This window comes from Telmatherina bonti (assembly GCF_933228915.1).
Source record: "Telmatherina bonti genome assembly, chromosome: 18".
Taxonomy (NCBI): Eukaryota; Metazoa; Chordata; class Actinopteri; order Atheriniformes; family Telmatherinidae; genus Telmatherina; species Telmatherina bonti.
The window spans coordinates 9,844,051-9,907,636 of NC_136616.1; the positions used below are offsets into that span (position 1 = coordinate 9,844,051).

General features: G+C 41.2%; 2 protein-coding genes across 2 annotated transcripts; one reads left to right on the top strand and one right to left on the bottom strand.

Annotated features, from left to right (window-relative positions):
- Window positions 1-2,605: 2,605 nt before the first annotated feature.
- nat16 (N-acetyltransferase 16) lies at window positions 2,606-9,779 on the top strand (the record flags this gene model as incomplete). Its single annotated transcript, XM_079257970.1, has 4 exons — window positions 2,606-2,821; window positions 4,765-4,989; window positions 5,106-5,440; window positions 9,551-9,779. 4 exons carry the CDS (start codon window positions 2,606-2,608, stop codon window positions 9,777-9,779), a joined length of 1,005 nt encoding a protein of 334 aa, XP_079114096.1.
- A 6,747-nt stretch (window positions 9,780-16,526) lies between these two features.
- On the bottom strand, window positions 16,527-43,210 carry LOC306769562 (peroxisomal acyl-coenzyme A oxidase 3-like; the record flags this gene model as incomplete). The annotated part of the gene is made up of 18 exons (XM_079258227.1): window positions 16,527-16,744; window positions 17,680-17,766; window positions 19,299-19,366; window positions 19,437-19,611; window positions 20,603-20,718; window positions 21,724-21,837; window positions 23,660-23,782; window positions 23,859-23,979; window positions 24,048-24,170; window positions 25,609-25,791; window positions 29,796-29,892; window positions 37,150-37,238; window positions 38,012-38,155; window positions 38,351-38,440; window positions 38,573-38,647; window positions 39,855-39,990; window positions 40,095-40,192; window positions 43,091-43,210. 18 exons carry the CDS (start codon window positions 43,208-43,210, stop codon window positions 16,625-16,627), a joined length of 2,079 nt encoding a protein of 692 aa, XP_079114353.1. The 3' UTR covers window positions 16,527-16,624.
- Window positions 43,211-63,586: the final 20,376 nt, after the last annotated feature.

A 63,586-nucleotide genomic window follows, 5' to 3' on the forward strand; every position in this document is an offset into this window, starting at 1 on the left:
TCCAACCTTTGTTGCTGCTATGTTGCTGCTTTCCATGCCCATCATGCTTTTTTGCTCATTGTTTTCAGAGGAATGCATGATGGTGGGATTATCAGGGAAGGTCTCAACCACAATGGCTCCACAGGGCAGAGATGTTTTGGTGCTTGAGAGATTAAAAAGTCTCACTGGCACCCAGTAAGTGTTGCCATGAAGATGACAACTTCCTGATGAGACTGTTTCAGTTATGTTTAATGGTTCCTAGGACAGCTGGAAGACCAGGTTTTGGTTTATCAACCTTGCCCCTAAAGGCACTTTCAGAAGGCAAGATAAGGTGCCTCCTAGAGTACATGTACCACAGAGTTATCTCCACCAGCTTCTTCAACGACACAGGCATGCACTGGCTCTCTCCCCACAAACACCTGGTGACCAGCTAAGACTGTCATCTTAGCTGCTTGCATTGCATCAAGGTCGAGGAGGAGAGAGTCATGTATGGTGTTCAGGTAGTTAGAAATTGATTCAGGTGGAAGCAAACAGAGGCAGATAGATTCAAGTAGATATAAACAGATTTAGATGAAAGTAAATAGATGCAGATAGAAACAAGTTGAAACCTGTTGAGATAGACACAGGTAGAAACAGTTCTCAATTATGATTCCAGAAACTATGATATCTGTTACTCTACTTGTTTTTCTTTTTACATAGCCTCTTCATCAACTTATTCTGTTCATCAGTCTTCGTCACTCTGATTAGACTGACTCTGTTTCCTCCAAACCTGGAAGATGTGACTAAGCTTTAAGTCTACATTGTTCATCTTTATCGTAAAGGCCACATCTGCGCTTACTTAGTACTTCAAGCAGGACACCCACTATTCTGTCAAACCTTTGTCTAAACACTCTGAACATTTTGAGTCTTTGAAAATGTGTGTAGTTTCTGCTCCAGCTTTCAAACCTCACTGTGATGTAAAAAATGTTTAAAAGATGGATATCAATGTATGTTTTCGTGACCTTATGGTGTTCTGTTGTAGAATGTTTCTTTAAAATCTCCTTTTGTTAAGATTTTGTGATGTATCTTATGTTCTCTTTTTCACAAATGTTTTATTTGCTTTGTACTTCATTGTGAACATTGATTTACGTCATAATTAAATAAGAAAATGAAATGAATAAATTGAAAAATACTTTACCACAGGGGCAATTTTCAATGTTCATTAGTTTTTTTTTTCTTTTTTTTTTGTTTGCTTGTTTGTTTTTAAATTAAACAAGAACAATTAATAATAATAAGAAAATCATATGTTGTTCTGGAGAGCAATGACTAGTGGCATTTTTGTGTCTTACACTGATGTTGAAGAAGTATTTCTGAACACACTACTGTTTTTTTCAGTGTGTTGTGTGGACAACTTCAGGAATCTTCCACCATTTTCAGCAGCTTGTGTAACATTTTTTCCTGTACAGTCAGCTCCAGCAGCTCCAGAGCATGGAACCAGCTTTTTTGAGCTGCCATTTCTTTTTGATGGCCTCTGTGTTGCATTTCCAGTCCAGTCTGTTGTCTAATTGAACTTTGAGGTATTTGTATTTCTTCACCACATGCACCTGTCTTGTCAGGATGTAGACAGTGTTTTAGTTACTTTTGTTCTTCCCAAAGTCAACATTGATCAGTTTTGTTTTGTGGGTATTCAAGATAGGGTAATTATTTCCACACCAGCTCACAAGCTGACGGACCAGTTCTCTGTTATCAGCTTCTTGTCTATCACTGATGCGCCACACAACTCAGCAAATCATCGCTCGGGTGAATTGGCCAGATTTCAATTATGCCAGATGCTTGGGACTGGCCCTCAAAGAACAATCCTTGGGGCTGCAGTAGTGTAGGGGAGCAGGGTTCAAACCACTGACCATCAGGTTAAAAGACGAGCAGCTCTATCACCTGAGCCACATAAATGCAGAGTAATCAGAGTACTTCTGCAGATGACACAACTCAGACTTGGATTGGAAGTCTGAGGTGTACAGTGAGAACAGAAATGGTGAAAGTACAGTTCCTTGTGGTGCTCCAGTGCAAGGTGTTCACTTGCTTATTGCTTATTAACAGTCTCTCAGGGACTCTCATGACGCGTAGTCTTGTGGTTCAGATTGTTGGGATTTTTTAGGCACTGGAACAAGGCAGGATGTTTTCCAGAATATAGAAACTATTTTCTGAAATAGCCTGTTGTTGAAAAGATGCTGAAGAATCTGACATAGTTGTTCTGAGCAAGTTTAAGAACCCTGGGACTGGAACCATCTGGATCTTCAGACTTGTTCAGTTTCTCCAATTGTTTCTTCAGACAGACCTTTAGCCAGACAGCATCAGTCCTCATATTAACTTAGATCTTGAGGGGCAGTCATGTGTTGGTTTAGCAATGGTTACCCTTTTAACTTGTCTTCCTTTTTACTATGAACATTATTCTCTTGATCTACTGGTCCTAATAATTCCAGAGTTCAATATCATGCTCTGGAGGTTGACAATTTTCATTACTTTGCTTTACATTGGAACCAGTCTTTTTTCTTGACATGTTTGACCAGGTTGGGAACGTAATCCTAATCTGTTTTCAAAAACATTTCTTAACAATCTGTTAACTTTTTATCTCTTCAGTTATTTCAAGATGAAGATTGATACCAGCCAGGCAATGCCCCAGCTCCCAGAGGCTCTAGCCCAAGCTGGCCTCCAATTTGCTGTGGCCACTGAGGAGGACTTTGATGAAATCATGTCTATGAGCCAGGACATCTATGGAGGCCTGGACTACCTTCCAACCAGATACACCAGCTGGCTGCAGGACACCAATCGTATAGTTATATTGGCCCGCAAACAAGGAAAAGTGGTAAGTTGAACCAACAACATGGAACTATGAAAAAGCATTTGTCTGAAGATGGCAGAAACATTTCCTAAAATTATCTACAGACATAAAAACATCTAGAGTGACTTTATCAACAAGTCCTGAAGTTGTTACAACTCATTTACCTTCAATCAATGTAGTTTATTTATCAATAGTATCTGGACCTGCAAACTCCCTGACCAATATAGGTAAATATTTTTTTTACCAATATAGGTAAATAAATAATTTATCAATAAAATAAAGTGTCCAACGTAAACCAGAATGGGAGAGAAAATGGAAGAAAAGGGGAGCACAAGGCTGCATCAGCTGGAATATGAGGAGGAGTGGCAAGGAGCCCCGAATTTTACGAACCTTTCTCCTCCTGCAAATCTGAGTGGAAAATACCACTTTAGAAAAATTATGGTAAAAAAACTCCTTTACTATTTAACCAAACCCAGGACCCCCTTTTTGGTTGTGGGATGGGGATTGTCCACCACTGCACTGGTGAATGACAGCGTGACCATCCACATAGCCCAAATAGGTCCCGATTGCTCACACAGACTTGCACTTGGCAAGTTTAACAATGAGTTTGGCCTCAGCCAAGCAGTGAAAGAGAGCATGAATACGCCCCAAGTGCATAATCCAGGTGTCTGAATAAGCATCATCTAAGTAAACTGCATACCCTTCCAGGTCACCCAACATCTACTGATCAGTCTCTGGAACATTGCTGGAACATTAAGCAACCCAAAAGACATGACACTGAAAGATAACAATCCACTTGTAGTTATAAACGCAGAAATTTGAGCTGTCTGAACAAAGGGAGATGCCAATAGCCCTCCAGTACGTCTGACATTATTCACGTTCTTTTATACATGAACGCTGAAAACCATCTGGCTTGGTCACCACATTCACCTTACCGTGGTGTATCTGACTTAGGCACACTCAAACAAGGGGATCAAATGTGTTTTTTCCATTAGTTTTGGACAAAAATAAACAGAATACATGTTTTTTAGAAAATGGTTGCAGTGTTAAAATGAATAAGTTATTAATATTGACAACAATGAAATGGTTTAAATTTGAGACAGTAGTGTAGTGTTATAGCAAACACTTAGTTTGGGTTTTACATACCCAAACCAATTAGTGAAGATGGCTCTGGCAGGTATATTTTAAAGAAAGTCACTCAAAATGACCTCTACCAAATGTTAGACCAGGAGTTTAAAGGGTTAATTACATACACTTCTCTATATTCACAGTAAAAGGTGTGCAAAGACTGCAAAAGGTCACAGGAAAGCCAAATTATATCCATATGTTTATTACCCTAGTTTTGCACTTTGCTGAATGTGTCATGTTTATGTTTGTGTATTGTAATATTCTGGTTGTTTGAGTGTAAAAAGTTAGCATAGTGTGTGCAGTGGACTGTACAGGAAGTAACATCCACCAACACCACTACCTCCAATCTGTGTTTCATTGGGAATAGAAATAAGGGTGAATAAGAACTTAACAATTTAGATATAAACTGAATTCAGTCATCTGTTACTGACATGCAAGAGTTTGTGGTTTTCACGGTAGCGGCCTCTCTTTTCCCTGAAGACCTGAAGAGCGAAACACAACTTCTTGAGGGTTCAGTGTGATGGCTTGAATGTGTTGTTTCACGAGTTGATTCTCATGATGACTCCTACATGTGTCTACTCCATCATGAGACAGAGTAAAGTTGCTGTGTCCTCATCCGACGCCATCTTGTATTTGCCACCAGTGATTAACAGTAGTGGTTATTCAACTCTGTGTTTTCCATTTACAGTAAGGTTAATAATGTACTGACAGGAATACAGACAGTGAAATCATTCTTTGTTTAAAGTTATTTTGATTATTTCATTGGTTTTATTCCATGTTCAGGTTTCTGGTCCTATCCTGTTTGAATCATAATGATTGAACTCCATAATATTTGACAGATTGCTCTCGAGTCAGTATGTGTGATCGATGATGGGGAGACCATGCTAGTGGAGGGGCTTCGTGTGGCCCCCCAAGAAAGGGGAAAGGGTGTGGCCGGAGTTCTGCTGCGCTTCTGCTCTGAGCTGGTCAAATCCAAGTACCCTGAGGTGAAGGTGAGCCGGCTGACTCGTGATGACCAGATGGGACCCAAGGACTTCCAGAAGTATCGCATCATAACCAAGCAGGTAGAAACTCCAAGACATGCTCTCCAAACTTAGACTCTGTGTCTGCTTTGCTGTTTTTAGTTTGTATTTCAGTAAATCTTCTTTAACAGTGTTCATCGTGAATTTTTGTCCCTTAGGGTATCCTGCTGGTTCGCTTTAGAGCAGAGGACCTGAAATTACGACTGAATGAGTTCAGTTTGGGTGGAGACATCCATTCCTCTCTGTCCTCCAATACCTCACCAGTGCGTCTTGATGATTCAGCCATTACCCAGCTGTATCTGACCACTGATCTAATGCAGGGGGTCCTTCCTAATGCCACCGTCATACAAGACTGGCAGCCATTCAAGCTATTGGCCAGTAACTTTGCCATTCTGCTAAAGAAAGACATCGACTGGATGGTGGATGATGTGTCCAGTCCCTCGGTGGCCAGTCTCTGTACCTTCCCCTTCAGGGTGCCCATCGGTGAAGACTGGTACTGATTTTTGTTTTCATTATGAAGCCAAGCAAAAGACAAATGGTTGTTTTAAAACAGTGGTTCTTAAACGGTGAGGGCGCGGGCGGGGGGGCAGAGTTGTCTCATTTAAAACTCGGCTAATCTGATGTAGTTTACAGAGAGATTTAAAATCTTTCACACTACAGCAGTCGAAAAAGAATAAGGGTAATATTTCTGACACTGATACAATTTTATCTAGTGAAATAAACTGCTTGACTTTATTGTCGTCGATAAAAAGGGGCCCTACAGACAAAGTTTGAGAACCACTGTTTTAAATGGCTTTATACAGAAAATAAAGTTGAGTTAATTGATTTAATCAATAGGAGGTGAACTGGTCTATTATAGAAATAATCCTTCATCTTCATCTTCATGCCGCTTATCCGGGGTCGGGTCGCGGGGGCAGCAGCCTAAGCAGGGAAGCCCAGACTTCCCTCTCCCCAGCCACATTTGCCAACTCTGCGGGGGGGATCCCGAGGCGTTCCCAGGCCAGCCGAGAGATATAATCCCTCCAGCGTGTCCTGGATCTTCCCCGGGGTCTCCTCCCAGAGGAACGTGCCTGGAACACCTCACCAGGGAGGTCCAGGAGGCATCCTGACCAGATGCCCGAGCCACCTCAACTGGTTCCTCTCAATGCGCAGGAGCAGCGGCTCTACTCTGAGCCCCTCCCGGATGACCGAGCTCCTCATCCTATCTCTAAGGGAGAGCCCAGCCACCCTGCGGAGGAAACTCATTTCAGCCGCCTGTATACAAGCTCTCCTTCTTTCGGTCAGGACCCACAGCTCATGACCATAGGTGAGGGTAGGAATGTAGATCGACTGGTAAATCGAGAGCTTCGCCTTCTGGCTCAGCTCTTTCTTCACCACGACAGACTGGCACAGAGTCCGCATTACTGCAGACGCCGCACCGCTCCGTCTGTCGATCTCACGCTCCATCCTTCCCTCACTCGTGAACAAAACCCCAAGATATTTAAACTCCTCCACTTGAGGCAGGACCTCACTCCCGACCCGGAGAGGGCAAACCACCCTATTCCGGCTGAGAACAATGGTCTCAGATTTGGAGGTGCTGATTCTCATCCCAGTCGCTCAAGCAAGAGCTGGAGATCACAACCAGATGAAGCCAACAGGACCACGTCATCTGCAAAAAGCAGGGACCCAATCCTGAGGCCACCAAGTCGGATCCCCTTAACACCTCGGCTTCGCCTAGAAATTCTGTCCATATAAGTTATGAACAGAATTGGTAATAAAGGGCAGCCTTGGTGGAGTCCAACCCTCACCGGAAACGAATCCGACTTACTACCGGCAATGCGGACCAAGCTCTGACACCTGTCGTACAGGGACCGGACAGCTCGCACAAAGGGGTCCGGTACCCCATACTCCCGGAGTATCCCCCACAGGAGCCCCCAGGGGACACGGTTGAATGCCTTCTCCAGGTCCACAAAGCACATGTAGACTGGTTGGGCAAACTCCCATTCCCCCTCCAGGACCCCAAAGAGGGTATAGAGTTGGTCCACTGTTCTGCGACCAGGACGAAAACCACACTGCTCCTCCTCAATCCGGGATTCGGCTATCCGGCAGACCCTCCTCTCCAGGACCCCTGAATAGACCTTCCCAGGGAGGCTGAGGAGTGTGATTCCACTGTAACTGGAACACACCCTTCTTAAAAAGTGGGACCACCACCCCAGTCTGCCAATCCAGCGGTACTGCCCCCGATGTCCACACGATGCTGGAGAGGTGTGTCAGCCAGGACAGCCCCACAGCATCCAGAGCCTTAAGGAACTCCGGGCAGATCTCATCCACCCCCGGGGCCTTGCCGCCAAGGAGCTTTTTGACCACCTTAGCGACATCAGCCCCAGAGATAGGAGAGTCCACCCCTGAGTCCACCAGCTCTGCTTCCTCATCGGAAGACGTGTTGGGAGGATTGAAGAGGTCTTTGAAGTATTCCTTCCACCGACCCACAATGTCCCGAGTTGAGGTCAGTAGCTCCCCACCTCCACTGTACACAGTGTTGATGAAGCACTGCTTCCCCCTCCTGAGCCGCTGGATGGTGGACCAGAATCGTCTCGAAGCCATCCGGAAGTCTTTCTTCGCCGAACTCCTCCCATGCCCGAGTTTATGCCTCCCAATCACTCCCCTCCAGGTCTCACTCTCATTGCCCACGTGAGCATTGAAGTCCCCCAGCAGAACAATGGAGTCCCCAGAAGGAGCACCCTCCAGCACTCCCTCCAAGGACTCCAGAAAGGGTGGGTACTCTGAACTGCTGTTCGGTGCATAAGCACAGACAACAGTCAGGACCCGTCCCCCCACCCGGAAGCGGAGGGAAACTACCCTTTCATCCACCAGGGTAAACCAAGCTGGGGGCTGATGAGAATGCCCACACCTGCTTGACGCCTCTCACCATGAGCAACTCCAGAGTTGAAGAAAGTCCAGCCCCTCTCGAGGGCGACTGGTTCCAGAGCCCAAGCCATGCGTCGAGGTGAGTCCAACCATATCTAGTCGGAACCGCTCAACCTCGCGCACAAGCTCAGGCTCCTTCCCCACCAGAGAGGTGACGTTCCACATCCCTAGAGCCAGCTTCTGCAGCCGGGGATCGGACCGCCAGGGTCCCTGCCTCTTGCTGCCGCCCAGCTCACATTGCACCCGACCCCTACGGCTCCTCCCGCAGATGGTGAGCCCACGGGAGGTAATCCTTCCCATTTAAATTAATACCGAAATGACACAGCTTTCCACCACTGTTAACCTACAATGGTCAACATGAGGTACAGAACATCTTTGTACACACTAGAAGCAGATATTCTAACATATAACTTATCAAAATTAAGCAAAAAAGCATTCTACCAAGCACTGGCATCCAAACCAAGCACAATTCAAACCCCAAGCAGTTATGGGACTGTAGCAAAAACATAAAAACTGCACTGTCAACTTTAGAAATTCTGCTAATTTCTCAACTTCAAGCAAATGGCACAAACGAGGCCCCAAATGAAAGGAGAGATTCTTCTCATTAAAAGATGCCTTATTCATCACTGTGGGACAAACTATCTTGGAGCTAACTCTCAAAATGATAAATCATGGTTTACTATTACCATTTTAGGCTCATCTACTGTGTTCTCCTATGACTTTGTTTTAAATTAATTATGAAGGTTCTTTAATGAAGATTTAGTTAAGTTATATAGTAACATTTTACTACTTAACTGCATTCCTAGGATACATTTAAATAGCTGGGATAGGCTCCAGCTTCCCTGTGATCCTGAATTGTATGCTACCAATTCCTAGGACTTCTTTTCAAATTTCTGAGATATGTTTAATAGTTCCTGAGAGGATTGTTTTAGGACTACTTGACTAATTACTGGGATAATATTTCTAATTGCCAGGATATACACACCAATTCCTTGGACTTTGTGACTGTTTCCCAGTGTTACTTTTGTAATTCCTCTGACTACTTTACTCCCTCCTAGGACATCTTTGCTAATTCCTACTGGCTTTTTTTTTTGTAGACCAATAAGCCTGGACTAGACAACACGACTATATACGTGAGACGATGACACTTTATTTAGCTCAGTTATTAAAGACAGCCAGTTGTCCACAGTACTAGAGACAGGAGAAGTGCTACTTCAGAATAAACACCTAGTGGGGTTAGGTAATCTTGTTCAGAGACCCCCCCTTGCAGTGCATACCTTGCATATAAATAGCATGTTAGGATCAAAACACAAATTAGTGAAGAAGTAACTCGGAAGGCAAACATGGCTGAGAAAATGCATCCATCTATCCATGCACAAATGCAATCTGATCAGTGAACATCAGGTAAACGGATGTTTGATATGATATATGGAAAGGAATCTGTTGATCTTTTCCCTGTGGTAACAACAGAGGAAAGAAACTCTGCTTTCCCTCTCAGTATAAAGTTTAAAATGGGAAAGGCAGAAATCCAGAAAATATTAAACACAGAACAATAGATGAAAAAAATCCCCCTGTGTGAAACAGACTTTCTACAACCTTTCCAACCATTAATAATTCCCTCCTCAGCTTTAAACAGACATTCATTATGTTTGCAGGCTCTTTGCTTCTCAGCTAACTGGTGTAATTTTCCATCCAGGTATTACCTGAACATCGATATCTTCGGTAAAGACCTGATTTTGGCTCAACATCAATTCGTCTGCCACCTGCAGCGCCACACTGCCACCCTGAAGGGTCACGTGATGTGCCAGATATTCCTGGACCCCCCCCTATGGACACCCATGGCTGAATTCTGCCAAAACATCCTGAAAGTTGAGCTGGTGAAGGAGTACACTGAGCAATGTGTGGTGGAGTCGGATGTGGTGTAGTTGCAGAGAATGGTGTTAATGATGAAGACTAAGAAAAACACAACCCTCTTTTCTGAGGAGATAGAAACCAAGCAAACAAAACTTCAGAGAATGCAGTAGATTTTATTAACGCACAAACCCATAAATGTTAGGAAGGTTAAAGGTCATCGACACATCCTGTAATCCCCTAATTCTTTTATCTGCTGAATGATGAGGTCTGCTCTGTCCAGCAGATCAGCAGCTGGTCAGTCGTTAGGTGAGGCGAAAGTTGCATGATGGTTCCTGCATGTGAATCCTGTGGTCCAGAGACAGAATCGATTCATCACTGCTTAGTTTCTGTGATTAAATGATTACAGGGGTGTCTTTCCTGTTTACCAGAATTCTTTCATTAGAATTATGAGCTTAGAAAAAACTCTTATATTGGTAGGATTGATGTAACCTAAAATAGTTCAAACATGCAAACACTCTTCTTTTGCTAAACCCTTTTTGTACCTTGACAGAATTTCAGACGTTTTAGTTTTTTTCTGTAAATACTGAACATCTTAATATTAGTCTGAGTTGGGTTTCTAAATCTGCACAACTCTAAAGGCACTTTATCAGAGCTACAGTCAGTCTACATTCAGAGGAAAAGTTTCGGACATGCTCAGATACCTGATCACACCTGACTGTTTTCATTTCAAATCTTTGTAAAAAATTATTGTATATATGTTACTAATTTAATAATTTCATTTTAATGCTGCAAAAAAATTGACTTTTTAGGCTGTAAGTAAAAGGCTCAGTTAGTCTGAGAGAGAATGCTAACACTTCAAACTGTAACAGATACTAGCTAAATAAACATAAACAACAAAGGAAAAGTCACCATTTTATTCAGTTTTATTCAGCTTCACACATCCGGCCGTCTCAGGGCTCTTTGTTTGATATGCAGTTAAACTTGGACACTCATGCAGTTTTTCTTATTTTACTGTTTTTTCTGAACTAAGTTAAATTTTTAAGTTCAATTTATAAGTTGTTTTTTTTAATGCATTCAGATCCAGATGGTTGAGTTTCAGTTGTATGACCAGTGCAAGTAAACAAGAGGTCTGGTGGTCAACCAAACCAAAATATCTGATGATGTTCTTGAAGATGTGAGTATTTCCTCAGTTTAGTTTTGAGTTCAGCTCTAGAAACCTTACAAAGTTGATCTATGTGGCATCATAGATCCCACAACGTTCTCTGCTGTTTCAGACCAGCTTCTAAATGATCACAAAGATGACATGATGGAAAGTCTTGTAAGTCCACATCCCGGAAGGTGGACAGTGGAAGCAGTTGGCAATCAGGACTTCCATGACTTTCTCTGCTTCGGGAAGTTTTGGTGTTTTCGTTGTGTTGTGTATTGTAACGAAGGTGACCAGTTGTTTCTCTCTTTCATGGTCTAGTTTTTTTAAGGAAATCCAGTGTATGTCTTCTACATCAGAAAGATTGCTTGGACGTCTTAGTGGATGAAGTTAACATATTATCTTAGGTTAAAATGAGCTGACAGAGAAGCATCCTAACCCACTGAAGGAAAGTGATTTCCAAACCTTTAACTATTTAATCATTATAATTCTGACATGATCTGACTCAGCTCCATCTGATCCTAATAAAATGTTCACAAGACATTTTCTCTACATCTTTCGCTTAGATTGATCTCATTTCTACGATCCCTTTAGGACCCCTAAAACATCTCTCAGTTTTAGGATCTGATTTTGTAGAACAACCAGAAACCCAAACTTTTACCAGATTTTCTGGTCCATCAGAAAGATGGTTGACCACCACTGCTTGTTGGCATGAAGTGAAACCCAACTTTTAAAGGCTCAGTTTAGAAAATACAACTATTTAAAATGTATAACCCTCTATTTCTGACTGATTTGTGTCATTTAACTTTAGATTTAACAAAGTTTTATTCCGTACTTCGTATATTGGTTTGTCTACAACTACTGATCCTATTTCAGGTGATTATGTATCTGTCTTGTGATTGGACATCTGAGACTGAACAGATGTTTGAACTTAGTTCATCCATCTGGTTCTGTCTGCTTCAATTATCAATGAACTTGTTTCCCTGAACACTAGTCATGTAGACAGAATAATCAATTTGTGAGGAATCAGATTAAAACAGATTTTGCTTCAATAGACAGACGTCTTCCTGCATTTAGACCCACATAAATAAAGTGTTTATTTTTTTATACATCTATGCAGATACAAAAACATCTGTTTTTTCTAGGTATAAAAAAAGATAGAACCAGCACTGTCACAAAATCAGCTGCATACAAGAGAAACATGATGCTTTACAACAGCAGAAGTCAGAGTGTAATTAAAGTAAAGCATTCAAGTAAAGTCTTTTTAGCTGCTTATTAGCGCCCACATCCGTCTGCGGGAGCTAACATGAGGTAACACTTATACTGCAGGCTTCGACTTTGAGGTGGTCGCAAACCGCACTAGGTCTCACGACACTGTTGTGATCTTCACAAAACAACCCTCTATTTTTAAAGAAAATTAACTTAATTTTTCAAGGAGATTTTTCCCACTAGTTGTGTGCTGCTTAAAAAATCTCTGTGAATTACACGTTTTCAGACTTGTTACGATGAGTTTCCACAGCAACAGAAGAATTGTTTGTTTGTGGGATAAACTGATGAAGCTTCTGAAATCAAGATAACTAGTTACAAAACACACTAAGGTTGTGTGTCTACGATGGTGGCTAGCTACATAGAGGTACCACGAAGGACTGTACTCACCATTTCTCCTCTCACTGTACACCTAATACTCCCAAACTCTGAGCCCGGTCATCTGCAGACATGCAGATGACCCTGCAGGTGTGGGAGGGTCAGTGATGGACAAGAGTTTAGAGAACCAGTTAGTCAAATTATGAGAACACCTCATCCTTAACATAAACAATGTCTGCATCAAGATGTTGGATATCTTCCATACGTCTGTAGAGCAATCAGCTTTGCAGCATTTGCTGGGCCAGCATCATTAGAGTCAGAGACGTAAAGGTACTGAACAAACTGATTAGGAAGCCTGCTGTTGATTTAGAAATAACTGGAGCTGACTGAAAAGAAAATGCTGCACAAGCTGCTGAAGTTAACGGACAATTGATCACATCCTCTACACCAAACAGTGAAGAAACAACAGTGTTTTCAGGGTGAGGCACAAGTCCAGTGCAAGACAGAGATCGTTCCTGTTAGCAGCCGTTGGCCACCAGAACAAAGCACTATTTTTTTCTAATTAATTATTATCACGTTTAAAACACTACAACATTATGATTTATCTCTAGAATAAATATTTTTTATTTAGTTTTTCTTTCAATTTAATTGTCAGCTAACACCAAGATTGATGCTGCCATGTTCAACAAAGAAATGAACAGGAAGCTCTGTCACTACGTACTCTAGAGGAAATGGACTGGAAAATGCAGGTCAGGGTTTTTAGAATATTACATTCCTGACATCAAATCTGACTATTACAGGAATCAGATTACTTCCAGTTATCAGATTTTAATGGTGATGTAAACAAACTCACTTTAAACAGTATTCTTCAGGCTATCACCACATTTGTCCCTCATGTTAGTCTGGTCATAACAATAGCCCACGCTTTTAACCAATGACATTATTACATGTCAGATCCTGAAAAAGAGGGTTCTACATAGAAAAAGTTGTAATCCCTCATCCATCATATAGATGTGAACATTCAAATATTTGTTGTATTCGAGGTTCTAGTTTGTTGTGTGGAAAGAGTATTTTAACAATCATAATTTGGGATTAACCCTAAAACAGCTTCAATACTTTCATCTCAGTGACCGGCCGAAGCTCTACAGAGGGATTCCAATTAGAAAAGAAAACTCAGTCATCCTCCATCCCTGTCCAAGTCTGCAACACATATGCATAGCTCCGTTCAGCTTCACTGGATGGATTGAATTATTATCTATTTTGGGGTGTTTTGATGAAAGATGAAAGTTTTTGAAAAAAAAGTTGGAATTACCTTTATAATCCTCTTAACTTACTGTACATTTAGGACAAATATTTTCCAACAAATAGGACCATACAGTGCTTTACAAAGTGTTCTTTCACTCTGGCATTTTTCCTATTATGTTTCATTAAAACCTGGAACTAAACTGGATTATGTGTGACTTGTATTATTTGGTCTGAAACTAGTCCAACACCTGCCATAGGTTCTTGTCTCCACATGCTTATAAGATCTGAACAAAAATACAGGAACTATTGGTTAAGCTTTGTGTATGTGTTCACACTTTCCAGAGAAGACTGATGCATTCTGAAATATTCTCTCTCCAGAAGAACAGCCAGAAGCTTATAGAGGAAACTAAACCAGGTCTTTGAGCAAAATCCTGATTAGGATTTACAACCACAAGCATGTGGTGGTTGTAAAGACATATTGTATAAGGCTTTTATTATTGTTTTCCCCCTTTATTCTTCTTCTGCTAAATGATTAGCTTTTTGGGAGGCTTGAATAGGCCTGAAAAATATACATTTTCTGTCATGACAGGACATTCATTTTGTACTCTCAGCCTTACTACTTCTCTATAATTAAGCAAATTCAGTGAAATTGTGTGAGCTCATTCATCCATCTTTCCCCAATCAACCAAAATAAGTTGATTTTATTTATTCATTTATCTTTCAGCAGTTTCAGCGACGTGCCCTGTGATGGACTGGCAACCTGTCCAGGCTGTTCCCTGCCGCTTGTCCAATGACTGCTGGGATAAGCTCCTGTTTTCACTGACCCTTAATTGGACTAAGCTCTTCGGAAAATGAATGAAAGAACAAACGAACGAACGAACAAACAAACGAATGAATGACTGAATGAATGAACGAATGAATGAATGAACGAATGAATGAACGACACATCAGAAAAGGAAGAATGAGCCTTTGGGATCATAATCCATCCAAATTTTTTCTATAGATTTAGGAGGGATTATTTTCCCTGTGATTATGACCTTGGCAAACTGCCTGTCTAACTTTCAACTTTTCATCAAGTCTGACTCTACTGGAAAATGATATTTAAGCACAACTACAGTCCCAAAAAAACTCAGTCTGGAACTTCCAACACGGTATATGGTCAGTGATACCCTTGATGTCACTGGAAACATTTTGACTTAAGATTCTTTTCATGCTGAGGTTAAATGAAAGAAAATGCTGCAGTTAAAGCACTTCCTCAGCCTTTGATTCTATTATTATATGATTTACACATAAACAAAGTTACTGTACAGCTTCCGTTTCTACTTATCGATGGACAATTTATCACTAAACCAACATCTGCCCAACATTTTAATACGTCATCTTTCACCCTATTGATCCATTGAAGAAACGTAATTTCTACATTTTTTCCAAAGAACTGCAAACTAAGGTATGAATATATCAAATTTCCTGTTTCTCCAAAGTAAATGAACTTAACTTCAGAATTAATATTGACATGTTCGCTTCCAAGGGATCTTGGTTGTGAAGAGAAGTGCTGTACTTTCTGTGAGAATGAGATGGTTGATCACTCATTTATTGATTGTTTTTAAATATTTTCTCAGCAGACTTTGTTTCTGGTGCTCATCTAAATTTACATCTCTGCCTAGTTTGGATAAAAAAGATTTGGCACAGAATACACACACAATAAAAAGAAACAGGAAAATGTCTTGCTGAGCAAACCTGCAGGAGAACAAAGTGACTGTGTCAGCATGCAGAATAGATGGAGTGAAAAGTGTTTGGAGAAGAGTGATGGTGCCATTGGGACCCCGCCTACACCACGGCAGTCTCCCCGGCACAGACCCCGGCCACCCCACCATGAAGATGGCCCTGCGTCCACAGAGTGGACACAAGTGAGTAGAAAATCTATAGTAAGCTTTAAATTTTTATTAATTGGTATTAGTGCATCAAAACATTAATTCAAATAGTTACATACAGTTTTATGTACATGAAGTAAAAAATACTTTATTACAAAGGGAAATTACATTAATTACATGTGTACAAGACACATCTCAGACTGAAAAAACATTCCCAAACATTCCGTTTCGCTCATTAGCATGTCCAATCAAACATTTGGCATCACTTCAGTAAAAACTGCACAAAATCCAGTTCAGCAGAATCTGATTCTCATCTTCTGCCCCGTAATGCACACCAGAGAGCAGATAATTTCATTATGTTGTAATCTTGATTTTGCCAAATCAAACATGTATAGAGATTAAAATCTCTAAACTTGTTGGTTTAAACATAAACCAGACTTTCTTTTCACCAAATGGACGCTCCAGCAGCGGCTTGTTCTGAAATCTGCTCGTCATGAATCTCACTGAGATGCTTCTCCAATAAAAGGACTGGTCAGAATCTGAAAATTTCACTGATCAAAACAACAAAACAACTAATGGTTAAACAGATGTAGGTTATGACGTCTTTTCCAGAGGATTTTATACTTGTTTCAAATGAATATTTTCCTGTTATGGCTAAAAAATTACATTAAAGATTAAACTTGATCTAGAAGTCAGTTTTTTACTTAGAAATCTGATAATTTAAGAGCTTTTTAGCCCCACAAAACAAAGTTAAGGCTTATGGGTATTTCTGACTTCATTTATAACGTGATAAAAATGAAGCCTGACATTTCTCACACCGGTGAAGACATGCAGCTTGAGTTGATGAACAGCTGTCAAAGTGACAGTAAGGTGGGATTGATGATCTCTTAATTCATCTAATTCAAAGCAGTTATTGGTCGAGTTTAGAATCTAATAAAGCAGGAGGAACTGCTGCAATCAACCTAATTAGATGCCTTGATTTCACACAGATTTCTTGTGTGATGATATTTTAGGTCAAGACTGAAAGCCAGACACTGGATCCACAAACGTATCTCTGAAGGGTGTCTGGTCTCTAGAGTTTTGCTCGCAGGGATCCGACTGCAGGTTTGTCTGAGCAGAACTCTTTCCACCAGGAGGGACGCTCCAGAACCTGACTGCCCTGCATCACCGTGGACCACATGTTCTTGTAAAGCTGGAGAGGAAAAAAGAAAACCCAGTGAAACAGCTTTAAGACCAAACACCACCTCCAATATGGGGGGTTGTTAAACAGTTAAGACATGGAAACATCCAGATTTCCCAACACAGCACTTGTGGTTCCGAGAAGCTCTAAAAGAAGGAGTCAGATCTTTCCGTTATCAAATGGCAGGTTTCCTTCGCTGGACTATTTCCTCGATGAATTGGCTTGTATATTTGTACAGGACTGGGTCAAAATGAATGGGATTGAATGGATCATGACTGCAAAGTGCATTTAGATGGAGAGGTTGTGAATTGTCTCTAGACAGATGAAATTTAAATAAAATAAAAATTGTTATTTTGAAAGAAGAGTTTCTCTTGCGACCCTTCCAAACAAGTCATTCTGGTTCAGTCTTTTTCTAACTGGACTAGATTAAACCTGTTAGCTGATGCCAGGAGTGACTCAGATGAAGCCAAAAGGTTTTATTAGTGGGACCTCTACTCCTTGAAAGATTGGCAGCTGTCTGAAATGTTTTTATGTGGAAATAAACTTTCACTCTGTGGAAAAATGGACATCAAACAGTAAATGAAGTTATAAAACTTCCCAGATTAATGATTCCTTTCATTCTCGACATTATGTTAAGACACAGCTACAGAGAAAATGTCTTCTGACACCTCGACACAAACTAATACATAAAACAGGACATGCTGCCAAGCTGAAGCTTGTAAAACCACACACTAAAATAAAATATATATATTTTTTATTATTCTTTAACATTTAATATTATTTATTTACATATTTTTTATAAGCGCAGACAGAGAAGTATACGGGGCACTCAGCACATCTCCAATAATCTCTCAATAATCATTAGTTGTTTTTAAAAAAATCATTTAAATTTAAATGATTTAAAAACAGTTTTTATTTTCATTTTGTTCTCATAAAGTGTGCCTTACCTGTCCATCAGCATAAGCAAGTGGTGAGTTGAGGATAAAATCAGTGGGTGCCAAAACATCCACCAAAGCTACAGCATCATCCTTGAGCTGGAGGTAACACAAAGGGTTAAATGTTAAATAGCAGCAGAGGCATAATCAGAAACATCATTTCATCAGTCAGTTATTGTCCACCTGGACTGTCAACATTTGTCAATATTAACGTCAACATACTGTAACTGAGGCCTGTAGAGTCTGAGATGTAATACGTTTTACATCATCAAATACACCAAAGACCATATTTTTCGGGCCACAAGGCGCTCTACATTATAAGGCACATGCCTCAGTTACGGAGTCTATTTATGTCTTCAGGTCAAACATAAGGCGCACCGCATTATAGCAAAACATCAAGTTTGGTTGAACTTTAATCAGAGCAGTACTGGTACTTATTTTAAAACACACACATAATTCTTTTTATCAGTCTGTTGTAACAAATCCGTCAAAGTCGAACAGCTGGGCAATTTCGCCATCAAGCATACCAGGTTCTCTCTCAGGGTGTGTTCAGACCAAACACGTTTTGAGTGTCGAAAACGCTCAAAACACTGAACTCTCGATGCTGATGCAACAAGAGCCGCACTCAGCAGACTAGAGACTGTTTACACCAATGTCCAGCGGTTGTAGTTCTTTCGTTAGACCTCCCGTGATGCCGGGAAGCTCAGAATTAATTTTCTTTACCTGTTATTTCACCGTAGCGGTGGTATGGGCGTGCCTGGAGTCGTGGATCTTCAGAGACGGGGGTGGGTGAAGAAAACCATCTGGTCTCTTTACATACACCTCTCTCAGCCACTATTTCATGTTCTCCTCGTATTACGCCCCCATGACGGTGGTAAAAAGTCCAACAGTCAATCAAGCAGAGTGCTTACTAAAATCGCAACAGATTTTTACTGATTTTGGGATTCAGTACACACATAATGTGCACCAAATTAAAAGGCGAACTGCCAAATTTTGTGAAAAGGAGCAGCTTTTAAGTGCGCCTCATGGCCCCAAAAATATGGTACATTATATCAATTACGGACCATCATCATTTCACTAAAGGATGTGATGGCATATGTCAATAAAAGTCATGCTGAACTGTCTAAAATGAGAAATCAATCGTTTAGGCGGAGTGGGGCCTCAAGGTTTCATGTCTTGCCATGAAAAATTAAATTGATATGACTCATATAAAACAAGATACCTGCACATAGTTTGATAAATACAATGGCAGTCCCATCCCGAACACACATGCATGTATTTGGATTACATATAAGCCACGCCCAATGGTCACAGGAAGAGACTCGTTTTAAAGCCTAAACGACCTGATGTGCAGTCTGTCTACCTGTGAGGGGAAGATGGGCGGGATGTCGGAGAAGGCAGTGGTGACAGGCCAAGCGGCGCTTTGGCTTCCAACGCTGCTTGCAGCTTTAACTTCTGATTGAAGTTTGTTTTGTTTTTGAACCAGTAAACACTGAAAAAGCTTACTGATCTGGAATTGTTTTCTGGGTCAAATGTGCGAAGATAAATGAATGTTTACAACAACTCGGTTTATTTACAACAAATCCCTGGCTGAGAGACCTGACAAAGACAGAGAGAGGACTTTTCTTTACCTGCGAGCAGAGAGTGAGGATGGACATCTGGACCAACTCTGCAGGCCTTCTTCCACTAAAGTAGTTACCTGTACAGAAATTAATCTGTCTTATTAGGCAAATATGATCAAAATATACTGTAAAGATTTCAGTACCTACCCTGGTACAGTGTGGCCATGTGGCTGCTTAGGCTCCATAGCCCATACAGGGCACACAGCTTTCTCAGGACTGGCTTAAGACCAGGTGGTGTGTCCTTATCAGAAGTCAGCTCATGAAATCTCTGGAGGCAGTTCAGTTCAATGAAGGTGATTGCCAAGGACCTGCAGTAGTAAACCTGGATCAATAAACATAAACATTAGAACCTGAAGGCTCCACTTCAATCATTAATTGCAGTTCTCTATTCAGCTACTTCACCTTCAACAGTGATCTTCAATATTTAATATTTACTCAAAATAAGGCTGAGGGAGTCTGTTTAACTCAATGGTCCATATTACACATTTTTTTCAATCATTCCGGATGGGTGAAAGTTTGTATAGTTTACTCTTTTCATTGAGGAGCGGGTGCTGCCAAACAGCGAACAGACCTGTGCAGAGTGACCAGACTGAAAATGAAACGTGCAAAGTTGCCGCCGGCCGATTACTCCCTACACCTAAATGTCTATTATAGAAGACAGTGGATTAAAACATTTCAGGTTAAAAGTAGTATATGATCATTTTTTGGCTGCACGGTGGCACAGTGGTTAGCACTGTGGCCTAACAGCAAGAAGCTCACTGGTTCAATCCTTGGCTGGGGAGGGGTTCGGTCAGTCAAAGACATTCATGTTAGGTTAATTGGTTACTCTAAATTGCCCGTGAGCGTGAGTGGTTGTTTGTCTCTGTGTGGCCCTGCGATGGACCGGCAAGCTGTCCAGGGTGTACCTGCCTTTCGCCCTAAGACAGCTGGGATAGGCTCCAGCTTGCCCACGATCCTTAACCAGACTAAGAGGTTAGGATAATGAAGCTCGAGTTTACAATATTATAATAATACACCTTTATTAATCTTAAATTAGATTGGTGTCACTTCAGCAACATGTTAAAAACCAAACAAGCGCTACATGATGTGGTCCTGTCTGCCACGCAGCATACACATTGTTCAAAAATCTATCTAAATAAAAAAAATGTTGTCAGTTGGGACAAATAATATTATTGATATTGAACAAGAGCCTCTACCATGTAATAACCAAAGTAAATATGGTAATAATCAGTTGGTTTTTGATGGACAGTCATCTTTTTTGGGGGGGGTTTTAGCCTCAGCAGCAAGCATATTTTTGTACGAGTTTGTTCTACCTGGCTATTGTTACGAGCCTCAAAGTCATTGTTGACCAAGGCCCTTTCTTGTTCCAGTCTCTTTTGACTTTCCTCCAGCAGAAAGCAGACCAGCCATCTGTAGGCTGCCAGAGGCACTGAAATCATACAAAAAAATATGGAAAAGCAGCCAACAATGCATTAGAATGTTAATAATGATTTATAAAAAAAAAAAAATTTGCCAGCACAATTTGTGTTTCAGTAGTGTAGGATCACAAAATTACGCCTGTAGTTCGAATAGAACATCTGGAAAGAAGTCAGCATTACAGAAACAGGTCATATCAGGCTACATTCACATTGCAGCTCAAGATTCTTTTCCCTTGTGACTAATAGATTTTTTTAATGATAGTCTGAAATCATACATTCAACTTCTTCAAATCCAGTCCTCTCACATGTGGTTCTATATCGATATATATCCAATCTGTGTCAACGCGAGCAGAGGTTCTGTCGTGTTTCGTCCGACTTTTGTGTCATCGAAATGAGAAAGACAAAAATCTGCACCAAAGAAGGCAGGACATGGCAAGATCCACAATAACACGCCACAATAACACCGGTAGATCATAACTGCACCACAACTGTTGAATGGATACACACATATTACAGAGTGTATCATCTATATTTACCTCTGTAAAAACAGCTTTCTGCACTTCAGGATCACATATCGTTCACACTGAAGTACAATAAAAGCTGCATTGAAATGATGAGAAACCATGCAAACATATCAGATTTTGGTGCAAAAAAGGATTTGAGCATTAAGACTGAAGTGTGAACGTGGCCTGAATAATGATGATTGTCACTGATTAACTGATTTTGTTCAGCACACACTGACGTGTTACTGAGCCACTTAACGTGGTACAAGAAAAACAAGAGAATGTAATGGTTAATGAGGCTGTCAGTTTTTCCTGCCAATAAAGTTTAACTGCAATCTTACATGCATTTGATTTTCTCCTGAGGTTCACATTTCATTATGAAAATATTCAGCTGTTGATATGATGATGCGGAATAAAACTAACCTGAAACTAACCTTACTCATTTAACCTGACAGCTTAAATATTGAAAGCATAAAAATTATTAAGCTTAAGTTTCTTGAAACGCTAAAATACCTTCTGGGTCGACGCATTCATTTTGTGTTGTTGCCGTAAAACGGCTTTTCAGGATTTGCTGGAAATCATCCAAGAAATCAACAGTATGCAGAGGAGATTCAATCCGAACACCATCTGAAAAAAGACAACATCCAATGACTGTTCATGTTCTTCTACAATCATTTCAGAGACGCTTTTATCCAAAGCGACAATTAGTCTAACACATGTCTTGTGGGTGGGAGAAGGCCGCAGTACCCGGAGAACTCACACACACACACACACACACACACACACACACACACACACACACACACACACACACACACACACACACACACACACACACTGGAGAACATGCAAACTCCACAAAGACGTGCCATTGATCAAACCTCCCCTCCTTAAGCCAACGCTCAAACCAGCATGATCTGTTGGTTGTGTTAACTGCAGTCGTCCTCAAATTTATTCAAAGTCTTTCATTAAAGAAAAGACAAAAGATGGAACAATAACTGAAAATAAAAATTTGCTTAATTATAATTAAGTTATATAAGACACTGTTTATTTTCACTTAATTGCATTGAAGAAAAAAATAAACAAATCAGTCCTGGACAAATTAAAGCACTTTTCTGATGAAGAGTGGGACAAAATACTTGTGAAGAGAAAACACCTGAATACAGTGGAAACATCAAAGGATTGTATAACAAAATATTTAAAAAAAATATTCCTATTGAGCTAGAATTAGAAAATAATGTAATGATTTTCATAAAAATCTTATTTACTTTTGTCAATTTCAGTTTATTTCACAGGCAGCTTTTTGTTTCCTTCTTTAATTGGAGGGTATGTACAAATTCAAGGACGACTGTATATTGCTTAAAATCCCCCATCACACCCTGACTGCAGCCAATTATTTCAATGCTCTAACACAGAAAACAAAACATTTAGACACCTAAAATGGGGTTTGGACTTTTGAATGTATATTTTCACAGTTTGCTTGAACTGTTTTTTTTCCCTGATCTCCTACCCTACCTTTTACCTAGCAAAGTTTTATCTGTTAAAGTCGATAACCATCAAGAGGGGTCTGTCAATGTCGATCTGCCAGCAAATGGGTCCATTAGTATCATTATCACAGGAGATGTCAAAGTTGATTATACAGGAGATGGATCTATTGTACGATGGATCCATTGATATGGTTAACCAGACGATGGATCCATTGATATGGTTAACCAGACGATGGATCCATTGATATGGTTAACCAGACGATGGATCCATTGATATGGTTAACCAGACGATGGACCGTTATTACGTAATCTTAAACAATCTACTTGTACATACAACATGTTAGATGATGCTGGTTACAGTTTAAAGTCATTTTACAATCATCTTAACTCCAGGACTTTGTGACTTGGGCACAGTACCACTTAATCCTAAGAGCTTGAACAAAATGAACTTTCTTAGTTTTTGAAGATGTTTCATTAGAGAAGATTTTTCAGTTCTGAATCTAAATGAACAAGTATTAATTCCTAAACACAGGCTCCACTGTGTCTCCAACCCAGATTGAAGAAGCAATGGCTCCACATAAACTTCTACTTCCACAGTGATTTAATACGGTTCCATGCTAGCAGGTCCTGATCCACAAACAGACCCTAATTTTCCTAAAATCCCAAGTCTAAAAGTTTTATACTGTTAGTGTAATTCTGCCAATTATTTTGGTGAAGGGCATGATCAGATGACTTTTATGAAGAGCAAAAGTGAAAAAAAATCCTATCAAAACAATTCAAAATCTGTCACATGCAGTAAAAACAGATCAATCTGAGCCAAGTTGTCGGTCTTTGGTACATCTTTTCTCTGTCCTTGCTCTTCCAAGGACATCCTGATGATGTCCTCATGATCTCTCTTTACACAACAGAGTAAAGACCAACCTCTGTAAACCTGTAAACATAACTAAAAAGGGCGAACTGACCATGTAGTTTGCTGCGAAACCAGCCAAGCAGATAGTTACTGGTCTGTTGTAGCAACACATTGTTGTCTCCTTCAAATGTGCAGTTTGGGTCATTGTCATCTCGTAGATCACCAAACCGGCTCACTGAAACAGACATATTTACATCAATCTGGTCTTTAATTGAAAGGGACATGTTTTACTGAATATTTTAGACACTGACTGGCCAGGTATCCATGTCCTCCACAGGCCTCCCTACACTCCTGGATCCCTCTCTGAGCGGTCCAGGAGCCCAGGGGTTTGCTGGAGCAGCCAATGGCATGAATCTCTCTGCCAATCTCTGCCTGTAGAAGATATAAGGAAAACCACGAGAACACGTTTGGCTTTCCAGGTGTGCGTCATGTTGACTTACCTGTCTGTCACTGTTGTCCTTCATCATCTGTCCGATCTGGAACTCAACAAAGTTCATGAAGGTGGATTTGGTGAAGTTTTCCAGAGCATAAGCCGCTGCCAGGTATGGTATCAAACGCCATTGCTGGAAGAACAACCATCGGAATATTAGCACAGCAGTCACCCCATTCCCAGAATTCTCTCCTAATGTTTTTTATCTTTTATTTTAAAACAAATCTACTTTTTTCAAATAAACAAAAATAATCCATTATAAACATTTTTATTGTTTTTATTGATGTTTTTACTTGTCTTCTTGGGCATTATAGCAGCAGAATGATGGTCATTGAACTGTTTTATTCTGTTTTTATTTTGGCTGATTGTGTACAGCACTTTGTTTCAACTCTGGTTGCTTTAAAGGGCTTTATAAATAAAGTTGAGTTGAGTTGAGTCTGGCTACTGTGCTGTTTTTTCCTAATTCAAATCAAGAAAAATGATGAGCAAAAAAAGTTTTGTACATTTTATTTGTTTTTAGTCAACAAAAATCAGTAATATCAAAGAATTGTGAGAATATCAATTTAAATTGAATCGGCACCCAAAAAAATCAGATTTGAATTGAATCGAGACAAAAGCATATCGTCACAGCCCTATTGTCGAGCATCTCATGTTTTTGGGTACAGAGATTTTTCCATCAATTTTGGGGTTTTCGACTTGATGCAGCAAATTTCCTACGGCTTGCAACATGGAAACAAGTCATGCTTTACTTTACAGTCCTGATTCCTGGTTATTACGTAGAAACTGCTGATGTTGTTTCCTGGTTATTGTTTTTAAATGAGGATGTCTGCTGTAATGTTATATTACCATGTAATAACACGAAAACAAGTCATGCTTTACTTTACAGCCCTGATTCCTGGTTATTATGTAGAAATTACTGATATAGTTTCCAGGTTTTTGTCGCTGCTGTAATGTAATGTTAGTATGAAATAAAATTGAAAAATTAAGTGAATATTTTTACAGCCTTGGTTTGTGGTTATTACCCAGAAACCAATCTTCTATAATTAGGTAATAATGAAATTATCTCAACATAATTATTCCCTTCTTTAAGCATATATAGATATTTCATGACATTTCCAGGCAGCTACGAAGTAATTACCACTACTAGGATATTACCTGGCTATTTCCAATAGTAATTATGGTGTTTTACTTGTAATCACTGAGTAATTTCTTCTTTGATTCCATGAAATACATGTACATGTAGTCTATCCTGTCTTGTTAGTGGGATATTACTTGGTTATTTCTACCAGTAATTACTCTGTATTATCTGTAATTACTGAGTAATTTCTTCTTTGCTTCTATGAAATTACCCCACTACCATTTAATTACTGATCTGTAATGTAAAGTGCGACCAAAAATCTTTGCAGTATTTAATCCACGCTGTGCCATGTTGGCTTATACCTTTGTTTTCAATTCATTTAAATTTAGCTTTATTTTTATAATGCCAATTACTCTCCCTGAATTTAAGGGGGGGCTATTGGGATTCTGTTTGGAAATTCATCATTTTTATTTTCATTTCCCTTTGTTCCTACCTGCAATTGGTACTCCAGAACAGGAACCTCCTCTGTATCTTTGGGTCCAAACTGTCGTCTGGTGGCTGAGTAGCGTATGGCCACAATTAGAGCCAGTTTCAAGTTGATGAGAGCCATCCTGCTGATGTACACCCTGCCGCCTGAAAGGGCACCCAGAGTTGCCCCAAAACGCTTGTTTGGATCCTGATGAAAAAAAAGCAAAAATCACTACTGGGGTAAAAAAACCCACCTCTTTAACCTCTTCTCAACAAGGTCGACTTTTTCTTCTCCTGCCTGAAATGACATACCCAAAATAAATTAAGGTAATATTCACATCTAAAAAGGGATATAAGTATAGAGTCTATACATGCTGACAAAAACCAGCAGGATACCGGCCCTCAAGGACTGGAGTTTGACATCTGTGGTATAGACTAATCTCACTGTGGTTTTGTGTTGCGCCATTTTGAAGTGGAGCCATTTTGTGATAGCAACTTGGTATCTGTTGGAGTCTGCAGACATTGACAGCAAGATGGACACATATTTTTTGGGCCATAAGGCGCACTTAAAAGCCGCTCGTATTCGCAAAAATCGGCAGTGCGCCTTTTAACGTGGTGTGCCTTATGCGTGTGCTAAATCTCAAAATCAGTAAAAATGCGTTGCAATTTTCGTAAGTGGTCCGCTTTATTGACTGTTGGACCATTTACCACAGTCATAGGAGCGTAATACGAGGAGAACATAAAAGAGACTGGATGGTTTTTTTCACGCATCATTGTCTCTGTTGATCCGCGACTCCATGTGTGCCTATATCACCACTGCTGTGAAAAATCAAGTAAAGCACAAGAATTCTGAGCTTGCCATCATCCTGGGAGGACTAACAAAAGAACTACAACTGCTCGACATTTGTGTAAACAGTGAGTTTAAAGTGAAGTCATGGGAGTGGTGGATGAGAGACAACGTACACACCAAGACTGGGTAGCGGCATCGGGCGTGTCACGCCACCATGAGCGAGTGAATTGTGGATGCCTGGAGTAACGTGTCTCTTTCGACTGTTGTTACACAATACATCTCGGAGCCCCACAAGAAAAAAGTTCTGCCACCCCGATGTGTCAAGAACTGTCATCAACCATGTCCGCAAGAACAAAATGAAGTCACTTCCTTCTTTAGGCTTTGAAAACAAGAAAAATGTTCTTGTTTCTCATGGAGTAAGCAACAGGCTTAAAAAAGACCCCATGTATTATTCCTTCCAGAATATTAAGGACATTAACATGGCTACTCTGTCTTTTAGTATGTTACAATCTCTGCAACGCCAGCTGAAATACATTTGGGTAAAGGGATCTGTGTGACATCAAGTAACCCAATGGGTCGTGTGATTTTTCCAGAGGAGGAGCAGACAGATACTCTTGAACCTCAATGATAGCATCTGCAGTAGTATTTGTGTAATGAAATTAGCATAATGAAACTCTAACGTTGCTTTCCACAGAAATGTATGCTGACAGGGAAAAGATAAGTTACAAGTATAAGCTCTTATAAAATTGTATGAGAGCACGGCTCTGTTCAGTGTGCACAAGTGCAGGCACGGAATAAGCAATAAGCATACTCCCAAAGTCCCAAACTCATTCACTGTATTATGCATCCAAATTTGTTGTTTGCTTCATCCAAATGCACTTTAACTTTCACTCGTTTCTAAACACTAGCAGTACCGAGAAAAAAGATGCACACTTATTTACTATAGTGGGTCCGCTCCTTTACCATCAGCCAGGTGAGGAGAAGAGACGCCAAACGGCAGAGGAGGAGTTTGCTGGTGTAGACGGCTTTGTCTAAAAACAGACGGATGGCTCTTTCAGGACAAAATTAGTTTTCAGCATGAAAAGTTAAAAATAAGTCCATAATTTGCGACACAATTCAATTCGGCTTTATTGGTATTGCACCACTTCAATCCAATATAATCTCAAAAACAAACCTGGTTTAGATTGTGCTAACTACAACAACCTTCATCTCATTTCTAACCTTCCCTTCATTTTTAAAATTCTTGAAAAAACAGTTGATATTAAATTCCACACTGACTTGACCCAAAACTCCCTCTATGAATAGTTCTAACCCGGTTTTCGTCTCCACCACAGTACTGAAACTGCTCTCATTAAAATCACGATCATGTCCTCATGGCTGCTCAGTATTCTCATTCTTCTTTGATACAATTTCTCACAAAATTATATTTAAGGTCTTCTTTCGGCATCTCCCACACCTCACTTGACTGGTTTAATTGCTGTCTCTTGGGCCACATGCAGTTCATCCAACTCCAGTCACTCAGATCCCACCCTCCCCGTTAGCCCCAGGTTTGAAGACAAAACCTCACAAAGTGATTGTCTGCTACAAACGGATTAAAAGACCACAGGAGCGCGCGCAGTCATCAAAGCTGTGTTGATCAAATTCTCTCGTGTCTCCAATCTGCTGCTGTTCCTCTCACCACAAAATTTATGTGACGGGTGACATCAAGCCCATTTTAACAGAGAAAGTACGTTTTTGCTACACGTCAGTGCTTTAAGTGATTGACAACAAGTGAAATGAAGAGATGGGCTCAACAGAAACAATGTTCACCCACGTTGCTGCTTCACTCTTCTGGTTATGTTTGCCTTATGCTTATATGGATGTAACAAGCATAAAGAAGTAGGTCTGGGCTATTAGATTTTAATCTCAACTACGATCTGGGTTTTCAACGATCATGAAAATAAAAGAGTGTGATTATTTTTCTCTCTGCAGTTTCCTCTCCTGCTGTCTTCAGCTGCTAATCGAGCGTCTCTGGCATTGCAGCGCTGTGCTGTAAACTCCTTCCACAGCCGCTTTGGTTTCATTCAGACACTGTTGCCAACTTGGCGACTTTCCAAACCCCCTAGGTGACTTTTTTTTTGTTAAAAGCAACTAGCGACAAATCTAGCAACTTTTACTGGAGTTATAAGAGACTTTTCTGGTGTTTTGGCGACTGACTTGAAGGCACATATTGTTCTGCAGTTACTGTAAGGAAGGAGCAGCGGGAGCCTCTCCCGTCCTAAAGCACTCCCAGGCGGCCAGTCTCAGTCGGCTCCGGCTGCAGGTCAATGTAGAATAACTGCAGTAGGTTGTGGAAGTTCACCTAAACATAGTTTATACCATTGTCAGCGACAACTGGCTGCATTATTTTCGTGTAAACGTACACGTGGTTCGGCAAGTTAAATCACTGTAATATCCCTCCTTTACGGGGCGTTACCGTAGCAACATGTTAGCAACATGCTTTTAACAGGTGAATGAGAGAAACGCGCTGTAGCCTGTATGCAGTTGTTTGGCATAAAAACTACATCCAGGCCAACATGAAATAGTTTGTATAAATTTAGTACATTTAGCAAATGTTCTGAAAAAGAAGTACACATTTTTTTTATAAAATGTTTACTGGGTGGGACCTTGGTATAAGCGGATTAAACATCTCGAAACTGACATTAGACGGTTATAATGTCCGACGTGGAATTGAGAACACCATGACACGCAGCGTTGTTTAATCCTTACCTATATCTCTCTATTCAGTTTAAATCAGTATTTGCACTTTGTCAAGATAAAGCTTCAACTTTATTTGTTTGTTTTCTCAAATTTGTGGAATCTTAAAGACATTGTTTAAAAGCCACAGTTTAATGTTAACAATTTTCATGTTGTTAAAGATAATGGATAATTGTGTTAAATTATCAATATCTCAATTTCAGTCAAAATAATCGTGCTTATAATTTTTGCCATAATGGAGCAGCCCTAATGTAAAGCCCAACTAATGTGACTTATTCATTCATTTATTACAGAGAGATTTGTGTGGAGACTGCTACAGTATCATTTCCAGTGATGTTAACGAATTATTATTACTTAATGAAAGTTTTTAGCCGGTCAACAACGTGACTTAGCTCTTAGCTACAGGCAGCTTGGAGTAAGTTCGATGTCAATCATCCACCATGACGCTCACAGCCCCCCTCTCAGCTCAACCTCTTTGCCAATATTTGTATTTTCCGGAAGAGACGACACACATGACCCTGCCAAGATGGCGATGATAGGAACTGCCCACTGAGCTTCAATTCAGCTCTTCAGAAACCTATGGGTGACGTCACGGAGGCTCCATCCATCTTTTCCTATACAGTCTATGATTCAGACACAGAACTGGGGCTTCAGATGCTCTATTTACCTGTTCTATCCATACTTACCTTAAATGGTGTCACATAGCGGCCATCGGGAGAAACATCTCCTGTCCGATTCAGTAGGTTGTCCCGTGGGATTCTCACATTGTGGAACATTGCAAAGCTTTTTTTTTTTACATAAAAAAAGAAAAATTAAGAAAGAAATTACGATACTGTAATTAACAAAAGCACAGTAATCCTTGTATAAATAAAGTTATAGTTTTTCTATGGCAGTATTGAGTTATATCCTGAATTCAATGAGACCAAAACTAATTCTTAAACTAAAACTGACTTTCATAAGGAAAGCATCAAAGACAGCTGACAGTTTCATTCTCATTTTCTCAACTTGGTTTGATTATATCTAGGGCTTTGCCTTAAAATAGCTTAGGACTTTAACTCCCAAATTTAAGATGAATTGCACAAATTATTATACAAATTATTAAGCTCTTGTTGGGTCTGTTGATCAAACTTGTCCGATTGGAATTTTGACAATTCAAGATGGCTACTAAATCGACTAAAATTTCTTTTTGCCTTTTTATATTAGCTATAGTTTTGCTAGTTTGGTTATTCCTGTTTTCAATTCCTCTGTTTTCACTAAGCCACCGTTGTATGGAATTCCAAAATTTCTTAGGTGACCCGTTTCACATTATGTACATTTCCTGTATATAATGTTTCTGATCATCTTTTCTTGTGCATAAATGATTCAACATTTGAGTTTCTTTTTTGTTATGTGTTCAATAAAGTTGCATTTAATTACTGCTTGTTTATCCCTTGCTTCTTTATGTGGAATAAACAATTAGCCTGTTTTAACTATACCAATGGAGATGCAATAAGACTGTTGTAAACAATCAAAGAGGCTAGTAAGCACCTTCCCTATGTTACGGCCCAAGCCTGCTGGAATGTGGAGGAAGATGTCCCAACACCCGCACAAGACTAGGATTGGCCAGCCTTCCGCATCTCAGCCTCTACCCATGGTGCTTTAGGATTGGTGGAGAACTTTTCAGGACCAAGGCTCATTGGCTACCTCCTCCGCCACTCTCCTATTTAAGGGACGTCATCAGCCTCGTTCAGGGCAGCTGTGTTTGAGTGTGACACAGTTTGCCACTGTTGTACTGTTTGTGGGTTTTGCTGAGGTTTTGCCTTCTGGGACTTTTTGACTTGCTGTAGAGTTACAGAACTTTTAGTATTTTTGTCTGTGATTACAGAGCTGTTTGGGTTTTGGGTTATTGTATCAAGAAAGTTATCTCTTCCGTATTGGGAAGTTTTGAGTTATCCCTTATTGTTTTGGTAAATTCACCTATTTGTAAACAAATTTATTGGTGAACTTTTACTTACTTGTTCTGTTTTATGTTACCATCCCTTTTTTAAACCCCTAGACTCCACAGGGGTCGTAACATAGTGGGGGCTCGTCCGGGATAACTTACTTTTCCCAGTGACGTTGTTGTTAATTGGTTTAATTTTTCCCTGGTGTGTCTACTTGCATTGTAAGAGAGAACGAGGCATGGTTCAGTTTGATTTGGAGCATTTCCTTCGGGATCCCTCTGTGGATCAGTTGGACTCGTGTCGCAAGGATGATTTGTTCCTTATAGCAAGTCACTTTGATATTCCGTGTTCTAAGCAACTAGTTAAGAAGGATCTTAAGGCTTTGGTGGTGAAATGCTTGGTGGAGTTGCAGTTTCTGGTGGTGACTGATGTTGGAGCTCCTGAAACAAAGGCTGTGTCGCCTGTGAGGGTGGTTCCCTCCATTGAGGTGGTGTGTGATCAAGCCGAGCTTGCTGCTCAACTGGGTTCTGAGGAACCGGAGGTGTATAAGGGGGAGATGGCCAGCCGGTGACTCCTGCCACTCTTCCCCGCTTTGATCCCCTCTCTGGCAGCAGCTCTGACGGCTCACGGGTTGAGGCACGTCTAAGAGTTCAGCTAGCCCGTTTGCAGCTGGAAGCCCAGGAGAAAGCTCAGCAGAGAAACATGCAGCTTGAGATTAAAAAGCTGGAAATTAAAGCTGAGAAAGCTGTGAGACTACGCCAGATAGAGCTGGACTCCCAAGCAAGGTTTGGCTTGGGAGTCCAAGTGTTTAGGCTCTCACCACCCTCTGCCAGACCTACTGGGTCTGCAGCCTCAGTACAGCCTACCAGTCCTTTGGACATAACCAGGTTTATTGTTTTGGTTCCAGAATTCCGAGAATCTGAAGTGGACTGTTATTTTGCGGCCTTTGAACGCATTGCACATGCACTGCAGTGGCCTCAGGATGTTTGGTCTCTTCTCATCCAATGTAAATTGCACGTAAAAGCTCAAGAGGTTGTAGCAGCACTTCCTCTTACAGACAGTTTAAAGTATGACATTGTGAAAGCTTCGGAAAGCTTATGAGCTTGTACCGGAAGCCTATCGGCAAAGGTTTAGAACATTTAAGAAAATCCCCGCTCAGACCTATGTGGAGTTTGCCAGGGAAAAAGGCAATCTGTTTGACAGATGGTGTTCTTCATGTGGCATCACAAACTTTGAAACTCTAAGAGAGTTAATATTGTTAGAAGAGTTCAAAAATTAGAAGAGCTGCTGAATGTCTTGTGGTTCACCTAAATGAACAGAAAGTGCATGCGTTGTCTTCTGCTGCGGTGTTGGCAGATGAGTATACGTTGACACATAAAACAGTTTTTCATTCAACTGTACCAAAAGATGAATCTGTACATACAACGGTTCCTGTTGCACTGAAAAGACAGAGGAAAGAGGTGAGGGAATGTTTTTATTGCCACAAAGCTGGACACCTCATCTCCAACTGTCTGGCTTTGAAGCATAAAACTCACAACTCTCCATCAAAACCTAAAAGTGTGGGTTTGTTAAAATCAGAGTCAGGTATGATGAGTTCAGTTGACTGCACCCTTGACCCATGTTTTCAGCCCTTTGTAATTACCGGAGCAGTTTCGCTGGCTAATAATCCATCTGAGGACAAACAGGTACGTGTTCTGCGTGATACTGGTGCATCCCAGACTATTACATTGGCTAACACATTACCCTTTTCTGATGCATCTTATGCTGGGTACAGTATCATTCTCCGAGGTGTGGAAATGGGATATGCACCCAGACCAGCACATTTAGTGCATCTGAAAACTGATTTGGTGACTGGAAGTTTTCCAATGGCTGTATGTTCAGCTTTGCCCATTGACAGTGTTTCTCTCCTTCTAGGCAATGACATTGCAGGTGGCAGAGTAGTTCCTGCCCTTGAGGTTCTTGACGTCCTGGTAAAGTCTGGTATTGAAAGCAAAATAACCACGACATGTGTGCTCACTCGTGCTCAAAAGCATAAAAAGAAAACAGAAAATGTTGAAATTGATTTGCCTGACAGTTCTCTCATGTCACTACTTTCAGATGGAGTTACACAGGAGGGTACTACGGAGAGCGAAACAGTGTCTGACGTAAAAGACCGCTCTGCACCACCTGTTGACCTCACACTTCCGGTTTCACGTGCACGGCTGGGTGCCGAGCAGAGGAAGGATCCTACTTTGCAGAAGTATTTTGAGGAGGTGGTGAGTGCCAAGAAAGCAAGTGCAGAGACTGTTGGTTTTTACATTGAGAATGACATTCTGATGCGACGTTGGTGCCCTGTGGTGCTACCAAATGCTGATTGGAATGTAGTAAAACAGACAGTGGTGCCATTGCTTTTCCGACACCAGGTGCTGCATTTGGCTCATGATGGCGCTTGGTCGGGTCATTTAGGTATAACCAAAACCTACCAGCTCATACTAAAGCACTTTTACTGGCCTGGTCTTAAATCTGATGTGACTAACTATTGTCGTAGTTGTCATACCTGCCAGATTGCTGGGAAACCAAACAAACACATTCCCCGTGCCCCGCTTCATCCAATCCCTGTTGTGGGTGAACCATTTGAGCGTCTTATTATAGACTGTGTGGGTCCACTCCCTCGTACTACATCGGGAAACATGTTTCTGCTCACTTTAATGTGTGCATCAACTCAGTACCCAGAAGCCATCCCATTACGCCGGATTACTGCACGCACCATAGTTAAAGCGATGACAAAATTCTTCTCCACATTTGGTCTTCCCTGTGTAATCCAGACAGATCAAGGATCTAATTTTATGTCAAAAATATTTAAACAAGTACTACGTGAACTAAATGTTCAGCATGTGACCTCTAGCGCCTACCATCCTGAAAGTCAGGGCGCATTGGAGAGATGGCACCAGACAGTAAAGTCAATGCTACGTAAATATTGTTTAGAGAAAGAGAGAAACTGGGATGAAGGCATCCCATTTGTGCTGTTTGCAGTTCGCGAAGCTCCCTAGGAATCGTTGGGTTTTAGTCCTGTGGAACTTATTTTTGGTCATACGCTTGGGGGACCCCTCCAGGTCCTCAAAGAGAAGTTACTAGAATCCCACACATCACCAGAAAGTAATGTATTGGACTTTGTCTCCTCCTTTCGTGAGCATTTACATCATTCACGCGCCTTTGCTGCTGAGACTTTACAGACATCTGTCTGATGAAACGTCATCATGATAAGTCCGCTGTTTTATGTGCTTTTCAAACCGGGGATAAAGTTCTAGCTTTATTGCCGATGCCTGGCTTGAACTTAAATGCTCGTTTCTCTGGTCCTTACGTTGTCCAAAACAAGTGACACTGATTATGTCCTTTCTACCCCTGACAGAAAGCGCAAAACACGCGTGTGCCATATTAACATGCTAAAGCGCTATGTGACACGTGATCCTGTTGCGTCTCCATCAGTTTCAACACCAATGGCTACTCATAGTTCTGCTCTCATCATAGCAGACTCCCCTCAAGGTTCCCAGATGAGAGTTTATCCACTCGAGTTGTGTCCAGATTGACTCCGCAATTGTCAAACTCAGAGATGTTAAAGTCTTTGCCTTCTTCCCTGCAACATTTGACAGAAAAGCAGCATACAGACATTATGTCTCTGGTGCATGAACATTCTCAGCTGTTCAGTGATGTACCAACACGTACGACTGTTATTGAACATGACATTGATTTTGGTAATGCAACACTTATCAAACAACATCCCTATAGAGCAAATCCAACCAAAAGAGCCCAGATGAGTAGTGAAACTGACTATATGCTTCAACATGGCTTTGCCAAACATAGTTGTAGCCCTTGGAGTTCACCATGCCTTGTTGAGACGAAACCTGATGGATTCCCCAGGTTTATAACTGATTATTGGAAGGTGAATGCTGTAACTGTTACCGATGCATATCCTTTACTGTGGATTGAGGACTGTGTTGATACCCTTGGTGCTGCTCGTTTTGTCAGTAAGCTGGACCTTATGAAAGGATATTGGCAGGTCCCACTCAGTGACCGAGCATCTGAAATATCAGCTTTTGTCACCCCAGATAGATTCCTGCAATACACAGTGATGGCCTTTGGAATGTGCAATGCACCAGCAACCTTTCAGCGCTTAGTGAATAAGGTCTTGTCTGACATCCCAAATTGCAATGCCTATCTGGACGACTTGGTTGCATACACCCCTACCTGGGAAGAACATGTACCTGTGCTCCGTAAAGTGTTTTCTCGTCTTGTGCGTCGCTTACCCTAAACTTAGCCAAATGTGAATTTGGCAAAGCGACTGTGACGTATCTTGGCAGGCAGGTGGGACAAGGTAAAGTGCGTCCGGTAGAGGCAAAGATTGCTGCGGTTAGCTCTTTTCCTGTCCCGGATACCAGGAAAGCTTTAAGGCGTTTCCTCGGAATGACAGGTTATTACCGCAACTTCTGCCGTAACTTTGCTACAGTGGCACACCCTTTGACATCCTTATTGAGCCCGAAAGTGAAATTTGAGTGGACACAAGCCTGTCAACATGCTTTTGACAGTGTGAAATCATTGTTGGTGCAAGCTCCTGTCCTTGCTGCACCTGATCTGACTAAACCCTTTAAGCTTGATGTAGATGCCAGTGCTGTAGGAGCTGGTGCCGTCCTTCTGCAGACTAGTAGTGACGGAACTGATCACCCCATTTGCTATTTTTCTCGCAAGTTTAACCGGCACCAACTTAATTATTCCACCATTGAAAAGGAAACCCTGTCTCTGCTCTTGGCCCTCCATCACTTTGAGGTATACACTGGATCCAGCTCTGCCCCCACTCAGGTGTTCACTGATCATAATCTGTTAGTATTTCTCGCTCGCATGTACAACCATAACCAGCGACTGATGCGGTGGGCTCTTGTTTGACTTGCTGTAGAGTTACAGAACTTTTAGTATTTTTGTCTGTGATTACAGAGCTGTTTGGGTTTTGGGTTATTGTATCAAGAAAGTTATCTCTTCCATATTGGGAAGTTTTGAGTTATCCCTGATTGTTTTGGTAAATTCACCTATTTGTAAATAAATTTATTGGTGAACTTTTAGTTACTTGTTCTGTTTTATGTTACCATCCCTTTTTTTAAACCCCTAGACTCCACAGGGGTCGTAACACCCTACAAGGCCTTTTCTGGTCAGAGGAGGGTCCTGGTAGTCTCCTCGACTGCCTTTAACAGGTATTTTGCTTTACTTGGCAGCTTTTTTGGATGTGTTGGTGGACATTGTCTAAATTGTTTAACATTTAATGAATAATAACGATGTATAAATGAAATACAATGCAACTTTTAGAAAATGGGAGAAAAGTCCGCTAAACTAGTCAACTACATTCTTTTCCCTGAACCAATATGCGTTTACAGAGGCTATTGGCAGCCACCTAGAAAAATTGCTGCAAACTTTGATTTTATAATTTTCATCAGACAGATTTGATTAAAAAATGGCCTAGAGAGAATATGCGCACAATTTTCATGCTTGTATCAAAATCTATACAACTGTTAATGTTATCCAACAGCCGGATAACATAAACAGGTGGCAAGCTGGTGACCTTCAAAGGTCAAGTTCAAATTTGTTTTTAAACTGGAAAAATTCCTTTAAAAGAGACAACATAAGATCACAAAATACAAAAACTAAAATCAAGTAATGGAGATAAAAGAAAAAATGTGACAGAAGAGATTCTAGGTTCAGATGCCATATTATACTCAAGTAGAAGAAGTGTAACTTAAATATCTTAGCAGTCTGACAATGTGTTTCTGGCAACAGATTTAACTAAACTATTAAAAACAATAACACGACGAAGGGTCTGTATGCAATGCACAGTTTAACAGGACATGATCTGATGTAGTCTAGATGCCAAAAACCAATAACCCTGAACTTAATAACTGGGTGTGCTAATCTGATCTGTCTTTGTGTGGAAGCTTTTAGGCTGTTTAAGATAACTCTTAGATAATTCTTCATTAACCAGGGGTTAACTTAAATATTTTTTTTTGTGTACAAAGACCCTTTTCTTTCTATAAGTCAAGACAAACACAGAGAGTAAAACAACAGAGGCAGGTTAGCATGTCATGCTGAGGCCACCTACCCATTATCCAGGCCATTCTGACCCAACTTCTTCCCCATGTCTCCAACCAGCACACCAGGCAAAGCCAGCAGGGTTTTAGGATCCCTCACCTGGATCATACAAGGTGGTTCACTGAAACCTTCATCATCTACACTACACTAAAGGAACACTGATCAAATGAAAGTTCTTTTTCTAAACACATTACATAGTTTGAATTTGTTCCAATTCAGTCAACTCTGTTTCAAAAGATCTGTATCTCCAGTGATCATTAATTATAACAAATAAAGAGAGCAGATAAAGAAACTAACAGACTGTTCCAGACCCTCAGTTTGATTAAAGTCCATCTCTGTAAACTGAAGAATATCTAAAACCAAGTTTTACAGAAACATTTGCTCCGTTGCAGAAAATTAAAATAGCTGAAGTTATACCACTGTTCAAATCTGGCAACAAGCAATAATTTTAAAACTTCAGGCCAGTTTTGTATTTTTACCTAAACGTTTCAGAATAATACACTGTGTGAAAAGTGTGTAGGCTAACCATTGGTCCATTAATAATGTTACATTCTTTGTGGAATTGATTCATGAAGTGGAGATAACTTTTATTTATTAGTTTAACCCTTCAGTCATTATGGAAACCAAGTAAGACAAAAACAAACCAAGTGGCCAGGGGTCTTCCAACAATGCAATAAAATCTGTAAACTGTAACGCAGAGTTAGGCGGGACTGGTGCCACACCTAGACAACGGTTGTCCATTTTTAATCTAATTTTCATGACTGCAAGGCTGTTATGCAAAGCTGCCAGTTGACTCAGTTACGTGAAGAGCTGTAACCTCCCAGCAGATAACACAACTAGACCTTTGCTTTGTGCTGGTAGTAGAGTCTTACCGGGACGACGAAGGAATGCAGTCCATGGCAAACCTGGTCAGGTGTGAAGAGCTGAGCAAACACTACAGCATGGGTGGCTGTTTTACCCAAGTTTCCTACCCAGAACTTGGCTGCCTCAAAATCTGGAGAGTTGATTACAAACTCCTGCAGACAAGACAGTACATGAGTTTGAATTTTAACATTGATCAGCTCCTAAATCATGTTTTTCACACACACATAAATCTACCAAATATGTGGAACTAGCTCCCTATTCACAAATTTGTTTCCTATTTGGAGTTCTGGATGTGCTCTTCAGTGTAATTCACCTGAACATGGAAATATGGAGAAAACTGTGCAGACCTGAGTGGACGGGTCGTACATGGCTGTGGTCCTCATGGCTCTGGTGTTGCTGCCATGGCTCAACTCTGTCAGTGCAAAACATCCATATGTCTGAAAATAGAAAGCAAAATCTACTGTACTTGTAAAGATCTGTGGAAGACATGAACACACCTTTTCTTATCTCCTGCTTAATTAATCAAGCTTTAAAAAGCAAAAGGAAGAAGGAGCTCTTTATACTCTTACCGTCATGTCTTGGGTGCTTTCAACATATTTCTTGTGTCTACTTGATCCTGAATTGGCAATGGTTGCACCAAACATCTGAAACATGTTTGACATTACCTTTCTACAACAAACAATTTATTCAACATTCAACAACAGAAAATAGACAAACAAAAACACTCATCCTCACTTATGAGAGACTCTGCATCTCTAAATTGCTCTTTTTAAATAATGTAAAAAACAATAAATAATATTTCTTAAAAACTCCATTAGACCCACAAGCACTATTGCTTATAATATCAACAGTGAAACAGAGTGAAACTCTGTGGGGATATTTTATTCTTTAGGTGATCTACAGACTTTTCCCAAGCAAACTGTATCCTGTCCAGAACGTTTACAATCAGCCACAAAATGTGTTTATATTCACTGACTGTCTATGGTAATTCCACAATGAGCGATCCATGATAACGCCACTAGTTGCCACACTTTCTTCATATAAAAAAGTTAACTATCACTGCTATGTTGCAAGGAGACCTCTATTTTAAGCTGGAAATTATGAGGAAGCCACTTTACTGTCAAATTTTTCACAAATAGAGGAGCTTTGACAGAAATGTCCAATCAGGAGCAGCCAAAGACCAACAAGTAAGCAAAAAGTTCTACGCGTATCTAAATAAGAACCAAAAATAAAGGTATTCTATGGCTGGAATAAGGTCAAGAAGATGTTTTTATGTGTTGTAGTGAGTTGGAGTTGGTTTTGTGAGGATGCTAAATAAAATTGTGAAAAAATACTGTCCTTAGGACTGAAGCTTAAAAGGGTTGAGGTTCTAAATGCATTTTTGCATTAGAAAAAAACTAAACTAAAACAAAACAGGCAAATCAAAAATGCAAAAAGAAGAAAACATGGATTGGAGTTTTAAGGGTTAACCCTGATTAGCTATCACATCTTCCCTCAGATGTTGGCATTCCTGTTTTACTTCCACTTCCTACTTCAGACTTTGGTTTCCTTCCTCCTGACAGGCCGGTTTATTTTCTGTTTGTTTTTGTAACATCAGCTGCTAAAAAACGGAGGTCATACAAACATTTATGTCTGAGCTTGATCTTTAACCAAACACCAGCTGGATGTTATGTCACCACAGCTTCCAGTCTGAATGAAAATGTAACTGGGAACATCTGAAGGTCCTGTCATAGGAAATCCTGAGTCCCATTTCCCAACATTTTGGTCTAGTTCAGCTATGAAGAAATCATTTACACAGACAGATCCTTACCTAGTAAATATGTTCAACTAACAGACACTCATAAGACTCACCCCTTTGTTGAGGAAGTATTTAGCAAACAAAGCCCAGTCGTACATGCCCAGACAGTCATCTAGGGCCACAGCCTTCCAGGGGTTGGCCATGGCTTCTTCTACTGTCATAAAGTCGTAGCGAAACAGCTGCTTTGCTCTGCAGATTTAGTTTGAAATATTAAAGATATGAAACAAAGCGAGGTAAATGAATCTTACAGAATTTATTGAAAATAACGGCTCTAAAAGCAATCCAGCTCCTGCCTGAGAAAGGTCAGCTCCCTCTTCTTCTCGATGGCCACATCCTCTCCAGGCTGACGGGCAAACAGAGGATCATTCTCTAGTGTCTTAAAGATGCGTTGCTGTAGCAATAAGAGGAGACAAAGTCAGAAATGACTAAAAGGACACATGAACTGTTTAATAGTTTGAACCTAGAAGCACTTAAGGAACGAAGACCTCCGCCGAACCATTGTGATTTTTTTTTTTTGCCAATGATTGTGAACAAAAGTTTTTAATAAGACAGACGTATGGCATAGACATCTAAATATAGACATCATATACATAGACGTACGTTAGACGTATGGCAAAATTATCTCTATCTTCTTATTATAAATGTAACACATCTGTGTAACACATCTATGACAACACGTGTTGTTATACATTTGTTGTGTATATCAGTGTTACAAGTCCATAGAGGATCCTGGGTAACACAAAGAGGGATTAACTATTCAACTCGTCAGAAGTAGAACTAACAGCAGGTAGTGTGTGCCTGTGAACTTTACAGGTTAACTCATCAATCTGATCAGGAAAAATACAACCTGACAAGTAGAATCACTGTAATACATGAAATGTATTTCTGCAAAATATATTTTATGTTACGTAAAGATCCTTTAAAATTCATATATATTCATATATAGCAGACCTACATCTAGGTGGAACAGCTCAACCTCGCGCACCAGCTGAGGGAGTCACTGAGGGAGGCCCCAGTGACCCACGTCTGAGCCAGGGAGCCTCACTTCTTATGTTGGTTCCTTTGCCCCCATTAGCACCTTATTTAAGATCACAAGCGAGAAATCTGGGTGTCATTACTGATGGGGCGCTTTAATCGGACAAGCTGATCAGCTCAGTGGTTAAGGCTGGTTTCTTTCAGCTTCGGCTCCTAGCTAAAGTTTTACATAATAAAGACTGATCTAGAGAAAGTCATCCATGCTTTTATCACCTCGTGTTTGGACTACTTTAACTCCCTATATGTTGGTATCAGCCAGTCCGAGCTCAGCTTGTTCAAAACACAACAGCTCGTCTCCTAACCAGGGCAAATAACTGTGAACACATAAAGCCGGTGCTGTCCTCACTTCACTGGCTGCCACTTAGATTCAGAATTGATTTTAAGATTCTTTTATTTGTTTTTAGGTCTTAATTTCTTGGCACCACATTATTTATCTGACCTTTTGCAGTTGTGGCTCCTACATTGTAAAACACATTATCCCAGCCTTTTAATTTTTAAACACATCTTGAGAGCCACTTGTTTACCCTGGCCTTCTGCTGAGCAGAGTAGTTCACTATTCTGTTGGTTTTATCTGTTGTCATTGTTTTCTGTTTTTGTTGTTAATAATTATCTTATGGCCATTTTATTTTTGTACATTTATTAGTTTCAGCTGATCATCTTTGTGAGCTCATTCCTCTTTAAAGCACTTTAGCTGGTCGTTGACTTTTAAATGTGCTATAAATATAAAGTTGACATTGACGTGAACATTACAGCTGGATTTAGAAACGGGACCAGAGGGAGCAAGAAAAGATCTTAGTTGGAGACTAAATATATATCTTTTACAACATCAAGAATTTAATACTTTATTAGAGAATATCTTGATCATTTATTTTTGGCGAACATTGGGTTAACAGATAAAGTTGGAACTGTCTGGGAACCCTCTAAGTTATTGTATTATAAGGAGGAGAATTATTGTCTATTTAAGCACAATAAAAATAAAGCAAGAACAATGATTAAAAGATCTTGAATCCTAGCAAAAAGAATTTGAGAAATCAGTCTGAAAAACACACTGACTTGTTATTGAAAAAGGTTTGTGACTTGAAACTCCAAATAAAGGAAAGTTAGCATAAGAAGGCAGAATAAGCACTATTTAGGTTGAAAAGTAATTTCTATGAGAGGAAACTATTGGTTACAGTTACATCAAAAGGAGACCAGCTATGCCATAGCAGCTGTTAAAAAGGAGAAGGGAGATTTGGTGTCGAATGTAGGGATATTGACAAATTTTGCAAATTTTTAAAGAACAATTTTATAGATTTGAGGTGTGCAAATTTTTCTGCTCAAAGCTACTGCCCCTTTTACAGACGTATGTGTTGCATCACTCCTGCCTTTGGAGGGCATGTACACTGCTGCTTCAGTGGTTAGTTCACACATAAATGCACATAAATGCATCTGTAAATATGTCGCCTTTGTTCATTATAATAATTTGTTAGAATTCTGATTGTAGAGAAAACATCTGAACTTCTTATCTGCCAAGTTTGCTGACTTTGTCTTGTTTTGGTCGCCAAGACCCACTTTGTGAATACTTCACATCATTTTGCAGCATTCTGGTGGCCCCTGTGGGCACTTTGCACAACTACATTGTCAGTTCCAACATTATTGTTTACTTATAGAATTGTGTTATTTTTTTTAGGTGTGTTATGTACATGCATTTGTAATTATCATGTTTATTGAACAATGTTAATTTAATACACCATCGGTAGCACTGGTCCTACAGAAAGAACTATGTAAAAGTTCCTAGAGAAATGTGATTAACCCAAGACCAATACCCTCTGATGCTGATATCTGTGTTGGGGAGTTATGTGCCAGAGACCAAAGTCATCCTGCATTAACCAATAGACGAGTTTTCTCCTGACTCGTGTGCCTTTTCTTCTGTTTCAGTAATTATTGTTGCAGCGCTGCTTCAGGCAGTGTGTGGAGCACATTATTTAAAAGGTCCGATTTGTTTGAGTAGTGCAGCATGAATGCAATGTAGGTCCATAAGACTGGTGTTGCCCAACAGAACCAAATCCCAAATCCTACCGAGTCTAGTGGACTATCCTAGTGTGAATGCTCCCGAAAGGTTCTTTCTAAGGTTCCCTGCATATACACACCATAAATCCCCACACTAACTAATCCAGAATATTCTTCTTTCTCAGATTAAACAGAAACTAGATGTTTTCTAGTGCTCTAATAGGCGCTTCAGACCAGATCCAGTGAGCAGAGGACCTGATGTTACCTTGAACTGCATGATTTCCTCTCCATCTATGAAGCGGAGCATGTCCTTCCAGTTGAAGGAAGCTTTTTTCCTGTATTCATCCAGTGGACCACTGGGGAAATCAGCCACTTCATGGTCCATCTTATTCAGTTCAAGCTGGAGGAGTTCACTGCTCAGGATTAAAAACACGGTTTCTGAAAAGAAGTCAGACATATCACAGATGTAAGATGCACTGCGCTATTTTCATCTTTCTGCTTCAGGTTGTGTTTCCTGTGAATCGTCCAATCGGAAGGCTCATTATTGGCACAAAGACTATTGGTTAAACTGCGAGTGGAACAAATATAGCATCAAGATGCAACGTAATACAAATATAGTTTTCTACTGGCCAAAAACCTGATCACTGCTACTGGCTTTATACTTTAAGAGAGCTGTAACCCAAAAGCCCCTCTATAGTTTGAGCTTTGTATTATACGTCTTTGACGGCATTAACATAGACTTACTTCTTATAATAAATGGTACTGAGCTGTCGAAAAATTGACATTAATGAAAACAACTGGAAATGAGTTTCATAAACATTCAGTAATACCTGATAATGTTTCTAATTCCAGCAAACCCCTTGTTGATCTGTTAACATGGACATGTTATGTGTTTTAGCGTGATCACAACCTCGCAGTGGTGGAAATGAAACTCGAAAATTGTGAGGGTGAATTTGAGGTTTGAAACTTTACAAAACAAAAAGCAGTGTTACATCCAGATATCACTTGTAAAATGATGTTTTCAGAAGACTTTTACATTTCAAAAACTCAACTGTCAAGGTTTTAAAACTGTTTGCAAACATTCAAACAGAAGTTTTCAGATCTTATCTTAGAACTTTTTGATGTTATTTGCAAACTGGATATGTTTACAGAGATCCAATTTTTTTTCAGACGTTCAAAATACTTTTCAAGGTTTCAAAACTTTTTTTTCCCCATTGAAATTATGACACGATTCTCATCCCCATACAGGGTTTGCTGTAAGAATCTATGTTGGTCCATGACTTCTGAACTACCTTTCTGTAAAACAGATGGGTACGGATTTTCAATTTTCTGATGACACAATCCCACACACACACACACACACACACACACACACACACACACACACACACACACACACACACACACACACACACACACACGCAACCCTAAGTATCTCTGAGGTATAATGAGATCGTCTATGTTAAAGATGCCTGTGGTTAAATATTGCATTTGATTTTTTCAATTCAACTCTTATTAAACAGACTTGGGTCTGTAAAAAAAAAACCAAAACACAGGAGTGAAATTATTTGAACAAGAACGTCACAATAAAAACGTTTACGTGACTTTATTACAGTGTAAAGTTATTCTTTAAACAGGAAATTTTGCTTGACACAGAAAAAAACATATTAACCAAAATAAAAACAACATTATTGTAAACAAAGAGTTTTCGCAGATCCAAATGTTAAATTGATGAACAGCAGTGACAGGAAACCACAGAAGGCGAAGAATGATGAAGAGGACACAAAGGACAGAAATGTCCTCCAGCTGACATTGAACAGTTTCCTTTTTCTTACCTGTCTGCTGTCTCTCTGCTTTTCTCCTCTTGGCTGAAGGAGTGAACTCCGAACTGCACTAAAGGTACTTCCTGTTGTTGCTGCAGCACAGGCAGCCAGTGATAATAGCACAATAATAGCTCCTTGTGTGTGAGACCAAATATTAACCACCACACAGGCGGCGTCACTTCCTGTTTGTCTTGCCAGAGTAAGAGCTTATTTTATTATACATATATTACATTTACTTTACAAACTTGTCTCTTTCACAAAGAACAACGGCAAAGTGTGCGAGCACCTTTCTGATTTTATGCTGCCTTCACATATTTTTGTCAGTCCATGTCTCTACACTATTTTTTAACTATAGTTTTGCACCATCTTAGCTGTTGCCACATAGCTTTAACTAAAAGGTCTGAGTACAGCACAGTATGTTATCTATAAGCAATCATCTATTTGTCTTCATTTGCATTAGTTTTTCTTCTTACATTGTGGAAGATAGTGAAAAGCGAGACGGAAGCAGGTTGAGTCTAGCGCTTTATTTCTTCCACCTTTTCTTTTGAACCAGAGAACAAGAGCGAGATCTAGGCAGGCAAACAGCAACTTCCTCCTCTTAACCGGAACTCCTTCACAATAATAGCTCCTTGTGTGTGAGACCACCACACAGGCCCCCCCAGAACACACACGAGCAGAAAGAACTGCACCACAAACAAAAGAAAAACAGCAATAATAATAAAAAATAAATAACAATACACATCATATGACAATCACTTATACCTCCTGGGAACCCTGACTATTCTGCCGTGACGACTTCGCCGAACTGGCTCAGGCAGAGGGGAAGGAACAGGCGGAGGTATCAGCGGTGGGGCTTGAGTAGGCGGGCGGCCTCGACAAACTGGACGTGCCAGCTCCACCTCGCCATCCTGGAACACACATGCAGGCTTCAAACGATCCACTGAAACCCGGTCCTGACCAGCCCCCAACTCAAGCAAAAAATCCTTGTGCCCAGCCTCCAACACCCGAAAAGGGCCATCATAAGGCGGCTGCAAGGGTGAACGGTGGGCATCGTGATGAACAAAAACATACTTAGCTGACATGAGGTTCTTCGGCACATAGGTCTGAGGAAGGCAGTGGTGAGCAGCTACTGGTGCAAAAACCTTCGCCCCTTCATGGAGAGCTGACCTCTGAAACGTGTCAGGGCCTAAACCAGGAGTCGTTGGAAAGAACTCCCCAGGGACCCTCAAGGTCTGGCCAAGCACCAACTCCGCAGAAGAGGAGTGCAGGTCCTCTTTAGGAGCAGAGCGGAAGCCAAGCAAAACCCACGGCAATCTGTCCACCCAGTTATTGTCCAGAGACGCACGGAGGGCCGCCTTCATACTACGGTCAAACCTCTCACACAGTCCATTAGCCTGTGGATGATATGCCGTGGTGCGGTGAAGCTTGACTCCCAAGCTCCATGCAACAGCAGTCCACAGGTCGGACGTGAACTGCGGCCCTCTGTCCGAGGTCAGGTCTAAAGGCACCCCAAACCGGGACACCCACGCATAGATGAACACACGGGCTACATCAGACAAAGTAGTTGACCTCAGAGGTACTGCCTCCGGCCAACGTGAGGTACGGTCCACCATGGTAAGCAGGTGAGTAAAACCCTGGGATGGAGGAAAAGGTCCAACCAGGTCCACATGAACGTGGTCAAACCGTCTCTCTGGAACCAGAAACGGGTCCAGGGGGGCTTTCACGTGCCGCTGTACTTTAGCGCGTTGGCAGAAGACACAGGAGGCTGCCCAGGCCTTAACCTCTTTCCTGAGGGCTGGCTCCCAAAAGTTTAACAGAAGCCTTAACGCCAGGGTGCGACAAGGAATGAACAGCATCAAACACACTGCGGCGCCAGGCAGCTGGGACCAAGGGGCGTGGTCTCCCAGTGGAGACATCGCAAAGAAGGGTTGCCCCAGAGCTTTGAAAAACAATCTCCTCCAACCGCAAACTGGAGTCAGCTGTTCGAAAGGCCTGAACCTCCGAGTCAACCCGCTGGTCGACACCCAAATGAACAGCAGTGACGGGAGCATGCGACAGGCAGTCAGCTACCAAGTTATCCTTCCCAGCCACGTGGCGAATGTCAGTAGTAAACTTGGAAATCGACAAAAGGTGTCATTGTTGCCGTGCTGACCACGGCTCAGAGGTTTTAGCCATGGCGAAGGTAAGCGGTTTGTGGTCCACAAAAGCGGTGAAATCACGGCCCTCCAACAGGAACTGGAAATGACATATCGCAAGGAAAAGGGCCAACAGCTCTCTGTCAAAGCACTGTACCTCCTCTCTGAGTCCCGCAGCTTCTTACTAAAAAAGGTCAGTGGCTGCCAGGACCCCTCCACCCACTGCTCACAAACCGCACCAACTGCATGGTCCGATGCAGCTGTGGTGAGAGCTACAGGCGCAGCGGGATCAGGGTGTGCCAACATAGCTGCGCTGGCAAGCGCCTTCTTGGCATCGTCAAAGGCGCGTAACCTCTCTGGGGTCCACTCGATGGTCTGGTCACCCTTCTTGCCACGCAATGCCTAATACAAAGGGTGCATTATGTGGGCCGCCTGAGGGATGAAGCGGTTGTAAAAATTCACCATGCCCAAAAATTCCTGCAAGGGCTTCACAGCAGAAGGGCGTGGAAAAGCAGAAACCGCTTTGACCTTTGTGGGAAGCGGCACAGCACCCAGTCATGACACACGGTTTCCCAAGAAATCAATCTCTGACAGTCCAAACTGGCACTTTGCAGGGTTGACAATCAGGCCATGGTCACTGAGGCGCCTGAAAAGTTGACGGAGGTGTGACAAGAGCTCCTCTTCAGAAGCACTGGTCACCAGAATGTCGTCCAAATACACAAACAAGAAGGGCATGTCCCGCAGCACAGAATCCATCAGGCGTTGGAACGTCTGTGCTGCTCCCTTCAAGCCAAACGGCATCCTCAAAAACTCAAAAGAGCCCAAAAGGAATTATCACTGCCGTCTTGGGGATGTCATCAGGATGGATTGGCACCTGGTGATAACCACGCACCAAATTGACTTTGGAAAAAATGCAGGCCCCTGCAAGGTGTGCAGAAAAATCCTGAATGTGGGGGACAGGGTATCTGTCATTGGTCGTAGCATTGTTCAAGCGCCGAAAATCCCCACATGGGCGTCAACCCCCGTCAGCTTTGGGGACCATATGCAGGGGTGAAGCCCACGGACTGTCAGAGCGGCGCACAATACCCAGCAGTTCCATGTTGGCAAACTCATCCTTAGCGATGGCCAACTTGGCAGCATTCAAACGGCGCGCACGTGCAAAAACCGGAGGCCTGACCGTGGTGATGTAATGCTCAACCCCATGTTTAGTCACTGCAGCTGAGAACGCAGGAACAGTAAGCAAGGGGAACTCGGCGAGGAGACGCTGAAACCTGTCTCCTGAGGCTAGCATATTAGCAAGAAGCGGCCCCGCCCTACCCAGTGAGCACAGATAGGAGTCAAAAGATACAGCATCGATCAAACATCTGTTAGCCACATCAACCAAAAGTCTAAATGCACATAAAAAATCTGCACCCAGAATAGGAATTGACACAGCAGCCACAACAAAGTCCCAGGTAAACACAGACCACAAAAACGTACAGTAATGGACCTGACGCCATAAGTGCGGATAGGAGTACCATTAGCAGCGTCCAACGGCGGTCCATGTCCATCTCCTGATGAGTCCGCTGAAGAAGGAGGCACGATGCTCCGCTGCGCTCCTGAGTCCACAAGGAAATGACGTCCGGAGGCGCTGTCCTCAATGAAAAGCTGCTTTTCGTTTCCGCCGGTGCAGGATGCTGCAAGCGAGCGCCGTCCGTTTCCCGGCGGCTGGAAGGTGCAGGGCTGGACACAACGGCGAGCTTTCACTCCAAAGCGGCGATGGTAGAAGCACAGGTTGCCCTCCTTCATACGACGATCCGTGACGGCAGCCACACCCCCGACGTCCTCCTCCGGCGTTCCTGGCAACAGTGCGTGAACAGACAGATGGCGGGATGCCAGTAAAAACCTCTGTTTCTTCAGCCAAACTCCAGTAGTCCTTTGTCCGGATCAGGGGTGAGCAGGCCAGCGTGGTGCGCACCGGGGGCAGAAGCTGACGCAGAAACAGGTGGGTGAAAAGAAACGAACTGTCCCCAGATCCGAGGAGTCCCAACATGTTCTCCATCAATTCAGAAGGCTTGCTGTCCCCTAGGCCTGTCAGGGACAGAAGGCGGTCGGCTGCAGCTCTTCAGAGCCGCATACTTGTCCGATTGAGGCGGGTCCCGGAGCAAACCCATTAACCTGCGGGTAGAGGCTGAATCCAAAGCCGCGACGACGTGAAAATACTTCGTGTCGTCCACAGTTATGCCGCGCAGGTGGAACTGAGCCTCGACATGCTGGAACCAAGGCTCGGGATCGTGCTGCCAAAAATCCGGGAGTTTCACCGTAGCCGCAAAAACAGCTGGGGACGGCGCAGCCGCGGCGGCAGACGAGTCGTAGTCCACAGACATGCTTCACATGTCCAACGTCGGGGTCACCACTGTGGAAGATAGTGAAAAGCGAAACGGATGCAGGTTGAGTCTAGCGCTTTATTTCTTCCACCTTTTCTTTTGAACCAGAGAACAAGAGCGAAATCTAGGCGGGCAAACAGCAACTTCCTCTCTTAACAGGAACTCCTTCACAATAATAGCTCCTTGTGTGTGAGACCAAATATTAACCACCACAACATTACATTTTAAATATCACGCGATTCATACTTTTACGTACTTTATCATTAACGTGATAAGCTGTTATTCAAAATGATCAGTTTAATCTATATGCCTGTATTTTTAATCGCTCATCTGTTCATAACCAATTTAATATCAAAATTCTGCATAATTAAAGGTGTGTCCCTTTGACTGACAGGTACCCGATATCTCCTGCTGTAAGGAAGTAGTGTAGTGCAACCGTGTTAGCAAACAGCTTTTTCTTCTTCAATTTAACCTTATTGAACACAACAGAACAAGGCATACACCAAGCAAATATAAAAGAAACTGAGATAACATTGATAATGAAATGAAATGAAAAATACTTCATTCATCCCCAAAGGGTAATTCAATAATCTTCTGTATCTTTCAGTCTTACAGCGGACTTGAAGAAGCCTCTCACTGAACACACTTTGTTGTTTCATCACTGTGTTGTGGAGAGGGTGTGAAGAATCCTCCATCATCTTCATCAGCTTGTGCAGCATTCTTCTTTGGACAATCAGCTCCAGCAGCTCCAGAGTTACTCCAAGCACAGAACCAGCTTTCTTGATCAGTTTGTTGATTCTCTTCAAGTCTCTGGTTCTGATGCTACTACCCCAGCAGATGCTGCAAAGCTGACTGCACTCTCCACAACAGACTTATAGAAGATATGCAACATCTTGGTGCAGACGTTAAAAGATCTCAGAAGTAGAGTCTGCTCTGACCTTTCTTGTAGATGTAGTCAGTGTTGCATTTCCAGTCCAGTTTGTTGTCCAGCTGAACTCCAAGGTACTTGTATTCCTCCACCACCTCCACCTCCTCTCCCAGGATGGAAACAGTGCTTTGTTTATTCTTGTTCCTTCTGAAGTCAACAATCATCTCTTTTGTTTTGCTGCTATTTAATACGAGATGATTGTCACCGCACCATATAACAAACTGACTGACCAGTTCTCTGTACACTGCTTCTTGTCCATCCCTGATACACCCCACAACTGCAGAATCATCAGAGTATTTCTGTGGATGACAGGACTCAGAGTTGTACTGGAAGTCTGAGGTGTACAGAGTGAAGAGGAATGGCGAGAGTACAGCTCCTTGTGGTGCACCAGCGCTGCTGACCTCCATCTCAGGCACACAACCTTTCAGTCTCACAAACTGGGGTCTGTTTGTGAGGTAGTCATAGATCCAGGTGGTTGTGGAGGTATCCACCTGAAACTTATGGAGCTTCTCACATAACAAAGCAGGCTGAATGGTATTAAAAGCACTTGAGAAATCAAAGAACATGACCCTCAGAGTGCTGCGTGAATGGTCCAGATGAGAGTGTGCTCTCTGGAGCAGGTATATGATGGCATCTTCAACCCCAAGTCCATTACGATATGCAAACTGTAATGGGTCCTGAAAGGTGTTTACTTGCTTGTTGAGGTGAGCCAGTAAGAGTCTCTTCAGGACTTTCATGATGTGAGATGTCAGGGCAACTGGTCTGTAGTCACTTGGTTCAGTTGTGTTTTTTTAGGCACTGGAACAAGGCAGGAGGTTTTCCACAGCACTGGGACTCTATTTTGTCTCAGACTAGTGTTGAAAAGGTGCTGGAGAATCGGACATAGTTGTTTTGAGCAGGTCTTGAGAACTCTGGGACTGACACCATCTGGACCTGCAGCCTTGTTCTGGTTCAGTTTCTCAAGTTGCCTCTTAACCTGATTGCAGGAGAAAAACAAGGTGGAGGTCTCAGGATGTCCTGATGTGGAGGGAGATGAAGCTGTGTTCTGGTCCATCACTGAGCTGCAGGGTGAGAGGTGTGACAGGAAAGCAGTGGGCTTATGGAGGGTGTGTGGTCTGTTGGGCTGGAGGTAGGGGATGAACTGAACCTGTTGAAGAATATGTTCAGCTCATTAGCTCTGTCCAGACCTCCATCAGGCTGGTCCCCCTTTAACTTGAAGCTGGTGATCTTCTTCATTCCAGACCACACATCCCTCACGTTATTCTGCTGGAGTTGACTTTCTAACTTCTTCCTGTAGTCTTCCTTGCACTTCTTAGTTTGTGTTTTAAGTGTGTTGCCCTCAATAACTCCCTGTCTCCATCCCTGAAGGCTTTTGTTTTTGATGTTCAGCAGCTTCTTCAGGTCACTGGTGATCCAGGGTTTGTTATTGGGGAAGCACCTCACTGTTCTTGTTGGGACGATGCTGTCCATACAGAAGTTTATGTAATCTGTCACACACTCAGTCATGGTGTTGATGTCGTCTCCATGAGGTTCACAGAGGACGTTCCAGTCTGTAGCCTCAAAGCCTCCTCTAAGAGCATCTTCAGCTTCAGCAGACCAGATTTTGATAGTCTTTGTGATGACTGGTTGCTGCTGAACGATGGGCTTGTAGGTGGAGGTGAGAAGAACCAGATTATGGTCAGATCTTCCTAAAGGAGGCAGGGCAGAACAACTGTATCCATTATTCATATTTGCATAAAATAAGTCCAAGATCTTATTTTTTCTGGTGGAGCAGCTGACAAACTGCTGGAATGTTGGTAGAGTTGCAGAGAGGGAGACGTTGTTGAAGTCTCCAGAGATCGCCATGAATGATGTATGATGACATCACAGGCTGTGTCTGGTGCGGTACCAGGTATTATATAAACCGCTACCAGAATAACACAGGTAAACTCTCTGGGTAAATAATATGGATGGAAGCTCACAGCTAACAGTTCGATGTCCCTTGTGCATATCTTCTCCTTGACAGTAACATGTCCAGGATGACACCAGCGTTGGTTAACCAGCACTGCAATTCCACCACCCTTCCACTGTGTTGTCTACTGCAGTCTGCATGGACTGTTTTAAAGCCTGGTACAGACACATTACAGTCAGGGATGTGTTCATGCAGCCATGTCTCGGTGAAGCACATAATACTGCACTCTCTGTATTCTTTCTGAGACCTTGTTAACATCTCGAGCTCGTCCGTTTTGTTAGCTAGCGTTCTCACATAACCCATGAGGACGATTGGTAGAAATGGTTTGAATCTCCATCGCTTTCTCCTCTGTCTCACTCCCACTCTGCATCCTCTTCTCTTTCTTTTCAACTCCATTTTGATTTGATGTGTTGTTTCGCTGATGATCCATATTTGGGAGAGTGTAGTTGATTATAAACAAGTCTTTCATTGCCATGGAGACTCATCTTAACAAGTCTTGAGAGAGCCAAAAATATGCAGAAAAATCTCCCTTGCAGCACACCCTCCGAACCGGCATTAAATCCTCAGAAAGAAAAGACCTAATTTGAGCTAATATCTATATGAGAAGAGTTTGTACGTTAAAAAAAATCAAGATAGCAAGTCAGAGCTACTACAATTTGCTGCCATCAGACGGCGCACTCTAGAATGGAATATAAATATAATATAATGTAATATAATACAATAAAAATAAAACAAGGTAAAATCATAAAACTACAAATAATTCTAAAATCAATAATAAATTATATTCTACTTGAGTATACCACAACAAAAATTGCCATAGGTTTATCACGATAGAAATAATGTAAATCAGGCTTGCAAGAATAACTTAAACTTCTTTCGAAGATGGTAGATTTTCATGGCTTACTTATTGTTACTGTCTGTTATTTACCGTTTGTATTATTTTATAGATAGGATTAGTTTGGTGAAGTTTGGCTTGCGACTAGAAAATGTGGTTTATGGATGAGAAATTTTGTCAAAATAAGTAGCAAGTTTATTGAATAGAAGTGAAGTTTAAACTTACTGTCATAAGCTACGGTATACATCCAAATATCACGTTTTCCCAACAAAGTAAAATGAGGTGGATGTGGTCAGTCACAACTTGACAATGTACTCCTGAGACACCTAATAGTAAATGTATCTTGTTTCTCTTTTAATATCACAAAATGAGCAGTTAGTACTTATATCACTTAAGTTTTTGAAGGTAGTGATTGGTTGGATAAAACATGTGCAACATTTTATAGGAATTTTTCTTTTGAATGTTAGTGAAATAAAATTAAAAGAAACTCATGTGTTAACAGCCACACCTTATTCCAATTAATGTTCTCAACAAAACCAGACCAGAAGGAGTGAGATGAAGGTGATCAGGGGATTTTATTGAGAAAAAGATCCGAGAATGTCTCATTTTCTGTTTGGAGGATGATAAAGATGACAGAAGACAATTGCCAAAGTCTGTTTCAGTGGCCTGTGGAAAAGAAGGTGCCTTCAGTACCTCTGAGCAGAGAGATGATGGCTGAGGGGGATCACATCAAATCAGAAAACCCTTCTGGAGGAACAGGAATTCCATAATGTTTTAGAAACTCAGCAAATGTCACAAAGAGGTGGACCCAAATGCAGGATCTGGAGGCAGGAAGGCTGAGTGTAGATGTTTATTTCCAAAGAAAACTCGGACCCTATCAGGTGTACAACCCTGCAGCAGACAAAGTTTCTCGTGAAATATAAAATAAACAGGTCAATGGTTCATTTCACATGAAAACACAGACAGTGATCCCCACCCCGTCACAGAAGAAACTTCTCCTGGAGTATGAATTAACCAGACCAAAGGAAACCTTTTACTGCAGTTGCAGCTTTGGGAGCAAGAACAAATGGAGTATGTCATAAGCTTGAGGATCACCTGGAATCTCTGGAATCCTTTTTTCTTCAGAACTGCCTTAAGTTTTAGTGTTATAGATTCATCAAGATATTGGAAACATTAATCGTAGATTTCACTCCATATTTACACAAAAGCATCACACAGTTGCGGTCGATTTGGTGGCTGCACATCCACAATGGGAATGTTACATTGCACCACTTTCCCCTCTAAATTTGGTTCCGTGTATAATGGAACTAAACAGACTTTTTATTGGTTCAGAGTTCACTTCCACATGTTGACATCAGTTTGGTTGTTTCCCTTTGTTTCTGATCAGTTTAGTTCAGTTGTACTCAATTATCAAAAGAAAGAAAGCTGACTCAGTGTCTTGGCTGTGTTGACTCAGGAGTAACTCGTGAGTCAGACAGAAAAATATTGTCATCATATAATACAGTATACTGTCAGCATCTCTGCTCCTTAATGATCAAAGAATTAATATCACCAATCATTACTATGTAATAACAGTGCTGGCTTTGTTGGCTCTTGTTCTTCACATTTTGTTTACCAGCATGGGTGCTTTCACAGTTTTACAACGTCACCAGTACAATGTACAATGTCACCAGACACAAATTTATAATCATGCAGTCGTGGTTTTTACAGGTCAGCTAAAGATCTTGTCCCATGGAAACTGGATGTGTGAATTTAATCCAGCAATGAGGTTTGTTGGCCAACTGCTATCATCAGAGAGCAGAGTTCAAGGCTCATCATATCTGGAAGCTCTGCTTTGATACACTAACCTTCATGACACGTGAAAAACCAACATTTAAAGGAACAGACTGTTCCATGACAACGTGGTTGTACATGCACGTGTCTCCCTAACTGATCAGTTGATCAAATAAAGGATAAATGTCCTTTACATATTTCCATCTGTTACTGTTTCACCACCAGCTAACTTACAGTCAGATAAATTAGTTAAGTTTTTGGCCACTTTTAGAAGTGATACACTTCAATACATTCTATAGTATTTCTTTTTATTATATAAAAATATACTTCATGAATGTATTTGTTTAAATCAAGTGTCTGTTTTGAAGAGATCTCTGTTTCTTACTCTGCTTGTGTGCAGTTTACTTTATTAATTCTTTCAGCCACACAATCCACAGAAAAGATAAAAGAAGGAAACAAGCACAGCTGGTTAAAAACTACAGAGTGAAGTCTGTTTCATAACTATTACAAATTTAGGCATTTAGAAATGTCTCTCACCATATATCTACAAAAGTCATGATTGTGTAAAATGTAAAGAAAAAAACAGAATTAGATTTTCTCCAAATCACACCAACACCTAATTCATTTTCAAAAGAACATAAATATCAAATGTTGAAATGAAATTCCAACTTCATCGGATTAAGCGATTAGGATAATGAATGAATGAATGAATGAAACTGATTGTTACTGAATTTGGCTCTACGTGCTTCCGACTTACATCGGCTATGTAGTTGATAATGTAGTTGTAGCCTATATGGCCGTTTGCCTTTCATGAAATGGGACAGACTGTGCTCCTGCCATCTGTTGCTGAGCAACGGAAGATGTACCAGCTGTCAAATGTTTTTATAAAATGTTTCCAAGCTTTCCCTCTGTTAAATTTATGTTTTTAAACCCTTAAAGAGCTAGATATCTACTGGTATTTCTTTTCATTTACCTATTTCTTGAAACTGAAAACATGTTTTTCTAGCCAGCAGACACTTCTATGTGCCATCAGCGGTCCGTTCTCAGGTTTTGCAGTGGGTCCACTCATCCCGTTTAGCATGCCACCATGGCATAAAACGCACTCTCCATCTTCTTAAACGTCACTTCTGGTGGCCCAAGATGGATCATGATACACACGACTTTGTTTCAGCCTGCTCCGTCTGTGCCAGAGGAAAATCTGTCTCAATCTCCTTCAGGTTTCCTGCTCCCACTTCCAGTTCCGACTTGCCCCTGGTCCCACATCGCCCTGGACTTTATTACTGGTCTGCCTCCTTCTGATGGGAACTCTGTCATCCTCACCATAGTTTTTCTAAGTCAGTGCTCCTGGAGTCAGCAGCTTCCATGGGTGGAGTATGCCCACAACTCACAGGTCTCCACGGCACATGGTCATACCCCATTTGAAGTGTCTCTTGGATACCAGCCCCCGCTTTTCCCGGTGGACGAAGAGGACTATCTGTTGCTGCGTAAATCAGGCGATGTCGTAAAGTTTGGCATGACACCAGGGAGGCCCTTCTCCGAACCTCTGATAGGAACAGACGCATTGCTGACCGTCATCGGACTCTGGCCCCATCTTACAGTCCAGGTCAGTTGGTCTGGCTGTCTACCCGTCACATTCCCTTGAAGACTGAATCTAAGAAACTCGCTCCCAAGTTTATTGATCCTTTCCCAGTCTCCACGATCATCAGCCCTGCTGCTGTCCGGCTCACCCTTCCTTCTTCCATGAGGGTCCATCCGGTTTTTCACGTTTCCCAGATTAAGCCTATCTTGTCCTCTGAACCCTCCGGCCGATCCCCCACCGCCCCCCCGGCTCATTGACGGCCATCCGGCCTTCACTGTTCAGCGTATCCTGGACGTCTGTCACCGGGGTCTCCAGTACCTTGTGGATTGGGAGGGCTACGGTCCTGAGGAATGTTCCTGGGTCCCCTGTGCCAACATCTTGGATGCTGCCATGATTCGGGAGTTTCATCGGCTTCGCTTGGTTGGGTCTGCTGGGTTGCCAGGGGGCAACCGTTGAGGGAGGGGGCCCTGTCATGTGACGGTTCCCTCCTGCTTCTCAGGCGTCCCTGTTTTTGACTTTGTTTCTCCTCCCTCTCCAGCTGCACCTAATTAAAAGCACACCTGTTCCTCATCACCACCATTATAAAAGCAGTTCACTTCATCATGGCAATGACCGGATCGTCGTCTATCTCTTCCTCCAAGTTCCTAACTGACAACAGTTTGTGAATAAATCCTGTACTCTTTTGAGCTTTTGCAGCTTGAGTCTTCTTTTTTGAAAGAAACATGACATAATGTCTGACATTTAGCAACAGATTGGTAAACTGTTGTTTACGGAAATACCAGGGAAATATAATGTTCCTGGTGGATTGACATACAGGACTTCAGGCCGCAGGCTTCAGATCATTCAGCTCCCTCAGTGATTTGAGTTTCTGGAACTGTAATAAGCTCTTTCCTCTTTGAATTATTATAAAGAAAAACAATGCCACATTTTTTACATGCAATATTTTACAGACATGTACTTTATTTTGTACAGGATATGTTTCAAATGGTTGCGTCAAATGTGCCCCATTTGGCCTGTACAATTAATTTTATTAATATTAATGAAATGAAACATACTTTATTAATCCCCAAGGGAAATTCAATATTGTAGTAGATAATTATTAATTTGAGGTCTTGTTCCAGAGGCTGCTGGCAGGAATGATCTTCTGTATCTTTCAGTCTTACAGCGGACCTGAAGAAGCCTCTCACTGAACACACTTTGTTGTTTCATCACTGTGTTGGGAGAGGGTGTGAAGAATCCTCCATCTTCATCAGCTTGTGCAGCATTCTTCTTTGGACAATCAGTCATGACCGACATAATCGAAAATTATAGAAATTTTATGGATAAAATTAACTGAAATTCCCAATTTCTTCACTGAAAGTTGTATTTCAGAATCGTAATCAGATGTACTTTATTAATCCCAGGCTGGGACATTTCAGTATTTCAGCAGCATTATAATATACAGAGAAGAAAAAAGGAAAGCAAAATAAAGTTATATACAGAACACACTTAACAGATACACACATACATACATAAACGTGTAAATACTAGTGGTGGGAAAATCGAATCGAAAAATCAAATATCAGGATTTTTTGCTTCACAATTTAAAACCAGTTTTTAAAAATAGCTTTTTTCTTTAAAATAAAAATAATCCTTTATAATTTTTTTGTCATTTTTATTCTATTTACTTGTCTTCTTGGGCATTATAGCAGCAGAATGATGGTCTGGCTACCGTGTTGTGTTTTACTCACTGAAATTAAGAAATATGACAAGCAAAAAACGGTTTTCTACATTTTTTTGGTTTTTAGTCTACAAAAAATCAGCAATATTGAAGAACTGTGAGAATCGCAATTTAAATGGAATCGGCACCCAAGTAATTGGAATTGAATTGAATCGGGACTAAAGCCTATCGTCTCACCCCTAATTTACTATTTACAATATCTAATTAATTTTAAATGATAAAACAATTAAAAATATGAATAATGAGAATATATGTGATTCAAGATATAAAACAAGAGTACGGTTGTGTATGAAGAAAAGAAATAAAGTATGAAAGTGGAGTCTGAAGACTGTCTGACAGAAAACTATTATAAAGTGCTGTGGAAGGAAAGATTTCAGGTGACATTCTCTGTGAAATCAGAGCTGAATGTGTCTCCTGGAGAAGGAGCTCCGCTGTCTGTCTACTGATGGTGGAGAGGGTGATCCTGGTTATCCATGATAGATAACAGTTTGTCCACACTGGTAACAAAAAACTGGTTGTACATCACTAATATCCTGCAGCACATGTTGAAGGATCTGAGCTTCACCAGGAGTCAGCTCATCACATTCTTGTGCATAATTGGTCTTCCAGTCCAGTCTGCTGTCAGCGTTCACACCCAGGTAGTCGTAGTCCTCCAACGTGTCCATGTTCCTTCCCGGGATGCAAAGGGGCTGTTAAGCTGACCCCCCCCTACTGGAGGCGATCGCTTATCTCTCTAGTCTTATCCACGTTCAACACCAGGTGATTTTCACCGGCTCATTCCACAGAATTGTCCACCACTTACATACACATCCCACAGCAGCAGAGTCATCAGAGAACGTCTGCATGTGGCAGGTACTGGTGTTGTACTGCAGTAAACAGGAAGTGGGATAATACAATCCAAACCAATTAAAAAATTGTTTTGCTCATTGGCACTATTTTTTCCATTTTATATGATACATGATACAAATTCTGATGACATTTTCGGGAAATCTCAGAAATGGAGTGAGGAACCAGTAATTATATTTTGGGGGAGATCCAAGAATTTTTAGCCTTTATCAGGCAGGTGACTATTTTTGATCACTTTGTTTTCTTTCATTTACAGCATAAAACAATTTTCTTTTAAAAAATGTAACAACAGAATGGAGGTCTTGGTTCATACCAGAAGGACAATTTTAGGTTAAAATTTCTAATTTCAAGGTATTTCATTGAGTGCCCTGTAAAGAATTAATGACAATGACAGAGGTTTTTTCTCTCAGAGTGCTTCTAGTCCGTTTTAAATTATTTTTTTTGTTGTACTTAATAAGTGATATTTACTGTTGTGTCTGTCAGAAGTGTGTGTAATGATTCTTATAGAGTTTTTCTCTTTTCACCACATTTCAACATGTGAAACACTCTGGACGGTTAATGACTTAAGAAATATTTTCCATGTTTCCATTCAGTCACATGTTGTTCTGCAGCAGTGGACTTTCAATTTTCAATTCAATTCAACTTTATTTATATAGCGTCAAATCACGGCAATGCCATCTCAAGACGCTTTACAGACAGAGGGGAAAACATAATGAAAGCCAATTCATAATAGCCTATATAAGGAAACCAACAGATTGAGTTGAGTCCAACTCAATCTCCGATCCTGAGCAAGCACACTGGCAACAGTGGGAAAGAAAAAAACTCGCTTTTAACAGGAAGGAAACCTCCGGCAGAACCCGGCTCAGGACAGGCAGCCATCTGCCTCTGCTGTGTGGGGGGAAGAGGACAGAAAGACAACAGACAACAGGAACTGCTACTCCCAGCCAGGGAGACCTGCTGAGACAGGAGACATACATGTTAATGATGCAACACTGTTATGGGGGGGGGGGGGGGTAAAAGAAAGAGATAAAGAGAAAAAGAAAGAAACTCAGTGTATCAGGAAATGTCCCTCAGCAGTCTAAACCTATAGCAGCATAACTAAGGGATGCTAACCATCCCTAGCTATAGGACTTATCAAAAAGATAAGTCTTCAGCCTAGTCTTAAAGGTGGGGAGGGTGTCTGCTTCCCTAACACTAACTGGGAGCTTATTCCATAAGAGAGGGGCCTGATAACCAAAGGCTCTGTCTCCTGCTCGGCTCTTTGAGACTCTAGGAACCACAAGTAAGCCTGCAGTCTGCCAACGAAGTACTCTGCTTGGTATATAAGGAACAATGAGGTCTTTGATATATAGTGGTGCCTGGTTGTGGAGGGCTTTATATGTAAGGAGAAGGATTTTAAATTCTGTTCTAGATTCAACAGGCAGCCAATGAAGAGAGGCTAAAACTGGAGAAATATGATCTCTCATGCTGGTTCTGGTCAGGACTCTGGCTGCAGAATTCTGGATCAGCTGAAGGGTTTTCAGGGCATATTTAGGACAGCCCAGTAATAGAGAGTTACAGTAATCTAGTCTCGAAGTAACAAAAGCGTGAACCAGTTTTTCTGCATCACTCTGAGACAGAATGTCCCTAATTTTGGCTATATTACGTAAATGAAAGAAGGCTGTTTTAGTAACCTGCTTAATATGTGGGCCAAAGGACAGGTCAGGGTCAAATATTACTCCAAGGTTTCTCACTGTAGCACTGGAAGCTAAAGTAATGCCATCCAGGTTCATTACAAAACCGGAAAATTTAGCTCTGAGTTTTTCAGATCCAACGAGAATTACTTCAGTCTTATCTGAGTTTAAGAGGAGAAAATTTCTAGACATCCAAGTCTTTATGTCTATGAGACAATTTTGTAGCCTATTGGGCTGATTTGTTTCATCTGGTTTAAAGGATAAGTATAGTTGAGTATCATCTGCATAACAATGAAAGTTTATTCCATGCTGTCTAATAATTTTGCCTAAAGGGAGCATATATAGCGTGAAGAGTATTGGTCCAAGTACAGAACCTTGAGGAACTCCATGACTTACTGTAGTTTGGGAGGAGGACTTGTCATTTACATGAACGAACTGAAGTCTATCAGATAAATATGATTTAAACCAGCTTAACGCTGTACCTGTAATTCCAATCACCTGTTCTAGTCTTTGTAACAGAATGTTATGATCGACTGTATCAAATGCAGCACTAAGATCAAGCAAGATAAGTACGGACACAAGTCCTTTGTCTGAGGCCATAAGAAGGTCATTAGTAACTTTCACCAATGCTGTCTCAGTGCTATGATGAGCTCTAAATCCTGACCGAAACTCCTCGCATAAATTATTTCTGCTCAGGTGGGCATGTAGCTGAGCGGAAACTATTTTCTCCAGAATTTTGGACATAAACGGGAGGTTAGATATAGGTCTATAATTTGCTATCACCTCTGGATCCAGAGATTGCTTTTTAAGTAAAGGCTTGATTACAGCAGTTTTAAATGATTGTGGTACATATCCTGTCACTAAAGACATATTGATAAGATTTAGTAGTGATGTATTAATTAAAGGGGAAATGTCCTTAAAGAGGCTCGATGGGAGAGGGTCTAAGATACAGGTGGATGGTTTAGATGAAGCTATTATTTTAGTTAATTCAGAGGGTTGGACAGGACAGAAACTATTTAGACACAAGTCAGATCCTGGTTCTAAGGATGCTTCGGAGACCACAACAGGCTCAACATTATAGGTAGAAGGAAGAGTATTGTGAATTTGATCTCTAATAGTGTCAATTTTATTCCTGAAAAAATACATGAAATCATCACAGCTAAGTGAGAAAGGAATACATGGCTCCACAGCGCTCCGGCTCCTAGTAAGCCTAGCTACAGTGCTGAAAAGAAACCGAGGGTTGTTTTTGTTTTCCTCTATCAATGATGAATAATAAGCTGTTCTTGCCGTACGTAAGGCTTTTTTGTATACGATTAAACTTTCTTTCCAGGTTAAGTGAGACTCCTCTAGTCCTGATGAACGCCATCTGTTTTCCAAACGCCTTGATGCCTGTTTTAGAGCTCGAAGCTGGGAATTAAACCAGGGAGCCTTCATAATCTTACCTAATTTCTTCTTCTTTAGGGGAGCAACATTATCCAAGGTTGTACGCATTGAAGCTGTTATAGTATCAGCATGTTGATCAATCTGAGCAGGAGTAAGGCTTAAAGGGGGACTCTCAGTCATGCTAACACATGGTAGATGTGAAAAAATTGATTCAATTGATTGTTTAAATTTTGTAATATTATTGTCTGATAAACATCTACTATAGTAGAATTTATTTTTGGTCAGTGAGTAATCAAATAAAGTGAATTCAAAGGTTAATGAGAAGTGATCGGACAAGACAGGGTTTTGAGGAAATACTTTGAGCTTATCAGTCTCAATACCATATGTTAGAACAAGATCAAGAGTATGACCATGAGAGTGAGTGGCTCCATTGACATTTTGTGAAAACCCAACTGAGTTTAGAATAGAGCTAAAGGAAATGTTTAAACTATCATTTTCATCGTCAACATGAATATTAAAATCACCTAGTACAATGACCTTATCAGTAGTCAGCACTAACTCAGACAAGAGATCAGAGAATTCGGTCAGAAACTCGGAGTAAGGTCCAGGTGGGTGATACACTAATGCTAAAAGGAGCGGTTTCTCTGAATTCCATTTTGGATGAGATAAATTTAATGTCAGGAATTCAAAGGATTTATAGTTAGTTTTGTGCTTAGGATTAATTAAAAATTCTGACTTAAAAATAGCTGCAACACCTCCTCCTCTGCCTGTAGTTCTAGGAATGTGAAAGTTTAAATAGTTAGCTGGCGTAGCTTCATTAATACTAACATAATCCTCTTGCTGTAACCAGGTTTCCGTAAGACAGAATAAATCAATGTTTGTTTGAGCAGTTGGGAATCACAGCTGTAAAAGCTCAACATCTTTGCAGAAAATGTCAAGTGCTCTTCTCACTTTGGTACAGCCAAGCTAACAGTGACTTACCAGAGTATTAGAATTGTGCCCTGTGGTTTCTGCTAACATACAGTTTCAGCCACACACCAGAAGCCCTGCTTCTGGTGACTACTGCATTATAATGTCTGGTTCAATGTTAAAGAGTAAGTCATCATTGTCTCTCCTGGTCTCCAGTAGCAGGGCCGTCTCTTCCTGAAGGGCTCCCTGCAAGTCCACCGTGATCATCAGAGGTCTGCCATTCAGTTTCACAATTATGTCACCATCTCTGATGCCACCTCTACAGGCAGAGAGAAATAACAGAGGCTCGTCGGAGGTAAAACACTAATGCTAAATAAAAAAACAGACAAACTGCATCTGAAAAATGAACTTACTTCTGTGCAGGGGAGAGAGGAACGACCTCGTGGACATAAATTCCAGTAGTAACATTGGGGAAGTCTGGGTTCTGTAGTCTTAGCTCTTCAATCAACCAGAGACATGAACACACTCAGTTACTGATTTAACATAGCCAGGGTTGGGCTGTAGAATAATAACCCATTACATTACCAGCAGACGTGTCCAGCTCCAGTCCTCAAAGGTCATAATCCTGCAGGTTTTCCATGCAACGCTGCTCCAACAGACCTGACTCAAATTAATCAGTCATTGTGCAGAACTTCATAGGCTCTGGATTTATTCAGTGTAAGCCAGGTGTCTTGGTAGTTGGAACAAGGATATGTTGAAAACCTGCAGAACAGTGGCAATTGAAGACCAGCTTTGACACCCTTACTCAAGTGATACCATCATACACCTGGGGGACTTCAA